The sequence below is a fragment of the Apostichopus japonicus genome, chromosome 7 (assembly GCF_037975245.1).
Source record: "Apostichopus japonicus isolate 1M-3 chromosome 7, ASM3797524v1, whole genome shotgun sequence".
Lineage (NCBI taxonomy): Eukaryota > Metazoa > Echinodermata > Holothuroidea > Aspidochirotida > Stichopodidae > Apostichopus > Apostichopus japonicus.
The window spans coordinates 22,719,910-22,780,857 of record NC_092567.1 but is presented as its reverse complement, the minus strand read 5'-3'; the positions used below and the strand labels follow the sequence as shown (position 1 = coordinate 22,780,857).

General features: G+C 37.8%; 2 protein-coding genes and 1 long non-coding RNA gene across 4 annotated transcripts; 1 reads left to right on the top strand and 2 right to left on the bottom strand.

The window, feature by feature from the left end:
• Window positions 1-11,388: 11,388 nt before the first annotated feature.
• On the top strand, window positions 11,389-22,506 carry LOC139969778 (ETS homologous factor-like). Its single transcript, XM_071975033.1, has 7 exons — window positions 11,389-11,723; window positions 12,045-12,108; window positions 13,550-13,661; window positions 17,498-17,716; window positions 18,488-18,564; window positions 19,065-19,386; window positions 19,667-22,506. The coding sequence occupies exons 2-7, from the start codon at window positions 12,046-12,048 to the stop codon at window positions 19,954-19,956; spliced, it is 1,083 nt and encodes a 360-aa protein (XP_071831134.1). The 5' UTR covers window positions 11,389-11,723; window position 12,045; the 3' UTR covers window positions 19,957-22,506.
• A 4,032-nt stretch (window positions 22,507-26,538) lies between these two features.
• Window positions 26,539-39,233, bottom strand: LOC139969777 (uncharacterized). Of its 2 annotated transcripts, none has more exons than XM_071975031.1 (3): window positions 38,999-39,233; window positions 37,217-37,605; window positions 26,539-34,938 (listed from the first exon to the last, which is right to left on the bottom strand). In XM_071975031.1, exons 2-3 carry the CDS (start codon window positions 37,497-37,499, stop codon window positions 34,619-34,621), a joined length of 603 nt encoding a protein of 200 aa, XP_071831132.1. In that variant the 5' UTR covers window positions 37,500-37,605; window positions 38,999-39,233; the 3' UTR covers window positions 26,539-34,618. The 2 variants fall into 2 exon arrangements, with proteins under 2 accessions (XP_071831132.1, XP_071831133.1); XM_071975032.1 differs by lacking the exon at window positions 38,999-39,233 and adding an exon at window positions 38,647-38,667.
• Window positions 39,234-40,579: 1,346 nt separating this feature from the next.
• On the bottom strand, window positions 40,580-49,830 carry LOC139969776 (uncharacterized). Its single transcript, XR_011793800.1, has 4 exons — window positions 49,672-49,830; window positions 48,242-48,568; window positions 46,392-46,458; window positions 40,580-44,566 (listed from the first exon to the last, which is right to left on the bottom strand). It is a non-coding gene; the product is annotated as an uncharacterized lncRNA (long non-coding RNA).
• Between the last annotated feature and the right edge of the window lie 11,118 nt (window positions 49,831-60,948).

Genomic DNA, 60,948 nt, shown 5'->3' with positions numbered 1-60,948 from the left:
TTCCCAGGTGTTTAAATTACTTTAGAAAATTAACTAGTCAAGGGGTTAATTGCTTATTACATAGGCTACAGCAGTATCAGTGATGCAAACATACTGAGGGATAAATAAAGGCTTAACATTTACGAAGTGACCTATAGAGCTATAAGGTCAGGTATACAAACATTAAACAACAAGTTTGAGAAAACCGTTTAGTCGGTAGCCACATTGGTATCAATGTGTGTAACATAATACATAGTGTATGACTGTTCTTTGGGGTTAATAATAAGATAATAATGCTATGAAACCGAAATCATAACAAATAGGTCAGAGAATTGGATCAATGATATTTCATTTTCGTGAATAACTTCTGACCTGCGATGTTTCCATTAAAATAGTGCCTTGTAAAACAAACATTTGCGATGGATTTTATCATTCCCTTTTTTTTCATTTATGCCTCTTAAATTTTCCAAAGATCTTGGTTTATAGACCATCGGTAATGAGTCGGTGAAAACAACCTTAATTTCCACGTTTACATACAATTTTATGTATTATTTTAAGAGGGAGCGAATAACTTCATGACGATACGTACCCTCAGAGTTCCATATCTGAAGGAAGAAAAATCTTGCCCCCTCTCTTCACCATTTCTCACCCTTCCGACGGACGAGAGAGGGTGAACAGCAACACCCGGAGAGTTCAGCTGATGTTTACTCGATCTGCGTTTATTGTATTAAAACATATTTCTATACTGTGCTCTTATACTGACAACCATATACCCAATTTTACTCTCTGTTTTGAATTCTTTATCTTCTTCCACTGCCTAGGCCAAATACAAAAGATGGGAGTATTTACAGCATGCATCGAATACAAGGCAAACAGATTGACTGTATGGCAAGAGTTACGTAACACGGGTGGATTTAGATAGTTTGTAAACAATGCAGCTATACATATACTGCAGCATTATAGTGACATTGAAACTCCACGTGTGTTAGGCACTGATCTGTACAGATCAGTGGTGTTAGGTTCTTTGTACAGACTCATTCGTTCAGTCGTTTAGTATACTGGCCTCAAATATGGTACAAGGCTTCTCGGCTTTTTGGCTAAGTTTATGTGTATAGTATATGTTCCTCTTCTAGGGGAATCGTGATACACACATGACGATGATTAAACAGTCACAGTCTCGATGCAATGGGGACTGGGGTTGAGAGCGGATCAGTCCAACGGTTCGGTTGTTTGCTTTTTCGTTCCCAGGTTCTTTCCTGGGTGACTTTTCTTTAAAAAGTATCGTACAAATTAAGATAATGATCACCCATTATAGAATTTCAATAAGCATTTAATTGCTATTGATGGTACTTATAGGCTTTCGTACTATCGTCCATGTTTTACTGGAACTAGACAGGGACTAGACATATCTCATGTGTTTTTTAATGTCTCAGAATTTTCCGCAATGATAAGTCTCACTTTGTTGGTTCATGACTCTCCCCCCCCCCTCCTCTTCCGATGACCCCGCGAAAGACCAAGGAACCCACTTACACGACGTTATTTGTTCAAATGTTTTCTTCCCCATTCGGAAACAGTTTCCGTGGGTCAGTGGATCGATGACATTAATTTACACAAGTTGTGGTGATCCTGATTCTTGCAACACAGGTTGTTGTTGCTATAGTTACGTGATTGTGCAATCAACATCTCCGCCCACGGGATTAGATTATGAATATTGCACCATCGGTGTTATATGTGGAAGTCAGATGATGAGGATAATCGGGGATTGCGCAACCGGTTGCATTATTATATACATTATAATATATTTCCAACCGTATCTATAAATAGATTCCCTTGTGCGGTTGAGTTATTCACTCTTTTGCTGTGTTAATCCAACTATCTGTATAAAGGCCTAAAACCGCAAAAGAGTTTCCCCACATATCTATCATACGTGTTAGTTGAGCCTTCGCATGCTGCACGTGCATGTGTCGATTTGCATATTGCTAATGTCGTTTTATAAAGGTCATGAATATTTAAATTTGTCATTATACTTTCGCAGTTTCGATGTAAAGAGGACAATGTTTGAGAGCAGTGGATCAAATTGTAGGCAGGTTTTTTGTGTGCTTTTCTTCGACAAAAAAAAAGGAAAAATAAAAGAAGGGTACCATATAGGCAAACAGTTCAGACCTACCGCTAATCCACTACCGCTAATCCACACCCACCGCTAATCCACTACCGCTAATCCAACCCATATCCACTTGAACGCGGTCTTCATACCTTCACCGTAACAGTGAGATACTAAATATATACTATAGGTGAAAAGTATATTAATGTTAAGAAAGATTTCCTCAGCGAGAGATTCAGACTACGAGAAGTTCAAAAGAAATTTGAAGCTAGCTAGAAAACAATGTATTTTAGAAACCAGTAAATATAACTGAGAAATCCCAGTTAATATACTAAAAACTAAAAGGCAAACGTATACATTGTCTCTATATAAAATGTGTTCAATTATATTTTTGGCGGTTTTTACATTTAATTCTAAAACCTGTTGCAAGTTTTATTTTTTATTAATGGTGGGTTTTAACCTTTATTTTTGGTTTGATTTAATAATAGTCAATTTTGTAAGGTAATACATCTATATACGTGATCTAATCATGTGTTAATTACAATATAATATTCATGCGGCTGGCATATGCGTCAGACGTGTGATATCCATTCACTAAATGATATTGTGACACTTTTCGCCGTAAAAATCAAGGTTGTAGGCCTATTCAAGAATAATATTATCGTACGGCTCTAAATATATATCACAGAACACTGGAAGTGTTCGTTCATTGGTCAAAAATACCACAGACGGGGAAGTACCAAATGTCTTTAAAAATTGTCACGTCAATGGCAAACAGAACTTGGCTATAAAGTGGTTCATTGAATTGAGGGTATTAAAAAATTGAATTGAAAAATTATCACTATCACACTAAAATGAAACGTTCCTCAGTGACGTAATCATGACGTCATTTAAAGAGAGAAACTCCTCCGCAAAAAAGGTTGCGGTCAGATCTGTTTCTTTTTCCTACAAGGGTGCATGAACCTAGAGGTTCGACTCATGCGATTATGTGCAATTTTCGAATTTGGTCGTTAACAGTAACCGTTGAATTCTCTTAATTAATTAAATTAAATTAACTAGCAGCTTTACAATCGATATGTACACAGTTCCAAGTAACATTATAGTTTAGTTTAGAGACCCAAGGATCAGGAAGCCTTACAGCAGCTTACTTGAGACCGTGTTAGATCATGAAAGTGTATAACAGCTTAGCAGAAGTGAAGAATAAGATTTTTTTCCCTAGCGTAATTTCATAATTTAATGAAACGTAATGTAATGCAATGTAACGTATCTAAACTGTATCGTCTAGTTCCAGCAGTTCAAGAAGTGATTGCCCTCTATACATAATTAGAGAGAAGGGGGAGGGGGCGGGTAGGGGTGGAACTGTCGTCCTAATTTGCATGTACGCCCCTGGGGATCAATTCCCGCAATGAGAAACCATCAAACAGAAAAGAACAGCTTTAAGTCAAACCACCGGAATACAAATCGGGAACTTCCAGCCAAAGCAACTTTACTAAATGACGAAGCGGAACGCGCTTAGTGATAGGGGCTTCCCCATTTCCTAACAATAAACACCAAGGGCTGATACTATACTATAGACTCGTGGGTTACAGTTAAACAAAGCGATCGGTGGAAACGTATTAGATTCTGATTGGTTAATATTCTATTTGCGAAATGACTTCATAAGCATTTGCAGTTTTCGGTTGTGTCTATGAATAGAACTGAAAGTTGGAAATGAAACCACATAACTTAGTATATTAGCAAGTCAAATAACTATGTTACATATAGTGGCTTTGATTATGCGAGAAAAACAAAACAACTTTTAAAGTTGTTTTCCAAACAACGTTGATCTGTTTGCATTCAATCGCTGCCCTGCACACAGGACTTGCTTTGCCTAGCTTCCCGTGTATTGCCATCGTAGCTTAATTTATTCTATAGCTTAGTTTGTATATTAGCTTTGTAGTATTGTAGGTTTGTAAGCTGGATGTAGCTTCAAAGCTGTCAAAGCTAGAGGTTTCAAACTTGTCACGGCTTTCAAGTTTGTAGCTTTGTATTCACTTGCTTAGTATTCTAATGGGATAGAATATTTGGAAGGAGGAGTGCATGGGGGTTACTGCATGGGAGACAACCTTGAGAAACTGGTTAAGGTTTGGAGGGGGGGGGGGGTCCTTGTGCATCTGTTTGAAGTGAGTAATCACCAATATCATACTCGAGGACGGTGTTGAATTCTGGCATGATTAGCTGTCATCATATTTCTCTTTATTTAGACGTTCATCAAAATGCAACCACCCTCTTTTTGGAGGGGGGGTGGTATAAATATTAGTTTTAAATAATAGTTGAAAGTTTAATAACAGTTTAATAAAAAAGTAACATTTCATCTTAATTTCCATTATGTTGTGACTCATTCTGAAATTACGAAATGCATTCATAAAATATGACCAAATTGTATGTAAAAATTCATAGTATAAAATGCTACTTTTTACCATTTTTACAGAAACGATTATAAAAAATACGGAATCAGATGTGACGCTTAGCATGGGTGGATTGAATAATTTGGCTTTGTTTGTTTTGTGTATAGTAATGCGATATCAAGTTGGCACTTTGTTATACAAATACCACACACCTCTCGCCTCGATCCCCACCCTCCCCTCGTCCTGCCCCTCCCCACCCCCTTCCTTACCCCTTTCGGTGATTTTATTATTTTTCAAAGTGTTGTTATTCAAAGGTTTATTGTCTATGATACAATCCTTTTAAACTCATCGTGATTTGCAATTTCCGCTAAACACAAATGAAAGTTTATCTTGGGGTGAGAGAGAAGTGTGGCGGGGTGCATGCTATAACACCTGCATTCAATGACTGACTTTTCCCCACTTACCCCTGCAGCCTTCTCTCTTTATGTTTGTCTTATACCCTCCATTGTTTCTAGTTATAACGCCAAGGGAACAGAATTACGTCACGTCACACCTTAGAAGGATACAAATCCAAGTTGCGCAAATATAAAACTTTCCCCTCTTTTTTATTACTTTGTTTTTCTTTTACCGGGTTTAGCCTACTTTTACCGTTTTTGAGTTATACAGATCAGGTTTAAAAGATAGAAAACGGATTTAGATGCGACCGGTATCTTAATGGAATACTTCAGGTATGTTTGTTTTGTATTGAAGAATAGCTTTCCCCAATGCACGCTATCAAACTTTCTTATAAATAATATTTGCGGTTCACGCTTTTAAATTATATCGAGAAAAAAAGGCGAAACCTTATCGTAGTTTACCTTTTAGTTCACCAAAGATGTACAATTCTCTTCTTTTTTTATAACAACTTAAGTGTCATCTAATAGCTAATTCTGAAACTATGGGTCACTAGGTAAAAATTTTTATAAATGCGTGACCAAAAACAACTGGAATATTGGCTCTTTAAAGAAAATAGCTAATGTGTTAAAATATCAGCATCTATATACTCTCTGGTCAATCAATCAGAAGAAATTTATATAGCGCCAAAATCAACAGAAATTGTTCAAAGGCGCTAAGCATTTAGAACGCTATTCACACCCCAAAGAGTGTACCACTACCATAGCGTGTACAGCTTAGCCCTGGTCATTGGTAACTTGTCAAACCTACACACTTGTCAAACCTACACACCAAAGTGTGCACAATTCAATCAAACTCTCCTGGGCACCACAGTGCACAACAACCACAACCACTTCCCATGGGGTGCAGCCACAAACCGGCGCACGCAACTATATTTACAAGTTACCTCGCAAGTCCCCATTTATACACCTGGGTGAAATGAGGCAATGGAGATAAGGTGCCTTGCCCAAGGACACAACGCAATGATATGGCCAGGACTCGAACCTGTAATCCTTAGATCACAAGTCCACTGCCTTAACCACTTGACCACAAAGCCCCCCCCCCCTTGGTGCGAGCAGTATATAATGTTTTTCATATTATGATGATACCGTCGGAAGCCTCCAACCGGCATCACCGATGATGAACACATGTTTAAATTGATTCCAATGCTCAAATTTAATGTTCGCATTTCGACTTACTATAATTTATTCACCTATTATTTCACCTATTTATTCAATGGTAAAAATCCAAAATGCGCCCTTAGCCAATCACGTCTTAAAGATGTTACGTCTGCACGTTGTCCACTTCAAAAACTTTCTCATTTTCCCGGCAACATGAAATTTTGAACTTATGTTTAGTCATTGGTTATATGTATATCCTCAGAAAACTTTGGGACGCCTTGGTATAAGCCGCCAAATATTTCATCAAAGAGGGAACAAGCTTGAGAGTCAGTGGCGTGAGCACAGGAGGGAGGGGGAAGGCGGGGAGGGGAGGGGGACCCACCTCCGATGATCGTCAGTCGTGGAAGATGGTTACGTCGGGGGATGTTTTCTGGCATTCTGCCGGGAAAGAATAGTACCACACTATTGGTACATCCTCCCCCCCCTTACCCCATTAAAGCTAACACAAATTATTTGTTATCAACACCTTGCGTTTTACTTAAATATAAATATGCTCGGAATGCACAATTCAGTGACGTCGCCATGGAATCAACCCCTCCATTATAAAAACCCCTTCATTAGCCTCTGGACGTTCCATTAAGGTCCAGGGCCCAGTCGGAAAAATGTTACATTTATTATCAAGGGCGGCGGAAGCACTTTTAATCTGGGGGGGCACCGACATCAAAGGGCACTTTGCAGAAATTCGATTAGACTGATGCAGCCTTATATTTAGTACCCTTTATAACTCTTATTGTATTATCTTATTTGCGTATACACATCACTCCATCAACACCCCCCCCCCCCTCAAGGAAAATATGCATACTAGCACTGCAATATCCAATGTGCAAATTGGGAAACAAGGAACAAGTTTTCTTTTGAGAAAAAATTAGGTAAAATCATGCTAGTTGCTAATGTAGGAATCTTCCGAATTAGAGTTTATTTCTTGTTAATATCTTAACAATTTTTTTCCATTCGAAATAGCTTTGAGTTTGACCCACAGAAATTCATTAAAAGTCAGGGGCGTAGCCAGGATTTGCAAAGTTGTATGCACGACTATCTGAGCGGAGCGCCACCATCGGTTGGCGCGGAGCGTACAAGAAAATTTTTGGTTTTACAAACCCCTCAGATGGCCGGAAACGGCCCTTCCCGAGTGTTCATTCTGGTTCCCTGGCCTCTTGCTAACTTGAGACACCTCAATTTTTATGTAGAAAAAGGGCACATTTTTAACCTGAGGAAAAGTGGGGGGGCACGTGCCCCCTGTGCCCCCCCGGTTCCGCCGCCCTTGTTTATTATTATTTATTAGCACAACCTTCCGTAGACATATAAAAACCTAACCGATAGTCTAAACATGCCCAGAATGCACCATTTACCTTCTACTGTTTTGTTAGTTCCTCCTCTGGGGGAGGACCCGCTAGAGACCTCCAATATATGGGAGTTGATTACAATGGCTCCACAACTGCATCTCCTACATTATAAATTCACATCTTTGACTTCCCATAAAGATATCAGGTCATTACCTAACTCTACCGGGAGAATGTTTGAGTTTATTGTATATTTATTGATGATGATATTAATAATATTTGCTTTTTATATAGCGCTTTATACCAGCGATAGGTATCAAAGCGCTTTACAGACGTTATATTACCCCCGGTCAATGATAACCTGTCCCAGAGACAATCAACAAAAAAGGAGTTTAACCTCTATTCGACCTCGCGTAAGGTCATACGGGGATAATAGTATTTAGAAAATAGTTTTTAGATAGACACAGAGACAATTCCTCCAGTCGGCAGCAATTATACTGCGCCCAATGACAAGTTACCTCACAGGTACCCATTTAACCCCCAGCTGGGTGGAGAGAGGCAAGTGGGATCAAGCATCTTTCCAAAGGACACAACGTAATGAACTAGGCAGGAATCGAACCAGCAATCCTTGGATCACTAGTTAAACGTCTTAGCCAATTGGCCACCACGCTCTCTATATTAGCATAATCTTTCTTATATAGAGCTACTTGTAAGAGATCTAAATAAATACGTCAGAACGCACCATGCATTTGACGTTTAAAACTTTAGATAAAATATTCCTGGGGGTGGACCTACAAAGGGGTCCGCTACAATGGCCAAAGTACAGCCGCACTACCATTATGATATCCTTCATTCGCTTCTGGCCCTTCCACAAAAGTTCACCACCTATACCTTAGTCAGTCGGGGAAAACATTGATTTTGTTCCTAATTGTTACTGTTAATATCTTCAGCGCCGCCCTTTCACCGCTCTCTGGTCTTGAAAGTCGAATTGGCAGTTGTTGTGGTTATTTTATTTTTTGGGATACCTTAACACAATTCTGTTAAATTTTCACGCTTTAGCCGATTTTGACTTGCCAAATAACAAATTGGGTATTCCGGTCTTGACACCAAATTGTGCCGAAGAAAATGAGTTTCTTTCAGTGGCTTTGACCACCCAACGTGAGGGCTTGACGAAATTGCCAATCCAATCAATAAGGCTCCCAATAACAAGTACTCAAGTAGGATATGTGCTTAAGGAGTGGACCGTGGGAACTGCTGTGTCTCCAAGCAGGGAGGTGTAAGACCCCCCTCTATGGTCCAGGGAAAACTTTCCTTTTTTTTCATAATGACCGTAAACATTCCTTTAGTTCCGTGTTTCTCAACCTATTCTCTTATGACTTCCCACCTGGGTGAAAAAGTGATACCTCATCTCCCCCTCCCCAAATATTGCTACAAAAAAGTATCATACATTTTCAGTCACTTTCTTTCACAAGCTATAACGACGAACATCAATGTTCATGTTATCTGGTATACGATTCACTCTATACAATTCACAATATGAAATACAAAAGGTATAATTTTGAGCTTGACTGAAGCTTTTGAACAAGGGCCCTAAGTATCAGGATTTAACTTGACCACTGGTTAATTTGAGACGTAAATCGCAGCGAAGTGTTACCGAAAGGGAAAACTCTGGCGTCACTATTACCGACCTTGCAATATTGTGAGGGGGACCGCGGATAACAAGGTGGGCGATGACTACAACGCAGATCGCAAAGTCTGTAATTACTATAACGCGGATCGCTAAAGTCGGTAATTACTATTACAGTTAGATTCGTCCAACACGGTAGCATACAGAGTGTTGTACTCAAAGCCGAAGCCAAAGTGTATTATCAGGTCACACTTCCGGAGTCTATGCATGTTAAGTTCTTTAATACCGCCCTCTTACTCTAGAGATAAAAAATGATGCTAACAAACTCGAAATCATTTGTGAATCCTAAGTGAATCCAAAGGCCGCGATATCGGTGGTGGGGGGGGCAGGGCTGGGGAAGGGTGTAGAAGGGTACTGCAGCTCCGGCCCCAGTTACTATAGACACTGATCACAGTAGGCCTACACACCTACTGCAACACGCAACGATTACAACAAACACCGATTAAACATACGCCAATTACTATATATATATATAAATTACATATATATATGCCAATATATATATGCCAATATATATATATATATAAATATATATATATATATAATAAATATATATAATTGAAAACGTATATGTATATATATATATGTATATATATATAAATAATATATGTATTATCAATTATATAAATATTAATATTAATAATAATAAGTACAACAATAATAACAATAATAATAATAACAATAATAATAAAGAAAATCCACGCATATTCCAAGAAAAATATTATTAAAACTTGCAGAGAAATAAGATATAGCTCATAGTTGACAAATAAGGAATACTGTGTTAGATAGGTGGTCGAAGCGTGTGGGAAAACGTTCCATTTTACTCTTAATGATAAATTCTCACCTGAAATAATACCACGTGACGTTATAGTTAGGATTTAACAGCAGAAATCCAGAAATAAGTCTTATTTCCGGCAAAGTAAGTATCGGCCAACGGAAGTCGTCTGTTTTATACGTTAAGGCGTCAGGCAAGTTGTAAATTTCAACTTAACTCTCAGTTTGATGATTTTTTTGTAATTTAATTTGTTTGTCCCTCGAAGCTGGGAAGACGAATGTTTTGACACCATGCATCATGGGGCTCCATCATCAACATTAACTTACAGTGGCGGAGCGTCCATACAGTCAGAGGGGCGGATCCCCCCCCCCCCTGACGGACTCAAATGGACTGCTGGCGCCCTTTTCAGCTTTTTACCACTTTTTACTTATTCGCGATTATTGCCTTTTTTATAGCGCTCTCAAATACCTATTGACATTTGTCTCATTTGGTTGGTGTATTTTTCTGACAAAATGGCGATGACACCTATTTATTCTTCGTTTATCTGCAAAATTAGCAAGGCCCGGAAAGGGTCATTTCCGGCGATCTAGGGAGTATCTTTACTCAAAAAATTTCTGTACGCTCCGCGCCAACCTGTGGTGGTGCTCCGCTTATATAGTGTCGAAAGCGCCCCTACAAACCATTCTCGCCCCCTGACCAATACCCCTAGCTCCGCCACTGGTACCTTACAGGAGAATGAATCGTGTTTGTTATCAAATAAACTTAATTTCAATTGGGCTTGGTCATATACAACTATTTTACTTTTATCTTGTGAAAGGACATCTTTCCAAAGAAACCATCTTCAATTGAAGTTACTGCATTTTTCGAAATTTTATCAAACATTGCAGCGTGGAATATTCACCCGCAGCCATGATTGTGCAATTATGAACTCAACAGACAGTCGGTTGATGTAACTGAGTATATGTACAACTATGCATCAAAATTGATACACCAATAATCTTAGTGGCCTGTCCCTGGACTGTAGGGTCGTGGATTTTACGAAACTACAAAAAGAGTTAAATAACTAATATAAAAACAAATTACCATTTAGTGTATAACTCATGAAAATTATCAGCAAGTGTGAACCGTGTACTGTTACATACAGTTAGTAGTAATTATACTATAAAGTAACTCTACCGCCTTCGCGCAGATATAATTCGTGATTCAGCGATCCTTGCTGGCCTGGATAAAGTTCCCCCTACATGTTATCTTGCGAAATCTAATTTTACAAATTTACCCAGCAATAAAACACGTCAAAGGTATTGAAATAGTCCCTCAGTGAGCAAAGTAACCCCTAGCAACCACACTGGCGTACTACCGTCATATCCGCACAGATAGCTGTATTAATTGACTAAATTTAACCGCAAACGGGCGGGGCTTATTGATAAGTAACCTTTGACACATGAGATCATAGCCCGGTCTGGGAATACGACAGGGTATTCCCCGCGTTTGTTTTGATCGTAGCAAGCGATAAAAGTTGATCAGCGATGCGCATCCTGTCTTTAAGCTAGTTAGTATTATTGCGCTGCACACGAACCACCAAGTCAAGTTATTTATAAAGAGGACTGCATTGACGGAAAAGTCTCCATTCCGAGCGTTTGCTGTTGTCAGGACAAGGTCGGCTTAAGAGTTAGAGCTTACTTAATTAACATATATCACTTAATTAAGTGTCGTTTGTTTTTATATTACCTAACGACATTTAATGGTAGCTTGTTATTTGTAGAATATTATAGTAAAACGAACATTACAATCTCTTAGAGCAAACTAGTCGAGAAGAAGAATAAACCAATCGAGGAGAACTCAACACTTGAGGAAAAGTCTTTCATTGCTGCAGAAGAACCGGTAAAACGGAAACAGAAGAGGTAAATACAATTTTTAATGAGTTTCTATAATTAGTGTGCATAATATTCATAATGTCTTAGGCCTTCTGCATACATTTTTTTGATTACTTCAGTAATTTATTATTATTTTGTTGCATATCATGTTAACCAGTCTCTATCATGCATGCATGTCTAGAGAGGCGTGTTTAGGATGGGAAAGCGAGAAGGGTGTGAAGGGTGAGGGTGAGGGGGGGGGGGGGGGGGGAGGGGAGGAACGTTGCTGACCACTTTGCACTCAGTATAGTGCACGGAGTGTAGAGATGTCAAAATTAATGTTAGTTTATTCTTGTATTTTTTCATCAGGATGGAACAATCTTTACTCGATCTTTTAGACTCACCTGACACATCTAACCTAGGATGTTTGCTGGTGAGTGATATTTTACTTTATTAGCTTTGTAATTTCTTCCCTTTTACTATCATTTAACATTCATAAACAAGCTCCCTCTAACCCCCCCCCCCACCCCTTTTTCCTTCCCTTGCTGATCTGTAAATGTAACACATATAAGTTATTTGCACTTCATTTTATTTCCATGGTGCTTTTTCATGTTTCATATCACTATCCTAAGTAGTATTATTGTTCGACAAGAGATCAAATTACCCTGCACACCCCCCCCCCCCACACACCCCTAGCCGTCAGCACGGTTCCGATCGCCTTTTGGCCCAGGTATTGAAGTTTGGCTATATGTCAACACACTATGCACAATAAATATGTATATTTATGTGTATATGCCTCTATGATTCTAGTGTTCGAACAAGTATATCTCGTCCTACCCCTCTCCCTCCCTCCCATCCCCTCCCCTCCCCCATTCACATTCCCTCCCCTCCCCCTCTTCATCGCAATTCTCACCCTTCCATGATCTCCTCGCCATTTATTAATTCTGTAAAGCTGTCAATATTTAATCGATGTCATATTAAGCTTAACCCAGACTATCATTTCATTTTAAGTTCTTTGATGAATAATTTGATCTGTCTTATATTACTAAGAACTTGGCTAAAATGTTTAGTTAGTGTTTCACAAAGGACCATCGAAACTTGCCTATCAAACAAGCGTTTGTCGTAAAAAAAAATATTTAAAAAATAATAAAATATTAATAATAATAGGACAACATGCTGTATGGAATGCACTCTCAGTGCGGTTAGAGCGTAATACTAGCTTCTATACTGTCTGGTTCAAAGGCAGGTCTGTTTGCGCATCAACGAACATGGTTGTAAGGACGCTAGGTAATTTCTTGGCAAGTTTTGAGTAAAAATCAAATATTACCTTACAATGACCCTGCAAAGGGAATTGTTATTGCTGTATATATGCTGTTGTTGTCTCATGTAAAACTCGACACGTTGGTTATTTATGCAGTTTAGATTGCCAAGAAAGACTAGGGGTTTAGAATATGAACTTTCAATGAACAGAGTCCAATTTGCAGTTTATGCCACCATGAAAGGTTGAAAGGTTAACACTTGGTATTGCACAAGTAGATATGCCAACCCCCCCCCCCCTCCCTCCACACCCACGCACTCGGCCTAAAAATAACTCAAAGTGTGTTTTAAAAGGGTATAAAACTTTGTGAACATTGGAATATAACCTTGCGCCACATGGCAATATAATATCAATATATTCCCTTTAAGTTTACAACGACTTTTATCCTCACGAAGTATCATGTTAAAGTGGTGGGCGAGAGGGGGGGGGGGGGTGCGGGGTCGGGTTCTGCCGCCCTTTAATTTGTCTTGTAGCCGACTGGCCCATGTGCACCGTAAAGAATAACTTGTCGAGGACGTTGTTTTAATGTCATATTCAAATATTCTTTTTTTCTTAGAATCAACTTGAAAACAGCCCTTCAAGTGACTCCACATTAACAGACCTACAGGTGTACCAATATCCCTCAGTAGACCCTGTGTCCATCTCCAAGGAGCTTCAGTTACCAGTGGGTAAGAAACTTACTTAATGTTTTTTATTTTTTTTTATCGCTTTATATTATACATGATACCTTGAAGTTTAAAATCCATTCCAAACAAAACCCAAGAATCATCTTTTGCCTAATATCGATAGAGATACATGTGATAAACTTCCCCATAATGTATACCTCCCTCTGTTTCTATTTTACAAGTTAAAGTATAGGCCTATACTTCAACCATGATAATAGAATCACGACACATTAAGTGATCGGTATCTCCTTCATCCTGTGTTCTTTCCTTCAATATATGAACCCTTCTCTGTTGATGGTAGACAATTTTTCCAGTATATTAATTAATTCAAGACCTACCCGGCATGTCGAATACCCTCCCCCCCCCCTTTTTTTTTGATGAGTAGAGCAGGTATACATTGATTGAAATGTACTAATATCATTTCCATGCTACGAGTGATCAGTAAATCGTTCTGGGGAAACCCATATCTACTTTAATAAGCAAGGGACTAACAAGAACCCATAACTTGCACGGTGATCTCATGTTAAGCTGAAAAAAATTGTTAACAAGAGGACAAAACAACCAAACATATTTTTTGCCTGTTTTTCGATTAAATTTGGTGATCTTTTCGCCTAATTTAGTTAATTCATTGGTCCCATTCTAGCAAATCCACGAATTGTGATTGCGGGTAGAATTACGGGAAAGTCCCTGGTACGTTTTTTTGTCCTTCGTGGTAAGGCCAGGTATTGCACACAGCTATCAACGTTCACGGTATTATTATTGCCCTATTGTTCATGAATAAAGTGATATAACTTTGTATTGTGAGGTATAAGAATAGCAGTGTGATGTTTATGCCCTCTATATATGTATATTAACCTGACAGTTAACTCAAGCTTTATAATACCTTCAATGCATCACTCATATAACCTTGATATATTAGCTTTGGCATTTTGCATGACACAGTACAGCTTGTGTGTTTCTGGTCATGGTTTAGTACTTGAGTTCAGTATAAGCGTTTTTCAGCCACCCACGCAGCCAAAGCACCATTTCTTTGAAAACCAATAACTATATTTATTTTGGAAACGCGATAGATATTTTAAAGTCAAGGTACAATAAGTTCAAAGGTCTTGTTTCTGTCCTATAAATACTCTTCTCATTTCCTACGTTACCGTATTCATCATATCGCGAGAAACACTATCGTACGTAAAATGCCGCATGTTCAGTTTCGTAGAATTTCCGATAACATCAATTTAATATGTCTGGGCAACAGTTTGAGCTGCATGCCACCTTTGAACGTGCCAAGATAAATAAGAAAATGAATTGAGCAAGTCCTTGAAAATGCTTATTGCAGTGTTAAGTTTTCGACCTTTCTAGCCGAAATACCGGTAGTTTCGAGAGGAGGGGAGGGTGGGGTGGGGTGAGGTTGTGATATAAAATTTCTTCAACATACAATTTTCAGCAGAAGAAATGACTAGTTGTTTTGATTGTGCCTCGATATCTTGGGGCGATCATGGACAAATTTGATTATTGATCGCTTATAGTTTACAATGCCTTGTATTATTGTAATGACGTCACACTTTCAGTACATGTATATGCATTACTTAACAATATGCTATGCTATGTTATTCACATTTCATAGCAATTCATTCATCAAAAATAGCAATATGTTTCCATTAAGCAAAAAAACAAAACAAAAATAAAGTATGAAAAAAAACAAAGCAATTTGAAATAGTCTTCTTGATCGATAATATCTCGATGTTGAATTTGATTAATTGATAACAAATATTTATCCACAAGATATGGTGAAACAGGATGTGACGGGTTTGGTTAAGAAACAATAAACTGTCGTATTTTCTTTGTGTGTCATGCAATCAGAAAAAAAATTATGACTCAATATAGATATGTTCAAACCGTAATACAAAACCAATAACCATGTCATATTTTACTAAACAAATGGACTTTGAGACCTCTCCATTTTGTTTATGGATAATTCTGATGCAACAATGAGAAAGAGAGATGGCGAGAGATCGCTTAGGCCTACGGCTCGCGTAAAACAAACATAAGCTGTCCAGGGATATATATATTTGGCTTGAATAAATTTATGATATTATAACTGGATCGATGGCTTCCTGTATGTCTATTGAAATTCTAATATTTAATTGATCACTCGAAATCAAACAATTTAGTTTCAAAAAGGTTTTCATGATCGGTTTGCTTTGTGAATTTTAGTTTCGTTGTGCATATGGGAAGCTCATCATATACATATAGCTACATAGCGTGTGTGTATATATGCAGTGTTGTTAACGTAATGCCGTATATATCAACTCATAATAGTCTTTGTAACCCTCCCCGTTCCTTCTCCCCCCCCCCCCGTCCCGCCCCTTCTCCTCTCCACATAACCATCACGTTTCTACAAGGTATATCTGGGAAAACTAAATTGAACATTGATTTATATTTAACATATAGTTTTGACAATCCTCCCCCCCTTACCCCACCCCTTTTGTTTTTGCTAAATAAATCTTCATCAACACAGCACAACACGTGTGCTAAAGCATTAAACTTCCCTTAGACGAAACACACACGGTATCGTGGTGTTAGATTTGAGCACATCTAGCTTCAACAATTAAGGCTATAGCTAAAATTCACACAAGCTTATCGCCTGTTCCAAACATCCGAAGTTGAGTACGTCGTTCAAGGCTTTTAAGTTTTTTATACCATATACAAGGCTTTCATATTTTCTATACCATCTTTTGAACAACAGATCGAGGTGGTATGGAATCAAAATTTAACCAAAATTTGTTTTATATCAGAACCTTTGAAAGTGAAAGTACTTCAACAAATCTAGTCTCTGCATAATCAGGCGATGGTTGTTTTTGTCACCAACATGTTTTTTTTTCCTTTTTTTATGTCCGTCAATATAAATATGATTAAAGATTCCCCATTAGCCTATATTTAACATGACCTCCAGTTTCAGCGAAGTAAAAGTGCACATGTAATCACAGGGAAAATACATCATAGCCTATACATACATATATAGCTGTATATATATATATATATATATATATGTATGTATATATTGTAACATGTGTCTAAAAATTAACTATAGTTTAAATGATCACAAATACAGACTCGATGCAAGTGGACTGAGGCGTTGAGGGTGGATCAGTAGTTTGGTTTACGTGCGCATGCAGGTCCTCTGTGGGGTGACTTTACTTAAAAAGTACCAGTCAAATGATCACAAAATGACGTCATGCTTTACGAATTTCAGGAATACAAGGCTCACAATTAGTTGAATCACAGTATCTCAATACGTACTATAGACTAACAGCTGTGACTATACAGTTATATGCTATTGAGACGAATTTTCATTTACTTCGCCACAGACATTGATAACCATTCTGTAAAGAGTTATTGTTTTGAGCTTGGAAGAATGTCGTACACATTACATACAGATGTATACTATGCGTATATACTTACATTTTAGGGATATTCCATTACCACCCCATATAGAATAATGTGAACTAACGGTATTGCTTCCCTTTCAAAGCAAAGAAACGGAAATGGGTTTTTATCTAATATCACAGCCTACATAACCTAGGTATTCCACGAAACCAGACACCTGGTTTTTTTGTATAACGGTCACTCTTATTTATATATGTATCTACCGATTATTTCTAGTTGCAGAGTTATTTAAGTAACATTTTCACATTAATTTTTTTTTTATCTCTCGTTTCAATAATGTGAGTTCATCGGACATACAGGAAAGCTGTATTACCATAGCAACAATGAAACTACGTGGGTTCAAACTTCCCAATACAATTTCACTTATAATAAACGTCTGCATTTTTTCCCCGTTTTAGATCCACATCATTGGGATACGTCACACCTTCTCCGGTGGGTGGAATGGACATTGCGTCAGGCCAACACCGATGACGGAGAACTATGGCGAATAAGAGAGCAACTACGCCTCCAGTCCATCAATGGCGATCATTTGACGAAATGGTCAGCGTTTGAATACGACAGGATCTTCAACTACAGTAGTGAATATTTAAGACAACAGATGACCAACTGGCTCCAAGGTGCGGAAATTATACAACTGTACAATTGTTAAAGATTTTTTTTTTTTAAATCTCTATCGACATCGTCACCAAATTCTAACTCGATTTGACCCTCTATAGCTCTGTACTGTAACATCAGGATAATGATGGTCACGTGACTATGATCATGTGACCATGACAATTTTAGGCTTGTATTTCTTTGGTTGGGGGGGACAAAGATATAAAGAAGGCCTACACGAAGGCTTAGCTTAGCCCTAATAACTCATCTTATCCCATGCACCCCTAACCCCCTCCCGAAATAAACAAAACACAATGGCCACGATATTTCAAAACGAGCAGTCATTCACCTTTAACCTTAGTATTGAAAATTAAGGATCAGCGTAGAATATTGGACGTCACCCAAATAATACAATTTGTTTCACGTAAAGCTACATCACCACCCATCACCCATGGGTGATGGTTTAAGCTTTTCTAAGGTTTCAGATTTTAAAAAAACTACACACACACGAAGGAAAGGAAAGTGAAATAGGCTGCGTGAGAATATTTTATTATTTTAATTTTTGCACGAAAGTCACTGTAAAGCTAGAGACAATTGTATTTTTTTTTTTACATAAGAAACCGAAACGTTATTAAGCGATTCCGATGTAATTGAAAGCCTCACTCATGTGCCAGGGGTTTAATTTCAAAGAAGTACATGTTGTTTTTTATGTTGCAATAATAATAAATGCAAAAACGACCGGACGAACGGATCAGGAAACACAACTAACTTCAATATATCTTTATTCTCTTCAGCTCTTCATACAACTGATAGGTATTCGATTACAGAAGATTTCTTCCTGGGACAAGCTCAACCAGGGTACGAAAATGAGGTAGGTGTCACAGTAGTAATATCATTCATCATATTCGAGTGACCAGTTTCACGATAAACGCAGAGATTACGAAGTTTGCGCATCATTGGGAATGACTTTTATCATTCATATTTCGTAGGCATCTGAAGCCGTCAGATATATTTACGTCTTGACAGAGCTCCTTATGTGCTAGATTGCTAGAACGGACGGGATGTATATGTATAGTAATATAAGTATTCAATAGATTGATTTCTATGCTGAATATCAATCAATGTGGAAGTCAAATTTGCACCATAGACGAATTTTCTTGATCGAAATCATTTTCCATGAAGTTTAAGACATGTAATAAAATATTTGCACCAAAAAAAAATGCTCTTTTGCACTTCTTACTGTTTCAAATTGCCTATTCATCATAAAAATAATAACCAAGATAAATTAAGTTTAGTAGCCTTACTATACTACAAGAGCAAGATAAAACGTTGTCATTTTGACATATTCTTATCTTCAACTCTTTTTTTTAGTACATGAACATGAACTCTGTCTACAACGATCCTATAATATATCAACAACCCATGACCAACCACAACAACATGGCGACTGGACAGGAAGACTACGTCATTAACTATGACCCTTCGGTCAATTATCAACATATGTCGTATGCGAACCAGCGAACACCCGAGTACCCGCCTTACATCTGGCCACTTTTAGATGAACAGAACATCACAATTAAAAGAGAACCGATTAATTCGGGAAGTTCTGATTCGGGGGAATCATCCAGTGACGATGAAGATGACGATTTTGTACCGAGTGTGATTAGAACGACGAGAAAACCGACAGGAACAAGTAAGTCAACATCTTATCATGAAAGATTGTTAAACATATAGCGCGCCACCATTTTCGTGGCAAACTTGACATATATATCACACCAGAGCAGAAAAAAAAAACGACTTTTGTTAAGCAAAATGGAGGTAGAATAAAAGGTTTTTTATATTAATATTGATAGAACGGCTGTAGTATCTTTCAAATTTCAGATAAAGCACCCCCACCCTCTCCCCCACCTTCCACCCGTCCTCTTGTAGAAGTGTAGTGTTCTTCAATTTTCCATATTTTCTTCTTCTAACAGAGAGAAGACATCCCATTCTCTACAAATTTATCCTGGAACATCTGAACGATCCAATGACGTCACGTGGGTACGTGGAATGGGTAAATAAATCAGAGGGACTATTCAGGTTCAACTCCAGAAGGAAGGACAAATTTGCAGAGTTGTGGTCTAAAGCCAAAGGCAAGAAACAGCCCATGACTTACCAGAATATGGCCCGAGCCCTGCGTAACTACACCAGACCGAACAAGCGTATAATGGAACGAGTTCCCAAGAAATTGCACTATAAATTTGTGCCGGAATTCATTGTATAAAAACCATGTATCATTATACAATCATAATACTAAAGGGCCAATGGTCCTTAAGAGCATCGGTAGGGTGGTTAAAGCCTTTATCTATGGTTTCGCTGTGGTTTGCTGTTATGTGCCTATGTATGGAGATACGCATGGTATATCAACATGTAGAAACTTGGGACGTGTGAAGAGTACTAATGTGCTGTATTACATTCCTCGATAACACGGCCCTGCACTGTAGTCTTGCAAAAACAGCGAGAGTTGAACGGTGTGCCAAAACAAAACGGAGAAGCCACCTCTGTGATATTTGAAATATAAGATATTTTAAGTATGTACTTCTATCAAGAGGGGCCTTACGAAGTTCTCAGTACTTTTTTTGTAAATAAGAGCAAATTTACTCTGTTTTGGAAAATCTCAAATGTTTGTATATGGTAACGGGTTTGTAAAATATATATATATAGAATGGCTGTAAATAATGTAGGTCCAAACATTATGACCTAAATCCATGTGACGTTTAAACTTATAACCACAAAAAAAAAAAAAACCCACCTTGATCAGCAGCATATAGTTCAAAAGAAAGCAACAAGAATCACCCTACTGCACCTATCATGCCCCCCCCCCCCCCCACACCTCCAACCTCCCAGTTAATAACGAGCATTTCCATATTCTTTGTGTTACTTTCATAATTGTTGTGTTCCATCAAAAATAAAGTTTTATTAATGATATAGTACATAAAATATGTAAAAACACATATTTTGGACAAAATGGGGAAACCCAGTTTATTACTCGAAAATGCCATCCCTCCACAACAAAAAAGAAAAGAAAAATTAAAAAAAAAAAACGTAGATATATTTTGTTCTCCAAGCGAAAATATAAAAATAGAGAAAGAAGGACTAAACATCATTAGGCCTACATGATCAGTATTCAACTCCACCCCCCCCCCACCTCCCTCCTCTTCCCCCCTGTACCGTTGTTTCGTTTCTGAAAAGAAAAACAATTATTCATAAAGAAGAAACCATCAGCAAACAAATGGTAATAATTCTAAAATGGCCAGTAACAGTTACAAAAATCTTAGCCTTATCAAGGAAACTTGAGTCTTTTTTTACGACGTGTGGATAGGCAAACTATCATACAAAGTTTTAAAAAATAGGAACGCATGTAAATTATTACTTTTTTTCTTCTTGATTCCTGTTTTTGCTTTTACATGTAAATAGTGTTATAATTTTTATTTATTTTTATGTTTTTTTTGTTGTTCCTAGTCGCGCAGCTAAAACACAAGCAGTACCTTCAGTTAAGATGTAGTAATTGTCTTTCCTCGTTTTCAGATTGTCGATATATGGAGAAAGAAAGTCCACTGTACAGTTTTTTTATATTTTTTTTTCATAGTTTTTTCTTAAATATATTTTGATACTATTTTATACAAACTGCCTTTCTAACTTTCAACTGATGCTTCCACCAAAATCTTCAGAATTAGTCTTTATAAACTGTCCTGCCAACGATTTACAGACAGCAGAATCCAAGCTTCTGATTGGATGTTGGGAGTTTAAGGACATGGATCCTTCTGATTGGCTATTGGGAGGTAGAGGACATGGATCCTAATTTACATAAAGCAGAATCCAAGCTTCTGATTGGCTGTTGGGGCGCGGGTTTAAATTAACAGTCGGTATCGATCCAGTTTGCAAGGTTTTCTACATAAACCTCGTAAAATATCTCTCAATGCAAAACAGCAGGGTATTACTTTGCTTGTCTTGTTAATTCAACCTATCTATAATTAACATATCATGATGTTTTGATAGTAAGTGGGACGGGGGAGAGGGAGGCGACGGTTGAAAGGGATAAAGAGTAACCTTAATTAAAACAAATAATTCTTTCTATGAAAAAATATTGTTTCTAGTTTGGAAAACTTGAAATATATCCAATTATCCACACCTTCTATCGCAAATATCAATAGCAAGTAATATTGATTGCTACGAATATATTTGCGAAAGAAAGTGTGTTCTTTTGTTTATGGAAATGCTCTTTCCATCAGGAATATGCTGTGATATAATGTGGGTGCCATCATCTAGTTTCTTGCCTACAGTATTTGATTCAACAGAACAGCCCATAATTTTTTTTTTGTCACGGTGGTGTTTTGCTTCAACCATGTATACGAAAGCACTTCACAATCAATTGAAATCGAAAGTGTGATTCCAGTAAATGGCGGGGTTATTAGATTCCATTAGTTATTAAAACTTTATACTGATAACTTGAGAAAACATCACATGCAAACTATGAGATTAACCTGAATGCAACTTGAACCGGATCTGCCCAAGCATAAGAGTTTCACAACGGAATTGAACCAGATCCGGACTAGGCTTAGTTTCACTACAAGGGATGTTCACCCTTTGAAGACATATCTTCACATAGAAGATCATCTATATTTAGACGTGACGTCATTTCCACCAAAAAACATGAATTAAGCGAATGACCTCATCATGTATTAACTTACTTAGGTAACATTGAACAAAAACCTACCCCTCTGTCTTTCGGTATGTTCATAAATTTTAATAAATAAATTACGAAATCAATCAATTCACTTCTTCATTCATTGTTTTAATGTTTTCCTGTTATTACCTGTTATTTCTCTTTCTCACAAGGTATAGTTTTTATTTCCGGTAGAGAAATGAAAAGTGGTATTGTGAACCGAGACTCTTTATATTTTGTAAACTGCAAATAAGTATGTTATTACTAGGGTGGGGGACAAGGGGGGAACTTTCACCTCAGATTAGACATTTACCCCAACAGAATGCCAAGTTTCATTGTTGCGCATCATACAAAAGTTTCATAACCTGAACTATTACACATCAAAGAAGCACCTCCTTTAACATCCCAACCGAACCCCCTCCTCCAGAAGCGTCAAGAACCACGCCCCCAGGTAAAAATTATGTCACCTGGCCATCTTAATATATCCCATATTTTCCAAGCCACCTTCATATTTTCTCCCCCCCCCCAATCACCCCGGGGCTATAGCTTCCCCTGACCCTATCTCACCATGCCTGTCCTCTTCATCAAATCCCCCCCCCCTCCCTCTCTCCTATTGCAGTTGATTTCTGTAGGTTATTATATAAACAGAGTGAAGTTCTGGCATAATATCTTCTCTTTCATCCAGTTGACCGGGTCACCTTTGCGTATCATCATCAAACAAATCTAGGATTGTCTCAAAATATACCGGTTTTACTCACCCCTTGGTAAGAACATGCCGAATGATGACCTCAAGTTGTGTTTGTCACTGTGTCTGTTTACACCCTGAGCTCTCCCTACCCCCTCTATAATTTCGATTCGATAAATAATAGTCTCTCATTTAAAGGACTGGAATTCTATTGTGGTGGCGGTGGGTGGGGGGGGGAGGGAGGTGGCTGTGTGGTTCCTTTCAACATAACCTCTTGTGCAATGACAAGTATTCGTCAGGGTATCTCCCTTAGCTTAAGTTAGGTCAACCCTTCATGCATGGAACGTTTTTTGTGTGTAAACAGGAGTGTTTGATATGCTATCCTTCAGTCGCGTCGTTGAAATTACTTCAGTTTATTTATAGACATTACGTCATTGAATCCACCAGAGCGAGTCAATCGTCTGAGGCCTTTCCTTTTGTATGTATATCAATCCCTTATATAGAGAGAGACACACAACACACAAAACAAAGTGAACCATATTTCCCTCTTATTTTCCCCCCTTATCATGGTGAATATCATATGCTTGATCAGTGTGACAAGCAATCTGTTAATAGAATTTGGAATGACCTAGAATTAGTAGGTTAATAATGAATGCATGGGGATCCCCAGTTTCAGTTTTTAATACCCCTCTATAGATCTCCTCAAAGGAGGTACAAGAGACTTATATAGAATTAATAAATTAATAAATAATAATGGCGCAAAAGGATCAATGATATAAGCACACAAAATAAAAGAGGAAGGGAAATATAGTGTCAAACCAAACAGAACTGATATAGAACGGACACTGCACATACTGCTGATACCTGCAGCCGCTGAGGTTGAACCAATTTGAACATAAATCATAACTTTAAAATATATCTATTATTTTTTTTTTCTTTTACAAAACTGTGATCAGATTGAGAAAGATTTTTCACTCTGTTTTTGTTGTGGCTTACTTGAAAAAGCTGTTCCTTTCGGATCGACAAGGGTCTTCTCCTAAAATAAGGCTTAAGTGATCAATTTCTTTCCCTTGTCAAAAATCGGTACTCACAAAACATAATAAAATTCATCCCCCAACCTCGCATCAACGCAAAGTTCACACTTTCTCTCATGACAAACAATACTCTACCAAAGTTTCCCACAACCACGGCGGTAGCTTTACTATTATTAACACAGCTAACTTAACAACAACAAAAATACTACGACGAAAATTATGAAAGGTTTTGCAAGTAAATTTGTCAAATTATATATTAATTTGAAATAGGCCTATATACATTTTTTGACATTGTGTGTTTGTGTATTTACCTCGGCAATCCGATCTTCTTCGAATATATATCGCTGGTTTGATGTTGTGATGTTCTGAGCCAATTCATTTAGAAAAGTCATAACTCATATTTCAAACAAAGGACAAGCCAGATTTATCTAAAATATATCTTTTTTTTTATCCAGGCCGAACATCTAGTTCGTTCATAGTTCTGAGAAAAATTATAAACCAAATGTGACAGTTGATGATCACCATAATAAAGGGAAACTTTGAAACTTCGTGTCGCACCTGCATGCACCTGCACCATGCACTACCTGCATGCAGCTCCCAGTATATAATTTATGCTCACTAAACTTGTTCAAAATGTTCTTGCAAAATTTCATATGCATGGGCTTCAATTTGATTGATATTCTGGAAAACCCCCCTTTTTGCAACCATGTAAAGGAACCGGAAGGACTAATTTATCGAAACAATTGGGTCTGGATATCAAATCGAACAATTGGGAAACTAAGGTTGTTAGATATATTATTCAACGTGCTATAGAGAGCCTGCGGCCTATAGCCTGCAGGTCGACTTGCTTATCCACAGCCTTTGATAATTTATTATGATATAGTAAGTGTAGTCAACGACAATTTCGACGTCGTTAAATTCCAAATGTAAACGGCATTATTTTTTTCTTCATAGTTTTTACCTTTTGAAGATATTACTACTTTAGTTTTACAAGTACATTCAACTCCATATGCCAAGTATCACAATGTTCTATAGTTTACACCATAATAAACTCTGGAGTGCGTTTTCTTTTTCGACCAACTCAATAGTGTCATCTGCGTATAATAGAGTAAACAGTTTAATAAAAACTTACACTTCGGCGTTACTAAGAACTGCTTTCATCGAAATAGACAGATCATTCAACCCTTAATAGTAACGTCCAGTTGCGTCGCCAGACATTTCAACCTAGGGGGGGGGGGGGGCACAACACTTAATTAGGGGAACAATGTTTATTTGTGAATGCCGTTCTGGGGAAGGGGTCTAATTAATGAAATTATTGAAAAAATTATATAGTAAATAACACTGGGGGGAATTTCCCCCTTGTCTGACTCCTATGGGCCTATAATACTTTGGAAATAGTCAGATTTCATAATCATCCTTGATAACAGCGGGGCACTTCATAACGTTCTCATAGAGATTATAAATTAAGCAACTTGCCATTAACACTACAGCCGATAAAGTTTAGACCACAGACTATAGCTCTTTCCACCAAGTCAAATGCCTATTTGTAAATAATGAACGCACAGTAAATAGCGATTTTGTTTTCTTACTGTTATTATTATTTTTTAACTTATTGTCATCTTTAATGAGGGTATAGTCCTGCTCAGTGCAGAAGCACTGCTTTCCAGAGGAGCCCTAAGATAAAGTTCCAAGATAGAATAACGCGTAAATATATATGGTCCAGGGGTAAAGTGGTTCCTCCTAAAACCGGCTTCCTCGTCACCAATCAGCCCATGGTTACTGATGTAATAAGTACCAATGCATTCGTTCAGGGTCGTTATGAACCGCTTTACCAAACCGGCGAAACCGCTTAACAGAGTAATAACCGCGTTATAGTTGTCTAAGTCATCGGGCGAGTCTTTGCCCTTGTAAAAAGGCATAATTAATTCATTGGTCCCAACTAGTTGGTATAATGCAGGCCGGAGGGAAAGAAAAACATTAAATAATTTAGCTATCATAGAGATCACGTCATCGGTAATATATTTCAAGAATTCATTGATAATTCGGGCAGACCCAGCAGATGTATTATTGTTTACCTTATTTATTAGATATTCTCAACTCTTCTAGAGCAGTAAATGCGTCTGTTACTAAGCTCAACATTGTCTGAGAGAAGAACCAGGAATAAATCTATTCGCTTCGAGAGTAGTAGGGGATTTTCCAGCAACACACTAATTAGCAAAGGGCGCCATCATATCGGTCCTTACTAGTTCCGCGAAAGTTGACGAGCTGCATTCTCTGAAATCACTGAGAATTTCGTTGAGGAATCCATGACGGACACTTAGGGGCAAAGTACCTGCAAATTCCTTAAAGGCATTGAAGACTCGCCCCAAACCGCACTCTGAAAAAAAGTTAACTTTCCGTTGCTTGCAAGTGAAGTTTTCTTCTTGTCGCTACAAAATGCAGACAGTAATGAAACGTGATACCTTGTAATCTTTTATCTAGACCTGAGATGTCCATCGCTGCTATGTACACTGTGTTGTGGGTACTGACCGTAGCTGTATGTATTGACTGTACACTAGTGTCTAATTACCGAAGGGTAGCAAGATGTGTGTGTATTGTCTGGGATCGAACTAGGTCAGATTACCGGCATGAGACGTTTCTTTGTGCGCGAGTCTTCACACCCTTTAATGCACACATAGTGTGCCATCTTCATTCTAACATTTGGTTTTTATCACTCATTACTAGCACATTTTAACAACGAAATGTTGCCCATCCTTCATCCTTTTCGATCACGTACGCATAACTGAGTATAAGCTTTGAGCGGCAGTAAAAATTGTATCCGAAATGAAACATACTGGACTTACACTTTCGATTCTTCTCGGAATTATTGAAGACAAGATCTTTTGAAAACATATTTTCACAACTAGCTTATAGATTGAGATATGTTAGTGCTATACAAAATCTTTGGAGATCTGTCAACAGTATCGATCACGCGCATTAGGATCCATAGACGTACCTACGGCTCTGTCTACAGCTCTGGGTCCTAACAGAGCCGTAGATAGAGAGGGCCGATATAAGAGGGCCCAGAACCGGAGATATGTACGGCTCTGAGAGGACCGATATGACAGCGCCCTCTGTTAGAGGCTGCAGATTCCCCACCCCCCCCCCCCCCATTAAACAGCAAGTGTTCATCTGACAAAGTTGCCGAGATTTAAGTCCAGTACACAGATCATCAAACTTGATTGCAACGTGGCAAATTAAAGTTTGACTGCAATGAGTAAAAAACGGATGGCGCCCTTTCGGAACGAGTAAAAAACAGATGGCGCCCTTTCGGAACGAAACCATAGGGAAACCTCTCTCCGCGGTAACTTGCATTTAAACACACTATACATATGCATCTGAAGAGTAGTTTGCAAGCTAACCCTGGCTGAAGTTCATACTGCACGTGCCTAAGCTGACCATTGTCCTTTATCTAAAACAGCAAGGAGGTTCTACTACATATGGGGAAATTAAATCAGTTAAGTTTCACATCTGAAATGAGACCTGACCTTTAGAAATTCATAGGGATTGACTTCTGCAAACCTTAAACAAGCTTTCACCAATACCAACTTGTGGAGCAATTTTACTTATCATTTGGGTAATCTACTATGCATATATCTCTTTTGAAGGTGAAGTTCTAAAGATAATTTACTTTTGATATATTGACATTTGAACCTCTGCAGGCCCCAAATGATCTTCCTAAAATAATATCCTTCTTGTACTCACTATAAGAAAGACACATGCCTAGTATGAGCTGTGATGTAACCTATCTTGAAATATCTACACTTACGTGTGTTTATAAGACTCTTTAAGAGTGTGAAATTTGATGACCCCAAATGACCTTTGACCTCCACCCTAAACAAGAAGGTTCTTGTATTCATTATAAGGGAGCCACATTGAAAATATGAGAGCCAATAAAGTTTCCTATTTGAAGATATCTTGTTAAAAGGATTTTAAGATTTGACCCCTGGTCAAATGAACTCTGAGTAAATGGACTCTGACCTACACCAAATTGTGTAAAAAAATTAAGTACACAAGGATATCCTACCATGCATATATGAGTTCCTTTTGATGTTCAGGTTCTAGAGATACAGCCCTTTTGAGATTTTCACATTTTGCCCTCTGCTGACCCCAAAATGACCTCCACTCAAAACAATAGGGTTCTTGTACTTAATTCCACATATGAGAACTGCAGAGATTACCCATCTTGAGATACCTTGTTTACAAGCTAGGGCATCACATGCACACACAAGCACCAACTTGACTGCATAGGTTACTTGCCTGCCAATAGACCCACATACTGTATGAGAACTGCAGAGATTACCCATCTTGAGATACCTTGTTTACAAGCTAGGGCATCACATGCTCACACAAGCACCAACTTGACTGCATAGGTTACTTGCCTGCCAATAGACCCACATACTGTATGAGAACTGCAGAGATTACCCATCTTGAGATACCTTGTTTACAAGCTAGGGCATCACATGCTCACACAAGCACCAACTTGACTGCATAGGTTACTTGCCTGCCAATAGACCCACATACTGTATGAGAACTGCAGAGATTACCCATCTTGAGATACCTTGTTTACAAGCTAGGGCATCACATGCTCACACAAACACCAACTTGACTGTATAGGTTACTTGCCTGCCAATAGACCCACATACTGTATGAGAACTGCAGAGATTACCCATCTTGAGATACCTTGTTTACAAGCTAGGGCATCACATGCTCACACAAACACCAACTTGACTGCATAGGTTACTTGCCTGCCAATAGACCCACATACTGTATGAGAACTGCAGAGATTACCCATCTTGAGATACCTTGTTTACAAGCTAGGGCATCACATGCACACACAAACACCAACTTGACTGCATAGGTTACTTGCCTGCCAATAGACCCACATACTGTATGAGAACTGCAGAGATTACCCATCTTGAGATACCTTGTTTACAAGCTAGGGCATCACATGCTCACACAAACACCAACTTGACTGCATAGGTTACTTGCCTGCCAATAGACCCACATACTGTATGAGAACTGCAGAGATTACCCATCTTGAGATACCTTGTTTACAAGCTAGGGCATCACATGCTCACACAAGCACCAACTTGACTGCATTGGTTACTTGCCTGCCAATAGACCCACATACTGTATGAGAACTGCAGAGATTACCCATCTTGAGATACCTTGTTTACAAGCTAGGGCATCACATGCTCACACAAGCACCAACTTGACTGCATAGGTTACTTGCCTGCCAATAGACCCACATACTGTATGAGAACTGCAGAGATTACCCATCTTGAGATACCTTGTTTACAAGCTAGGGCATCACATGCTCACACAAGCACCAACTTGACTGCATAGGTTACTTGCCTGCCAATAGCAAGTAACCAAAAAGGAAAAGAACAAGACTCTGCTTAAACTTTGTTCCGATCTGATGGTAGCCTATACGGAAGTTTAAGGGTCAAACTACCAAGGTACAATTCTGATCTGTTCTTTGCTGCCCTGGTTGCTGCCCTGGGGGGGGGGGGAAACAATTTCAAACTGGAAGAAGAAAAAAAAACATGCAAAAGCATCATTTTGCAAACTTAAATACCTTTAACGGTTTCTCAAAGGGGAAGGGGAAAGAAAGGCAAAAAAAAGAGAAAATACTATTGTAAATGTCCGACTCCAAAAAAAGGAGAGAATATACTCCACGCCCGACACCAAAAGTTAAAAAAAAAAAAAAATACTGTACTATTACTCTGAAATTGTTGAACTTACTATAACAAAATACTAGTCACCAAGAAGGAAAAAAACAGGAATAAAAAATAGCTGTTCTTGACTATGTACAAGACGGGCAACACCATTCCATACAACATCTAGTACAACAACTGTATGAGGTTCTAAACACATACAATACAGAGGTTGAAAACGCCCTCTTTTAATAGTGGAATACGTCGGCCAGGTACTAGCGGGACTTGATCCCGGAGATTTCAATAGAAATTTTTCAAAAATTAAAGGGTAGAAAGCATTAAAGCATCTTTGAAATTAAAATTTTGTTGAATCTTGTTCTTGGTGATATTGGCGGTAAATTCTATGGAAGAGAAGGTGGAGGTGGAGAAGGAGATGTGTCTACAATTTTAGCATTCATTTTGTTTCGTTTATTTCTGCCATTAATGATAATAATAATAATAATTAATAATAATAATAATTAACAGTTCTTATATAGCGCAACTTACAATAAAGTCTCGCCGCGCTGTACTTAACCCTGGTCATTGGTAACTTGTCGCACCTACACACACTGTGCACAATTCAAACAATCTCTCCTGGGGAACCACAGTGCACCACAGCCACGTGTCCCATGGGGGACTTCCCATTGTATGCAGCCACAAACCGGCGCACCCAACTATATTTACAAGTCACCTCGCAAGTCCCCATTTATACACCTGGGTGAAGAGATGTACATTTTGTTATTACATAGTGATAGCAATGTAACAATACTAGCAAAACTATGACATAGTTCCATAAAGACAGAAGAGTTTGTTTTAATAGTAATTATAAAACCATTTAATTATTAATAGAGGACATTTCTTGATGGAGAAAATAATTGAATGCAAATTATATACATGCATTTGGTGTGGTCTTACAACCTTTTGTCAGGTTTTTAAAAGAGAGACTGGGGTGTGTGTGTGACAGTCTCTGGTTTACATGGGAGTTTTTATAGTTTTATAGGATTGTTAGCTCAGTGGTTAACGCCGGTGCCTTGCAATCATAAGGTCCCGAGTTCGAGTCACTCCTAGATTAATGTAGGTTGTCCAGTTACAGAGTTGTTGACAATTCATAATCATGGACGTTAGATATGAATCTAAGAGACTGACTTCGGTCAGCTTGTGGCTTTGATAAGCCAGTGAGGCTTCTTCGCGAGTTCCTGCTTGCAGGAGGATCTAATATAAATACAGACATACATACATGCATACATACATGATTATACATAAGCAGAAAGTTGGTTGACAAGGAAGTGACTCCTTGCCATATTTTGTATGAATGAACATTAAACAGTAACACTGCAAACAAGATTCATATCTGACGACCAACACTGATCCTAATGTTTGTAACAAGTTGATCATCTAAGCTCTACTTTTGAGGTTATCATGTGTATAAGGTTTTGAGACATAATATCTTAACCCAGGATGAACCGTGTTGGGTTATCGGGTGCATGCTTACAAAATCCTAAGACTATGACCTCTTTTGAACTTTGACCTTCACAGAACGAATAGGGATTGTGTACTCAATAAGGTGCATCATATGTACGAAGTATGGCTTCCCAAGTTCCCTCAAACCCTTACTTTAATGTCTCAATGTGTGTTCGCCAATGAATTTCGGAAAACAAACTTCCGAAGCAGATTCAATGTTTCTTATTCTAAATGCACTCTGACCAGGTGGGTTTAATTGAGATAAGCTGTCGCAATTTAAAGAAAGAAATGAATTTTCGGTTACCCTTGTGGCGCAAACGATTAACCGTAAAATCACTGCGACCGCCCATATCAGCATGTTCATTACACAAATGTAACCTACATATACTCGTATCGTCCATATTTTTGACCCAATTCCACGGAGGAAACGTCTGAAAACATCTGTTTATTCCTTGCAATGGAAGGAAATGACACTTTTTCGCACGCTGCATCGGTAAGACTGAAATTAAGATACTATTCAAATATGGACCTAACACAGGCTAGCAAACAGGCGTAAACGTTCGTAAACAAAACAGAGATATTTGATTGGCGCATGATCTGTTGGGCGGGGCTTGCAAATTTTGATTCAAGTTTGTAGAATCTACAGACTCGTTAAAAAATCTGGCGAATTTTCTCCAGCTGAAAAGGTTTAACGACAGATAACTCAATAAAAAAAATGATTATTAATACTAAAATTGCAAGGAACGATGCTATTTTCACTGAGCTTTCAGGGCAGTAAGCTGGAAAGTCGAAGTTAAAATTTAGCAAACACACATTGAGACTTTAAGAGTAATCATATTCATGTGGTTTTCAGACTTTGCGCTCCATTGACCTGAAACGTCCTTTGGCATCTACCAGTTTCAACTGGATCATTACACTCACGAAGGTGGGGGAGAGTGAAGGGGGTAGGCTACCTACCATGTATGAACAACAAAACATCATGTTTTGTGTTATCTCTGTTGACCCCAAATGACCTTTGACCTCTACCAATTTCACTGGGGTTCTTGTACTCACCGAGGTGGATCTACAATGAAGTTCAACAAAGATGTCATTTTTTTGGAGTCACATGAAACGCTGGCATATCGAAAGCTGCTATTTATGTTTACATCGTGAAGGTTCTACTTCAAATGCCACCATATTTATCCACTCGACCACAGCACCGGTTAAAAATAGCATATATACTTACTATGTAGTTACATCACTCCATACCAAGTACATTAGACATACTGTTGAGGAGTTATTGCCATTAAAATCATTTAACATTAAGTCCCGCCCACTCATCAATATGCAGGAGATGGGAACCACAAACATGAGGAGGAACATCTACACATAATGGGGCATCTACCTACCAAGCATGACATTGACTCAACTCGTGCTTCTTGAGATATCGTGTTTATCAGCTGTCGCACCTGCACACACCACCAGCTCGGTCGCAAAGGTTACTGAGTCTTCAGCATCGTAACCAAAACCATTGCCTAATAGCACACACGATATAACCAGTGTTCGACTTATGGCCAAAAAATTGCATAGCAACAAATTTCGACAATTGCTATACAATATTTTTGTTGCATAGCAGTTCCCCAATATTGAATAGCAGTTTTGAAATTACCACAAAACGGACCAAATGTTGGCGATCAATGTATTAACTAGAAAATGTTTGTTTATTATTATATTTATACTAGTGTTGCTACGATAATCGTTTTCAATATCGGTATCGGCCGATATTTGCAATATCGGCAGCATATCGGTATCGGTAAAATTGTGCCTAATTGCCGATAACAGCAAACCGATATTGAACTTTTCTTTTTAACAGCAGAGCTACCTGTACTTATTTATACTTGCAATGATTTGTTAATCTGCCCAAGACGATCCATTTCTTTAGCGTCAGTTAAACTCAGATTCATTTCGATTAATATCCATGGAAACCTGACTCTCCGTAACATCTAAAAACACGTCTACGGCGCGCGAATATAACCAATGACCTTCGTGAACCTTGGCCTACAAACAGCATTAGTGCAGCATATATACACTGTACTAACCATTCATTTCCTCAAAGGCCTCCGTGAAAACCTTGAACATGATGCATACAGTAACTGCACAGTTCAGCAGTGTTGGAAAACCTTGTTCAATTTCCCGCGAGCATAAAGGCGTGGTGTCCAGGGGCCCGTCTTAGGGCTATGGTGGGGTTATGGGGTAGAACCCCTCGTGGGGATCCTGGGGGAGAAAGCCCCCGAAAATTGTCATTTTTTGCGATGTCTGGCGAGGAAAAAATTCGCAGTTGAGGATGCAAAATACTGACAACTTTTTTATTTAAATTGTCACGAAACTGATGAAAATTTTAAAATGACAAGTTAAAGTAGCTATATTATCGTATAAAATGAAAAGAGATTTAATCTGTATTTCAATCTTTAAAAAGTGCAACTTACAAAACTTCCGATATTATGAAACAAACAACGTTCAGCAAAGCCCCGTTTCTAGACTGCCTAACAATGAATAGCGTGCACTATGCGTACATTTTTACAACTGCAGTGTTTAACCCTATACCCAACTACTGTACCACGGTACATGTGCTGTGAATTTGCCCAGGTACCTTCCCAACAACTGTAAGCTCATCCCCTGTGTAACACCTGTTTGTTAACATTTTTTGGCACGTTGCCAGGGAGTTTAGTTACGTGAGATCCGTAACCGCCGAGGTGGTTAGGCTATTTGCTTTACACTTAACTATGGTAGGATAATATTTTTTCAGGTTTTTTTTTTCGCTATACGGTCAAGTGAATAAGTTGTACATTGAGTATAAACTCAATAAATTATAACTTCTACATTGTGATCGACAGTTCGTAAGTTAAGGTTTGAGTGTTTGCTCCCAAATCTGACTAGAAATTTGTATCGCACAAATCGGCACAATGTGCGATGCTGATTTGGAAACGTCTCGCAAGTTTGTCGTTTTGGATCGCATTTTGCGATGCGATACCGAAAAATCGAACACTGGATATAACCTTATTGAGTGCTAGAAGAAGTAGAATTTGAGTGCTAGTAAATGTTGCCACAACTGTTCTGGTTAATATCCAAGCAAAATCTTGTTCTGGTATCATATTTTTAAAAGCCTTGGTCAGGGGCTAGCCAAGTAGCCATGTTATCTAATATTACTTGACAGTAATCTGGAGTAAAAGATAAAATATCGGAAAGTTCTCCCAGCCTTTTTCATGATTCAAAAAGCATCACCTGTAGATCATTATTTTATCAAATGGAAGGACTCCTCACATTCATCTTCTCTCACCCCGGTTCACCTCTTTCTCCAATATTTCAATCGCATCTTGATCCAGATCATCTTGTTTCTGCAACAAAGCTAAGAGTTCTTTTGGACTAGCCTTTCCATGGTTTTTCTTCCTCCATAGAGCAAAACTTGCATAGATTTTATCCTTACTACGATTGTTATCTTCTTCAATCTGATCCAATTCATACCTTTTAAGCTTAAGACCACCCAGAGCAATTTGTTTCCATTCTGCTCCGATGTAACCAGATAATTCTGAGAGCGTCGCATCGCTGACGTCCGTGTTGGTTGTCACCTGAGGAGCAGGTGGTCCTAAATAAACACGGAAACAAAAACAAAAAAATTACTGTACATATCATACTTCATACTCCTGTCAAGGTGAGTTCTAATTCTACTAGTATTGCAAATATCACTCGCAGAGGTTGCACTGGCCCGATTCACATTTGTGCAGCGTGTTCGATTCCTTAACTATCTCCCAGCATATAATGTGGCTAATTCCCCCTCCGAAAAAGGAACCTGAATGCAGGCGCGGCGGAACGGAAAATTTATTTGGGGGGGCTAATGTGTGGAGACTATCTAAGCGGAGCGCCACCATCAGTTGGCGCGGAGTGTACAAGAAAATTTTGGGTTTTTTCAAACCCCCAGATGGCCGGAAACGGCATTTCCCAAATGTTTTATGTTGCGAATACCTAGCCCTAAAATATGGGTCTCAAGCCTGCAATTTCTCAGATTGCACGTAAAAGTCTGTAAAAACATTGTAATTTGTGTATTCGATGGTGTTTCAAGAGAGTAGCTATTACTCGTAGTGTACTCGCAAAGACGTTTTTGAGTATAGTAAGGGCAGTGGCAGAGCTAGGGGTATTGGTCAGGGGGGCAAGAATGGTCTGTAGGGGCGCTTTCGACACTAAGCGGAGCGCCACCACAGGTTTGCGCGGAGCGTACAGAAAATTTTTGAGTAAAGATACTCCCTAGATTGCAGGAAATGACCCTTTCCGGGCCTGCTAATTTGCAGATAAACGGAAAATAAATAGGTGTCGTCACCATTTTGTCGGAAATTACACCAACAGAATATGACAAATGTCAATAGGTATTATGAGAGCGCAATAAAATAGTCAATAATCGCGAATAAGTAAAAAGTAGTGAAAAGCTGAAAGCAGTCCATATGTGTCCATCAGGGGGGGGGGGCATCCACCCTTGACTATATATGGACGCTCCGCCACTAAGTAAGGGGATGTTGGAGAACTGGCTGAAATGAGGCAAGTCATTGGCCTAAGACAAGTTGTGTTACACTTACCGGTACTCACACTCACTGCTTCCACTTTTCACGGGGCGTGAAGACGCGGTTGGGGTGACAATGTGGTCTATAGCCAGGGGACGGGCCGAGGGTCCTCCAGCAATTACTAAACTTATTACACCTGTATAGTATACGTGTGCATCGGACAGATCGACAAGTATGCATTGAAAAATTGGCAGATGCACGTTTCGGAGCTTTGGAAAATATTGGGGGGGCTTATCATGCATTTGCCCCCTCAACTTTTGCATTGGGGGCTGAGCCCCCCCAAGCCCCCCCCGGTTCCGCCGCCACTGCCTGAATGAAGCCAGTGCAACCTCTGCGTAGAAGAAAAGTCGGCAATGTTATGTACCAAGGACAGTGTAAACAAGAAAAAAACAGGGCTCATCTCAAAGTGTCGCCATGGCAACAAACTGCCCGACCATGCTTGGAAGAAATAACATGTTAAGGTCACATAACACGAATGTTTACGTCCAGTTGTCTGATGATCCCCGCACACTGCAGGCATAAAACTCAAGTTATTATTTTTATTTAGATTTTGACCTTGACTGGTGACCTCTGCTCTCTAGTGGCACTCCATTCCATGTTGCATCCACGTACAAATTCAAGTGGTTGGGACGGTTTTCCTTCCAAAGTCCATGCATCACAAACACACGCACTTGTTTGTACATTCCTTTCAAGAACCATCACTACTTAAAATGACCATCTCCAAGAATAATTTAATATTTATGACTGGGTGAGAGTGTTTCGAGGAAGGTGGAACCATCTAAACACCATTCTGCCCCTCCCGATCCTCCTCATTCTTCCTCTGACAAAACTCAAAATTATCTGGCAATTACATTGCTGACATACAAGTTTATCCATGATTCATTTATATTGATTATTGAAATTTATACAACACCTAATTGTATTCTGGTCATTTGATTGGTCAATTGCTTGTTGATTGCATGCAAAATCCCCTCTATTCCACTCTATGACATAGAACCATGGGTTATATTTTTTTGGTAGCACTTTTTTCAATGGTAAGAGAGCAGCGAAACCTGTCTGTTCAAACCAATCTGTTGCATGAGTGCATTTTACCCATCTATAATACAAATATCCAATTCTGAAGGTCTTGTATAAAACAAATAACGAATGGTTTCCATTCGTGCAATAGTGCAAATATTTCATTCGTTGAAAGATGTAACTTGTTCCATTCAACTCGGCTGCGCCTCGTTGAATGGAACAAGTTACATCTTTCAACTCATGAAATATTGCACTATTGCACACATAACCATTCATTTATTGTATAATACTTACTTGCAGTTAATTGTGGGTAAGTATTCTTGATCCTGTCTGCCAACTTATTCAGATCCAGATCATACAAAGTCTGACAGAACTCATTCAGAATATCTAATTCATGTGATACTTTCAATCTCTGTTCAAGGGCAGTCATAAGGCCTAGTCCAGGGCTTCTGTCATTATAAATCCCATCTTCTATCGATGCCGGCAGACCGTATGCCTTAGCAATTTTCAAGGCACTTTCCTTTGTGATATCATTGGATAAGTGTATCATCATAACTCTATGTTCCCTTGTAGACATGGTGTTTTCAGTTTAGCCAATTTAATTGGTTATCAATGGTTATCTTCTGAGCTATCAATGGATCAATAGATCAATGGCTATCTTCTAGGCTAGCCACAACTTCAACCTAAAAGAACAAGAAGAATCACAAAAAGTTTGCTATAGTTTTTTCTTTCTTTTTCGTTCCTCTATATGCAGTGACAGATTAAATAGATTAACAGTTAAATAGCATAATGATTCAATCACTTGTAAAAAGCATCCCCTAATGAAAAAAACAAATCACACAAAACACTGTGAACTTTCTCTTCTTTTCAAGATATGTAAAACAATTTCAACTCATGATGCTTTCCTCATTTTCTCAACATGTTAGCTATTATGTACACAGAAATATTGTCAAATATTAAACTTTAATTCAAGTTATAAATTCACAATATAACATTAAATACTAACAATGTGTAAGGTATGATAGCCTACACCTCAGCGTGGAAAATGTTGTTTGTAATTACACTTCCTTCATCGCAAAACTCAAAGTTCAACCCACCATGTTACAAGATAAAACTTCACAGGGTTAAAACTTATTCCACAAGTTCCAGTCTGGACAGTTTTAAATACAAAAATATTAGACTGTTCGGACCCGAGCTGTATGCCAAAAATGAGATCAACCCTCCCGTCCCTTTCCTCTGTTATAGCTGCCATTAAAATTATATGAACTTATCAAATCAAAAGGAGTTTAACCCTGGTCAACCTGGCGAGAGGTCCTACGGGGGATAATACGGGGGATTATAGAATAGACACTTTTTTGGGGGGCCGTGGCTATTCTTATGACAGGTCGTAACAATTATTTATAAACTATTCTTACGACATTGGCGAATTCATGTGCAGTTACAGTAAGTAAATAAAGCAACTGCGCCTGTAGTAGGGGTAACCCTAACCCCAAAGTTTAAACCCTAACCCTAACCGGAAATTATTGTTACTCCTGGTCGTAAAAATAGTACTCCTGGTCGTTAAAATAGCCACGTTAAAGCAACTGCGCATGCGTAACCGGAAATTATTGTCACGACTAGTCATAAAAATAGCCACTCCTTTTTTTTTTTCCTTGGGAGAGTTGTCTATATGAACTTGTATGTGTAGACAAAAACTTTTATATCTTTGTGGAATAGAGACTCACAAGCTGAAATCGAGATGTTAAACACACCTCCAGTGTTTAAATGCTCATGACTTCTGATCGGGGTAGAGGGTACAAGACAGCTGACAATTATAGTATATATATACTGTAAGTACTATAAGATTAAGTAGGGATAAATGCAAGGTTTTGCTTATATTAAATTCTTAGATTGAAGTTGAAATATGGGGAAGGGAATGGAAGGGCGGTTTGTTGAAGTGGTGCAATTCTTCCCTGGCTGAAATCTCTGAAATGGATACAAGATAGCAGTGAGTTAGCCTAGGTCTTTAGACTAGGCCTATACAGCTAGATATGAGAAAATACAGCATGGAATTCAATAACTGTAACTAATACAAACCTTTCTGACACTGCTGGTACTACTACTAAGTCTTCCGAAACTGAGAAGGCCGTGTTGTACAGTCCAAACTTGTTTTTCATTCGTCTAAGATGCACGCATTTGTCTTATCATGTATAGTATAGCCTATCAAATATGTACTATCACTTATCAGTATCACAATGAGTGAAGCCTTTACATAAATCTGTACCGACAGTGCAAGTCAATGAGGCGCCAAAAAAAAGTAATAACTATACAGATTGAGGTTTGTGTGCACAGTAGCTCTATGTAACTTCAACCTTTTAACACGTTGCGCAATACCGGGGAAGATCCCTTTCAATATGGGCGGCCATTGAGGTAAAAAATAATAATAAAACGAAAAAGGAAAGTATTTTCGAAAGCTTCTAGGAGCAGATGACATTTAATCTGTTTAACAGGTTTGTCTGCATTGTGGAGGATTTGTCACAATAAACAGACCCCTCCCCACTGGGCAGATGCAATATAACACAACTGTCTAGTGTACAGTACATTAATATATATATAGGCCCGTGGTTCGAATCCCGGTGGAGGCTGAAAGTTTTTTTCACTGTTCTTGATTTTCCAACTCATTATGATTTTCATTTACATATATATATATATATGTATATATATATATATATATATATATATATACTGTTTAGGTTGTATTGCATATATACAGTATATATATATATATATATATATATACTGTATATATGCAATACAACCTAAACAGTTGAAAGTTCTTCAACGTTGTTTCAAAAGTTACAACAATTAGCACCATTTTGCTTCCAAGCTGCCCTCATTTTCCAAAATTTCAAAAAGAGGATCAGGGAACATCAACTCCCCTGGACAACTTAACATCTTAGCAGTGAACCATCCCCTACTATAAACAGGTGGGCAAACTGAAGTGTAAATATAGGGCCATGGTCAGGCCCCTGGGACCATTATGTCACCAAGACCCCCTTGAAATTTTTCACTTTCTTAAGCTGCTATAACAATTTCTGACATTGTGGGAGGGACAAATAAGAACATCAAAGCCAGGTCCAGCCCCAGGGCAGGTTTTGTCACAGGGCCCATTCTTCCAGATTTTCATTTCTGCTTAAGTATCTTATAAAAATGAGAATACTGTATGCATCATTTAATCTCCCCCCACCCCCGGGCCTGGCATTCTGCTCGCCCTGGTCAGACCTCGTGTGAGAGATAATCAAAATAGACTCATGAATTTCTTTAATCTTATCTGCCAATCTGTCTAACATGTTCATTGCTATGAGCTGAAGCATGCAATGGGGAATTTGCAACCTATTGACTAAAATCTGGGAGGAGGAATATTCAGATTTGAGGTCTCTTAAAGTATGATTCTTTTGATAGATTTGAAAGTTCAAACAACAGATCTTTCATATGAAACAAGCATACTGTGATGTAGGCTACTGTAACGCCTACAACCTCTCCCAAGCCACTCCACTGTGCGTGTAAGCTTTGCTTCAAATACATTAATATATTATCAAGCTTAAAACAAATCCTAACAACTCGAAACTGGGAAAAGAAAAAACGGAAGAAAAAAACAAATCAATACACACCAATGGATAATTTCAAGTAGCAATCTTTATTAAAAAAGTCATTCGAGTACCCAAACAACTTTTTATAGAGAGATGGGAACATTTTGGCACAATAATTTTATTTTTGCACTGAAGGCAGATACTGTCACATAGTACTCATTCTTATCTTTGGCATCACAGGATTTGAAAGGTGATTCAAATTTCCCCAGACCGATTAAGATCTGGAGCTGAACTTTTCTGGAAGCGCTGCCTGGAGGTGAACGAATGGTTTCTATAAAGGTGGTCAGGGTCTGCATTTTGGGGATATTGTTGCCTGACCCCCTATGTAGGGGTTTCAAACAACAATATGGTGCATTCTGAGGAATAAATGTTAAGTCTATACAAGTAGCTGCTAAGAAATAATGATAAACTCAAAAATTGCCCTGACAAACTTAAATGACCTGAGTCATTATGTGAGAGACTGATGTGAATGAATGATTTTATAAAGTAGGGGGTGCTATCATGGAGTCATTGAAGCCAACTTCCATGGACAGGATTATTATTATTTTTTTTTTTTTGGTAGAAGTCAAATGGTGAACTCTGAGAATTAAGTTATTCTCTATATTTCAGGTTTTCATAAGTAGTTATAAATGAAAGGTTGCGGTGATAAATAATAATTAACTCAAACTTCACCCCAACTGATTAAGGTAAGGGTCTGAATCTTTATGGGAGGGGCCAGAGGCAAATGAAGGATTTCATCATGGAGGGGATGTTGCGTTGGGGTCCTTGAAGCTGTCCCCTGTGTGGGGTGGTGGTGGTCTCCCCCCCCCGGAATATTTTGTTTAAAATATAGTTGTCACATTAGTTCATTCTGAGGTGTATGTAGACTATAAGTTAGGTCTATAGAAGTAGCCCTAAGATAGGTGTTGCTAATAAACCCTTTTTGTGTGTTTGAAAAGAAAAGGGGAGTGGGGTACACCTATAGTAGTGGTCCTGTTCTTCCTGGGCCAAATGCAAAATTCTCCAGCTGAACCATCTCCCCCCACTGATGAACAGAGGTGGGTTAGGGGCATGGACCCATCAGTCCCCCTTTTGGGCATGCCACTAATTCTTATACAGAGATGCGTCAGGGAAATCAATCGAGTAAAAATAAATTAATGGGTATTTCATGATCTATGAATTACAAATTAAACAAAAATATTAACATACGTTTGTTTTACATCTAATGAGCCATACCATACCGTCACTTACCGAGAAGAGGAGGCTGGTAAACATTTAAATATTTTCAAAATATAAATTGAAAATAAAAGCAAAATAGTGATTCACCATATCAGCAATCCATAACTGCTCTGCCCCGCCCCTCCTATCACTCCCCCCACCCCCCAGCAGGAAGTGTGGTGGGCAACAAATTTCAACTCCTCTAATTGAACAGCCAATCTTTGAGACCAAAATTATTGATGCCCAGAGTTGTAAGAGACCAATCTGTAATTTCTATCATGTTTTAAGAGTTGCTTTATACTGTAGAAAAGAATCTCTTTTGGAATCCATGAACAAAGCAGAATAGATGGAAGAAATGGCACACCACAATGCACAGGTCTCTATTCAGTTGTACAGCTCCCAAGTATATAGTTTGCTGAGGAAATTGTGTTGCTATTGTACTGGGTCTGGACTGCTACTAACAGAGGTTGCAGGGATGTAATTCTTTACTTCTTATTTTATTACTGTAGTTATGACTCAAAACAAGTCAATTGGCAAATCCCCCCCCCCTCTCTCTCTCTCTTTCCCTCTACCTTCCCCTCCCCCCTCGCAAAACTTCAGAATACTTGCACATTGAAGTTTCATGTGACACTATAATTGTCTGGAACAGATGACTTTAAAAGTACATTTTGTGCTGAATTCCCTTCAATCTCATGGGATAATGTTCCACCACAAAAGGAAACAGCAGAAACATGAAAGGGAAAAAACAAACTGTAGTCCTGACCACCGAGTTACATCGGTGGGAAAAATGACCTTATTCATGATGACTTGTAAATGAAACAATATAATATACTAAAGTAAAATATTTTTGGCACGATAAAATTGTCTGAGTGGGACGAAATTGCTGTATTAAAGCAATCATATAGATCTCTAGGTTGGATTCAAATTAACGTCAATATTTATGAATATTCAATGACTTGTTTAGGACTTTGCAAAATGATAACCCAAAATAAAAACAGCTCAAAACAGCTTAAACAGTTAATAATGATGCCACAGTAAGAGTATAAACCAGACAAACCAAAGGACTGAACGAACCCATCTCTTAGACTCAGTAATTCAGCCACTTTGTTCATAATGATGTCGAAAGACTTAAACCAGTAGCACTGAAACTCAACCTAACTTGATGGTCTTCAAGGTACACACACAAGTACTGTGTGAACGTAACATTAAAAAAACATTTCCAAATTATGAGAAAACACAAAGAAAAGATTGTTTCACTTTAGGATAATAATTAATATTTAAGATAGGAAAAACATAAAGGTAGTTCAACATAAAAAAAATAAAGAAAATTCAATCTGTAAAATGATTTAAAATATAAACAGCTATTTTACTCTAATTGTTGGCAATCATTGCAGCATATTTCAGTTATCAGTTATTTGCAAAAATATTTGGACCTTTGACCTAACTGAACGTTGTTCACAACCAAATATCGATACATCAACAAATCCACCAGTACAGTAAGATAAAAGTTTAACACCTATTTAATTACTCATGTACTTAATTACTTTGACCAACACCTGTTACCAATATGAACATATTTATGAAAATTTCAGAAAATGGATACTGGATCATCTACAAAACAAACTCAACTGTCAATTTAAACCTGTGTTCTAATTAACATAAAAAATGGTGTGCTTTTGAATAATTAAAGAAACCAGAAAGCCAGTGGGCTAATTGTGATTCCTTGCCAAAAATTTGAGATTATAATTCCAAGCTTTCTTCATTGTTGATTAAATTGATCAGAAGGTTCTTTCACTGACTGTGGACCTACCTACTAAATATGTTAACTTACCATGTAAACAAGCTATATTTAGCAAATATCAACTCAAGCCCTGCCCCATAATAAATGTGCATAATATCACATTGAACATACATTATCATGTTCCCGCTATCTACCAACACCTTCACACAAAGTATGATTCAATTCTGAAAAAGTTTACATTTGACCCTGTGACCTCATTAATATTCTTGAGATGAGCACCAAAATCACGAGGGCTCTTCTACTCACTATGGCACATATATGTACCTAGTGTGACTTCAATCCAACTTGTCATTGTTCAGTTACCATGTTTATAAGCTATTTTAGTGAAAAAAAACTCAATCCCGGCCCTCTAATATAAAAGCATAATATCAATTTGAACATAAATCACCATGAACCCGCTATCTACCAACACATTAATACCAAGTGTAAATAAATACTGACTTTTGGTTGCGGAGTTATTAGCATTTGGAGATTTTTACGTTTGACCCCGTGACCTCCTAATTATTCATGAGATGAGCATCAAAATCAATTTGGTTCTTCTACTCAGTATGGCGCATCTATGTAGCAAGTATCACTTCAATCCAACTTGCCATTGTTGAGTTATCGTGTTTACGAGTCAAGGGCGTCACATATACACACACACACACGCACACACACGCAATCACCATCGCATATATTCCATCAAAAAATTGTCAAGATGTTACTTATGTAACACTACAAATAAATGCATCTCCCTCCTCCTGCTGATCCCCCCCCCCCCCTCTTTTAATAATAATTACGTGAGAAAGAACCAAGAAGTCCATACCTGACAGGGAAAGATTGTCAAATGGCCTTTAAAATTGCTATCGTTTTTTAATAAACCTAAGTCTGTAGTTTTTAAAAAAAATAGTATAAATGAGTGACCTCTTCAAGCTCTGCTTCAAGCCCATGATTATTGTGCGTAATAACAGATAAGAATTTTTCTTAACGCTCAACTCTTTGCAATCTCCGGGCTTCACACTGTCTTGAACTCCCACTCTGAAATTAAGCAAAAAGATCAACAATGATACATCCTGACTTAAGGTAATTCTGATAAACTTATTCTTTTCCTGTGTTTTGCTGAATTAACAAAACAAATTTAATTTACTCTGAGCACATTAGCTCCTGCTCGCTTTTCAGACAGACGAAAGAACTTTTCAAAAACATATCCTGTTTTCTGAAGAATATAGAAATGACAGTACAAAAAAAATTCCTAAGAATCCAAAGAATCAGGATCCTTATTCAGCTAAACAAAGTACTAGTAGACGGTTTTGCTACAGATCCCATGAATTTTCCACCATTATATTGAAAATGTGGCAAAAGTTGGAAATACTGTAGCTCCAAACCAGTTTCATATTGCTCCAGAGAAAATTCAAATTCTCCTAAGCTGTTTCTATCAAAAAAGTTCCAGCTCCAGATGAAAAACCTTAATTTGTTGTTGACATGCAGTAGGCAACCATAAGTGAAGACGATATTAAACATCTTTTATCTCATCAGCACAATCATGGTTTTGACATTTTGACTTAAAGCAGCAATTTGCGTCCTTTTCTATGATTTTTCTCAACCTCACTGACTCCACTATGTCATAACGACATACATAACTAGCTTATCTATTTAAATCTTACTTCACATGGTGGCATAAAAGTCGAAAAACTGGCAATTCTCAACTTTGTTTTTCTCCAAGATATTTACTGTTAGAACCCAATAAACCTCGCCCATAATATGAATATTTAAACACTACAAAAGTCATTGACCAATACAACACCATGCTTGATTTGTGTACAGTCTATATTGCAGTTGTACCAGGGAGTTCCATTACATCTCCCTGGTTGTACCAACGCAAAGTCTTGAATCTATATTTAGCAACGGCTCATAACTAAACCTGCATCTCTGATTGGTTGAATTCAAACTAATGGGTTTGGCGGAACTGTATGCGATTAATTTTAACTGTGGAATTTGTCAAGGACACTCTTCTCATTATCTGCAAATATCCTTAATTACTCGCCAATTAAAGTTGTTGGCAGGAAAAAAACTTGGCTAATATCTTAGTTTGCTGTTTTGTGATTGATATATGTAAAAAAATCGATGGACACGTCAATAAAGTAGAAAACGGCGACCAAACGCAAAATGCTGCTTTAAGTATACTTCACGTATATTGAATGTAAGCCAGCTATCACTGAAGGATCAAGTAAACACAGCTGCAAAGAACGAATTTGTAAGGATGACAAATAAAATTAGAGATAACAAAGATCACCCACTACATGGGCCACTTAATTGTCTGTTGGTGAAAGCTACCAGGAATCTTAGGAACCCTCATATCTTGCCAAAATATAGAATTCAACTTTAAAAGAACTCTTTCATCTACCGTGCTGCAATATACATTCAATTTGGTCATTTGGAACCTCTCATTTAATTTTACTCATTGTTTCACCTAGTTCTAGTAATGTATATAGTTTTAACACTTTCTTGTTGTGCAATCTTTTGAACATCTTATCTATCACGGTTTTCATATTCTTTAATTGTTTCATCTAGTTCTAGTAATGTATATAGTTTTAACGCTTTCTTGATGTGCAATCATTTGAACATCTTATCTATTATAGTTTTCATTTTTATTTATTTTTAGTTTGACATGTGTAATCCTTTTTATAAATATGCTATATTTATACTGGTTTCAATAAATGAAAATGAAATGAAAATGAAATGAAATGAAACTTATCAATTGAGAGCCAACTTTGACTGTTTTCATTAGTAAGCAAAAGATGTAGTATACAAATTATCTAAAAAACTGCCAGTTTTTACTCTTAGAAATAGTTGAGAGCCTCACCAATTATTGAAAGGTTTCATTACTGGACCTCCATGTTCTGTGGTTTCATTTTTGATTGAAGGCGCTGCTGCAGCAATTAAAGAAAATAAATAATATGTTTAAAGTGTATAAAACATGAAGTAAAGATTTCATTAGAAAGCTTCCTTGCAGGCGGGATGAAATAAAAAAAACATAAAAAAAACATATCTTTTTAACAATGACATTTTATAACTTTTTCCATACTTTAACTTTCTTATACCTTTAACCGCCTTTTTACCATGTCTATTTGTATCTCCTGTTCTTTTAGGTGTTTTTTAGTGTTTTTATTCGTTGTTTGTTATTTTGCAGTTTTGTAGTTTTGCATTTTTCCGTTTCACCTTTTACTGTAAAGCGCTTAGTGGCCTTTGTGATGTTAGTCGCTATATAAATGCTTTATATTATTATTATTTTATTAAATAATCTCGGTGCTTTTTTTGTTTGGAGACTCAGGAGTCTCATCCTGCCAATGCCTCTGTTTAATAGTGTTTATTTGCCTATCATGAAGTAAATCTTGAAGAGGATGGCTAGAATCATCTCATATGGAGTCTAACTTGGACTGTAGAGGAGGCACTGGTAGACTAAAGTCGACTTAAGGCTGAGACACCCCCATCCACTATTTCCACATTCTTGACACTACTACTGTATCAACACGATTCTTTTCAGTTTTATTCACATTGCCATGACAACATATGAAGCAGTAGCACCCAAACCCCTGTAAGTTTACCATTATAGAGACGATATCCAAAATTTTCAGGACGAACATTAAAATATGACAATTTGCAGAGATTATTTAAAAATTATTCAGGTTATGATCGGCTTTGCCAAGGGGTGGTCATTGAATGGAACTGTATGCGTCCTTTACATTTGAATAGAGCAAATCCAGGGTAGCTGTACCTCGCAGGTAACATGTTCATAGAAATGTACATTGCTCTTTCTGAAGCTGTGGTAGTTGAACTTGAAATCTCCATTGTTAATCATAAGGGCATCTGGTGATGCAATCTCAAATTCATGTTGTACATCACAAAGTTCAAAAAGGGCTCAAAAGAGTGAAAACTATAAGAGAGAGCTTGTGCAGGTTTTTGTGTCACCACTAGGGTAGGCTGGGTAGCGCCACCTAAAAACACACTTTGTGGTGTGCATAGTCATATATTGGCAAATACAATATATGGTTTAATGGACCATTTTAATAAGATATATATGTATTTTGGATCCTCCTGCAAGCAGGAACTCGCGAAGAAGCCATCATTGGCTTATCAAAGCAGCAAGCTGACCGAAGTCAGTCTCTTAGATTCATATTTTAACATCCATGATTATGAATTGTCAATTGTCAACAACTAGACTGTAACTAGACAACATAAATTAATCTTGGAGTGACTCAAACTCGGGACCATATATGCATGCCAGGCAGCTGGGTCCTATTTATTTCAGTCATAGTATTGCATGGTGGATAAGGGTTGTGGACATGACATGCTCAGCACCAGCCACCAGGGCTGCCACTCTGCCTTTGGCAGTAGATTTCATCATACTCAGAAAGACCATAATGCAAAAATGCATAGTGGTTTTGATGATGTAACATTCAGCTATTTTCTGCATATAAACCTGATGTACAACATACTTGATATTAGTAATACAGTGAAAAGCAGTGTGATGTGACAAACAATAAATTCACAATGACACAGGCTGTCCTGAAATGACCATTGACCTGAACAACAAGCTTCTTGTACTTTATGTGATAAGATAGATCAACGTTACTAAACATGACATCAGTCCTTGTAAAGAAAGAAAATGTGTACAATACAATCTTCCATATTTGTAAAATGTTTTCATCTTACCTGTGTTCCACTGAGGATAAGAGTCACAAAGTATTTTAGCTGAAGTGTGTGCTTCCACAATCACCAAATTGTCATGAAATTTTTTCATTATATTCGCATCCTCACAGATTATCCTTCTCTGCTCCAGAGCTTTGATCAGAGTTAAGCCAGGTGTATTTCTCTCAATGTCATCATAAAATCCAGCTGGTAATCCATAGAGCTGACCCAAATCAGCACAAATCTTCTTGTTAAGACTCTGTGATAGCTTAAAGAGCATCAGCCTATGTTCAGACATGGTGATGTTTGCTATTGCCCTCTGCTCTGCCTTCGGTCAAAGTAGTCTTGATCCTGTCATTGATGGAAACCAAGACCAAAGTTAAAACACAATCAAATAAATTTAAAAAGCAGATAATTCGTTTTACAATCATTAGCTGATCATTAGTGCAGATAAATCCTCAAGTCAGCACCATGCATTCCTTTCCAACAATCTAAAAAATATCTCTTTGCTACTCACACAATCATGACTATTATATAACTTATTTGCCAAAACTTTAGCTAGATGGAACCACAAAAAACAATGCATTCATTTATGTTCCTTCTAGGGGCTACTGTATATGCTGAGCTAACATGTATATTATTGCAATCACTAGGACATATGTAGCTGAAGAAAAACTTAATTCATTTATTGCTTCGAAGCTGGAAGTTAAATCTATGACTGGATAAATCAGTCTTCAAGCTATAGTCTTTGATCACTTTAATGAATCATTTTGATTTCAAATGGGTGATGAGACAACCGGGGAATTACCCATGACGTTCATGATCTCTGCCAAAAATATCCATCGTGTTTTACACTATCCTAGGCTATACCTGTGATTGACACTTGGATTCAATCCTAACAATACATGCAAACCTTCCAATGAAACTAATGTAGGCCTGAGCTTAGTAATTTAAAAACTGTTACTTTGATTTATTTTAAGAATATTAAAAGGAATTTGATGTTTTTGTGTTCAGCTAATTTTTCTCACAGTTCTTGATGGGGACGTTGCTCCTAATCATTCTACTAAACTAAACAGTTTTAAGGCCTAACGTTAGGCTACTGTAGTATAGGCCTACACTCCCGTAAGCTACTTACGACGGCCTAAATTAGTATGACAGTATAGGCCTAACTCCTGAGAAAAAAAGCCTTGACGAAACACTTACTAAAAACTTGGCCTAACTTTAGAATCCGTACCATATGAATGGGATAGCTTACTTCGAATCGGCAGAATAAGGTTAGGCGTTAGAAAGTAGGGTTAAGGAGTAGGGTTAGGGGTTAGGAATTATGGTTAGGAAGTAGGGAATATGGTTAGGGGTTAGGGAGTAGGGTAAGGAAGTAGGGAATAGGGTTAGGGGTTAGGAAGTAGGGTCGATTGGTACGGATTCTAAATTAGTACCAAAAACTTTCAAATCACTTTTTCAAATTCCTTGAGAAGCTAATGTTCTCTGACATGCAGCCAACAGCATAAAGATCAGTCTGAAATACCCAATTCGAAAGAAACGGTGGTATCGTGGAAAGGGTACTATGCAGTATGTTACTGTACAACTTGCTTCGGTGATAACTGAAACCGGAAGCTGCTCATCGTATATAAAATATAACTAATCTATATTATAATTGATGAATAGCGCCAACTTCCATAAGTTTGGCTCTAATGACATCCTGATCACGACGTGTGTAAGTTTGTCAACACAATATATAATAATTCATGGATAATTATGTATATATATTTATATATATTGCTTCGGTGGAGTCCACGGGTCACTTAGGTCAGCATAAGTAGAACTACCTTGTCGAAAAGAGACAAATACATTACATTATCTCGGTTGTATGTATTATGATCATATAAAATCGTGTCAGTTTAATTGCGTTTATCCGTCTCTGTTCAATTTAAGACGAATCCTGCCTTTACGGTCAAATGTATATAAGAAAATCTGTAACAAAAAAGCTTCCCATTTACGAAACTAATCTCCCCCCCCCCCCCGCCCGCAAAACTAGACAGTGAGCTGGCGAGTAGCCATGTCTGCTCTCCCAAACGATTACAGAGAATACTCCACTGAACAACTCATTTAAATAACAAAAAGAAATATTTACAGCTGTACATGAGAATTCCTCTTACAATTGACATAAACATGGTGGGTCGGACCATAACTAAAAAGTTACAAGTTGGAACGTTCTTTATAGCAATTATGTGGCCTTAGTTTATCAATCATTTGAACGGATTGCTGTTGCAAGACATGATTGAATACTTTCGATTTTACGTCATGTATATAATAACTTTATATAGCCCAGTGCCAACAGTCGGCAGGCGAAGAAACCCTCCGATATTGTCACGTGACATAGCAACCATACTGATCATAACTTTTCCCATATAGATCCGCCAAACATATCCCTGCCAACAATTCTGTACTCAAAATGAATTACAATTCTCTACATATATTGCAGACTGACTTTAATGAACATAATCTGATACCCGTCCGTCCTTTTAGCACTAATATGATGCATAGTTTTTATAGGAAGTTCACGCTATCTGTTTTGTATCTGCATGGCCTTGAGTTTTCCTATAGGATTACAATACGATTTATCGGGAGAGTCCGGGGCTTTTTCCCCCCTCCTCTTTTATTTTTCTTCCTTTTTGACACGAAGAATATTTTGTTCTGCAACGGTGAATTGAATTGTTTCGACTTTGTAAAGGTCTTTATGACGTTCCAAAAATATCACTGTTTTTTGTTCTCACCATGCGCAAACTTAAAAAGTACACGTGTGATACGCGACCGTTCGGAAGTATGATAAAATCTTGTGCAACACACATATTTCGGTGGCCGCATAAGTTAGGCTTAATAGGCTTGGCGGAAAACGATATGAAGCCCTATTTAAACTCTAAAATTTCATCAAAAGGGGGAAGGAGGGACGCATTGTCCCACTTTTCAACGGATGAAATATGATAACCCTGTAATACCCCCCCCCCCCTCCTCCCTTATTCATTGAATACCCGTAGGAGACTTTCTGACAACAGCGACCCTTTCCTTATACCTTCGTTCATTGTCCAATATATATATATATACCTTTGGTAATATAATGGGGCTTTATGAAACATTTGCGTTTTAAACATTTACAGCCAGATTTATTTCCCGTGAAAGGCTATACAATTTGATACATATCCATAGATTATATCATAACAGCATTGTCTTACCTGTGCTTTTTACGTGCTAAGAAACGGACACGGACCAAAGGTCAACAAAAACAATCCCAGTCTGCAAAACTGAAAACTGAAACCCATCAATCTCTCACTAACGCAGCGTTTAACGTGCCGCGAAAAGGACACGGACCCAAAGGCCAACAGAAGCAAAAGAAACAAAACACCACAAACCGGCCCCCAAAAGCCAACCCCAAACCACAAACAGTAAAAAGAAAAGCGACCAATATTATATAACAACCACACCAACCCCACCCCACACCCACCAACTAACTCACTCCAAATTTCATCCCGGAAACGCCATCCCGATACTAGACAACAGGCTTGCGCCAGCGTCTACGAAAGGCAGTAGTCGGGAAGCCGTGCATGGTCCGCCTCCATGCGCAACCTGATGCAAAGAGAGTCTCGCTCTACAGCTATTACAGTGCGCCAAGCCGTCCGGCCACTCTATCGGCTGCCTCTTACCTGCCTCACTATATTTCTGCCTGCAGGGCAAACAACCGTCCTTCGTAGTGTTCTTCGACAAACGACAACACATTATCATATTATAATAAAGAGCGATCCTCTCGTTCTCACAATATCCTTCTTTCCCTTTATATCTTACACTTATCAAATTGCCGCCTTTAATCTTCAGTGCTTCTTTTTTTTTAAATTTGTATTCAGTAATGAGGTAATGTTGACTATAAGTGTTTCGACCTCTTTTCTCTCCAGTCGTATCTCCGTATAGACTCACATACGGTTACACAACTTCACCAGAATCAACAAAAGCTCCTAGCAAAGTCATTGAAATCGTTTGGATTCCAATCAGCATTGTTTCTGTTTCCACTCCTGTAAAAGTCTGGAATTCTTCGAGTGATCATCCTAAGTCAATACGACATAATTATTATTGCAGCTTAACTTCAACAAAGTTATGCAGCTCTATATATATTGGCTAAGATCATGTGTAGTATATGTTCTCTTTCGAGGGGAATGGTGATGCACACCCGACGATGATCATACAGTCACAGTCCCGATGCAAGGGGACTGGGGTTGAGAGCGGATCAGTCGTTCGGTAGTTTGGTTTTCGTGCCCAGGTTCTTTCCAGAGCGACTTTTCTTAAAAAGTATCTATATATATTGGCTTATCTTTGCGACCTCCAGTATACTGTTGTTCTATGTTCTGGTTCGCTTACAAAGCAGCGTGCTATCGATCAACTTGGTGTGATGGAGAGAGGGTGGGGTCAGGGAGGGGGGGGGTCATAAGGGGTGTCCGTGATGTTTCTTGTCTCATTACTGAGTACTATTACAATAAATACTTCTCAAATCAGGACCTCTATCAAAAACATCTTTTTATGGCGACAGAGCCTTTACATCCGCAGCACCAAAACTTTGGAATACTTTGCACTTTCAATATTCGCAACATACCTTCAGTAACTACCTTCAAATCTAAACTCAAAACTTATTTATTTTATTCATTTTCCGATCTTCTCTGTCCTGTTTGTATTTTGTGTTTATTTGTTCATATTTTCTTCGTACATCGATTAGGAACTTTTTTTGTATTTTGCGCTTCATAGATTGTTTTATTCATCTTCTTCTTCATCATCTTCTTCTTCTTCATGATGAATAAGTCCTTCTTATTCTTATTATTATTTACAGGAATCTGATAAAAGAAATAAAAAATATATTAAGAAGGTCATACATGATGGTGACAAGAAAGTGAGGGCGCTATCAATCATTAATTTACACATCAGAGCCGTTTCCGTATACGGCTGTGATGTAATATACAGATCCTGTTGGTTATAGTTTGATCTGTTTACCTCCATGGTTTGATAGACACGTGAGTCAGTATGACCAGGGTGTCCCTGGTACAGTGACAAATGACTATAAAAGCTCCTGGTTTTAGGAATCCTAAGCAGTGAGTTGAATGATTAAACATTGACTTAGGGTCACGTGCTTTAGCCGTATGCGACAAAAACACCGTCTTTATCATTGTTCAAATTTTACACCGCATTTACCATTTATTCAGACACAATCGAGCATACGGTAAAGTTAATATTATATTACAGTTGTCTGAGTTATAAAATGTGGATTCAAAGTTGTGAACCTCATTTTCTGCAATTCATGCAGGCTATTTTTCCTCCCCCACCCAAAAAAACCCTAAAGTTAAACGAAGAAAGAAAAACCCCACATAAACAAGCAAATTATTTAAACGAACTACAGTTCAGGGGTAAAATTTTCTGTTTGGCCTGTGCAAGAGGATGTTATACTGTGATTATTTTGGGGATTAGAGCCGATATTCCTGGTTGAAATCTTCACATTTTGTATATCAAATGTGAACTTAACTTCTAAATATAATCCCGTCTAATAGACGAAGAGTAACTCAACCTGAGTCAGTTTTCTTTGGTTTAAACTCTAATATTTTTACGGAAAATGTAAAAATGTCGTCCTCCCTCAAGTTTAGACAAAGTGATTTTAATATAGAATCATATTGAATGTCGTTTATTTTTATTTCTTTTTAAAAAAAAATTGTAATTTATTTTAAATTTTGTTGTATTTTTGTATTTGTTTTGGTGTTGATCATATTGCTATACATGCAGAGTCGATACAGATTTTGTTTAATTTTTTTTATACAAAATCCATTAATGGAAAATAAGAATTTGATCAGCCTCTGTGAAAGGAATTTTTTATGGCACAGGGTAGTAAACTTTCGAGAAATTACCCTTAAGTGTGTTATCCTTCTAATTTTGTTTTTAATGAAAACGGGATTAGCAAATGGTTTCTTGCAACGTGTCTGTATGATGCCAACTTGCCCGTATATAACGTAAGGGTGTTCATTCGAAGCATAAGAATATCCAGGCTTGTTCGGTAGGCATAGTAGTTTTGTCTGATTTAACTTGTGCCGTCGAGTCATCCTCCAATCCTTCCGGCTCCTGGTTGCCCCTCGCAGTCCATCCAGAGTCAGCCCAATTGGACATCCTTATCAGTTTTGTCTGATAGGGTGTCCAATTCAAGAACATCCCCTAACGTTATAACAATGCATTAATGACGTCATGAATAAAAAAAGGAATTCTGAATAGCACAAAATACAATACGCAAAGGACAATGAATATATGACGGGATTTTTCCCACCAAACTCATGTGATGGACGTATAACACCCTTTTGAGGGTTCTGTTTTTGAAAGGTTTTTAATTTGCTTCATCCTTATTACAATAGGTTACCTATATCATTGTTTTTAATAGCACCTATTAACTTCACGTTTAGCTATACTATTCGAGGGTTACGCTCTGCAACCCTTGAACAATTATTAAACCGAAAAATTGATATTTTGTTGCTGAGAGAACAAGAAAACAACAACAACAAATCATTGGGAAAGTGAACAAAAAATCCCCTCAGCCTTTCTGTAAAAAGGTTTCTAAAAGAACGTTTCACGGTTCGCATACGTTTCAAGTTTTTCGCTGTGTATATAGTTATTGACTTTGTGATTCAATTTTATTTAATTGTTATGATATATCTGGCGATAAAACTGAAAGTAGAATAGAAAGGTAATGAAGCGCAGACGGTGAGACGAGGCCAATTATAGCCTTTTGTATATATTTTTTCCCCTACAAGGGACGAAATAGTTTTAGAGAATTGATTAGCAATAATTGCTCGACAATTCTTGGAAATAGCAATAAGCATTAGCAGGTACTGCATCTTTTGCTAATCAAAAGTAATATTGATTAGCAACTGGCAATTCTTGGGTAGCAAATTGCTATGCGAACCCAGTTATTTCGTCCCTTGCCCTACTCCAATCAAGCACAAGTTATGTGCTCTCGTACGTGTGCTTCGAGTCCGAGGCCCGCTGCATTCCGATTCAGTATCTGAAATAAGACTATAAAATGAATCACTCCCCGGTCCTTCCCCTTCCCACACCCTTCTCCCTTCCCCTTGCCACACCTACCCCCTTCTCCTTCCCACATACATAATCATATACTCCCTGTCGGAGATATCAAGGAGTTTTGTGCTCAGTGAAGCCTGGGTCATATAGACCAGGGGCGTATCCAGGGGGGGCGCAACAGGCGCGCGCCCCCCCTATTGGCCGTCACCAAAAAAAAAAAGTTTAGCAAAAAAAAAAAAAAAAAAAAAAAAAATTGATGACGACCTTTATGTGAGATGTCGGTGATTGCTCAACCCCCCCCCCCTCTCCCGTATGCTTTATTTTTTGTTTGCCAAAAAAAGGTTCTGGCGAAGTTCGGCGGCATAATAGTTTTAGAAACATAGATGGTAATTGTGTTTGTATTATCACTATAAACACTAAATGACATGCCAGCCATACTAAATTGTGCATTTTGTGTCCATATTTACTGGAAATGTTGCTTATTATTAAGGTCGAAAAATGGATCACATATGGCCATGGGCGGCGATCCTGGGTGGAGGGGGGATATGTCCCCCCATGAAAATGGGTGGAGGGGATGTAATGCACCATACCCCCCCCCCCCACCAAATGCCAGGGATAAGAATATTTTCATGCCTACATTTATGCATCTTCGTTAATGTACGGCTCTTTTTTAGCTTCATTTCTCGCGTACCATAAAAGCAGTGCGATCTTTTCAAATAAAGCGTCTTTATAAAGCAAAAATAGTTGACTGTAGGCTTCATTGGCCCTATAACAACAAAATGTATTATTGCGCCCACGGTATTGATATAGTACATATATGCACCCTCATAGTATTCATATAGGCCCTATAGTAGGCTTACACACGTACATGTTCCCTCGAACAGCTGAGAATCTCATGTAACCAGGGTAATGCTTAATACACGTTTCACGTTTTATTGTGTATTGCATGTGTATAGGCCTATAATAGCCTGCATGAGGCCATTTTCTTCATCGAATAATATAACAGAGCTCTCGAACATTCTAACGTTGCGCCTGAAACAAGATTGACAGGGGCAATTTCCCAAAATAACACCCGAAATTAAAAAAAAAAGTATTTTGGATCCTGATTAGGAGATATTTCGGACATGACATCCCTATTTTAAAGTTGGGTATATGCCGCTTGGAAACCTCGGGAAGTGCCGTTTCCGGCCATCTAGAGGGTTTGTTAATCCCAAAATTTTCTTGTACGCTTCGCGCCAACCCATGGTGGCGCTACGCTTAGATAGTCAACAAGGTCATATCCCCCCCCCCCACTCGGAAGTACGGATCGCCGCCCATGCATATGACACCATTTTGCATTTCAGCCCTTTTTTGAAAGCAAAAATTGTACACCCCCTCCCCTTAGACCCATCCCCCAGGACGGCGATCATTCATGCCTGGCGCCCCCCCCCCTATTGGAAAATCCTGGATACGCCCCTGCAGACACGGATAACGAAACAAACACTTCCCTTTCTGGATGTTTCGATCCTATATACCAGGATCTTCTTGTAAGACGTAACTTTGCAGAAAAGGAGAACAATCAAAGGCCTTTCTTGAAGAGGATCCTGTTTTGGTGGAAATATCAACTGTTACCGGTAAATATTAACCTACACAGGGTTTTTTGCAGTAGATACGCAGTTTGTTTACAATTTTATCTTCTCTCTTTAGCAGTTTATTTTACTTCGGTTCTTCTCATTACGATACATACATACACACACACACCCATATATATATATATATATATATATATATATATATATATATATATATATATATATATATATATATATATATATATATATATATATATATATATATATATATATATATATATATATATATGGAGTTGATTTACTGTGAAGGTACGTCTCTACTAACCACAATAAAAGAGAAGATCCATTTCATCCAAAGATTAAGGTATGTTTTGAAGGGGTGGGGTGGGGTGGGGGAGGGGAGATGGGGAGGGCTTTATTCAGCATAGACTCCCCAGGGCCATTCCCTCCTTTGTAAAATTCTTGATTCGTTTTTTGCCCTTCCATAAAAAAAAAATATGAGTCGGGGGAAAGTCAGCATATGCCCTCACACACCCACCGCACCTCCCCCACACCCACATCCATCTTTGAAATGCATTGCACGCCATTTATAATCTTTTACATCTTCCACTATTTTTCGTACAAAACACTTTATTCATATAAGCATAAATCATATATATTAGAAACAAATCGAAAAGCTAATTAAAAAAAAAAAAAAAGATAACAGGTTTTACTTCCTTATTTAAGAAAAAGACACGAGTAGCCCAAACTATGCAATACATTGTTATGGGATAGGTCTATTAGTATTAAATAAGGTTAGGGGGGGATAAAAACAATCCTAAACAACTGATTTAAATGGGCATTCCAGTAAAATTAAGTCTATGTTGAGACCGTATACCTGTTTCATAATGTTTTCTTATACCTATACATTAAGGGACCCATCACTCATTCGACAACAAGGTCGGGCCCCGGGGGCAATTATGTCACCGATTTCCATTCTTGCATTCTTTATGTTTCATTATGAGAATAGAACTTAACTGTTCTTTTATCACAAATTTATTTAATCTCAATATTTCTCGTGCCAACAGTTGACCCGGGCCCCGGGGCTGTATCCCCTACCCCTCTTGTCAAGCTGCCCGACGTCCGTATGATATTGTCGTTTTATTAGGAGGGGGTGGGAGTGAGGCGGAGGGTTTTTATTGTATAAATGGAGACGTGGTTGGTTAAGCCACGCTACAACAGCCGAAAAAATAATAAACCAATAGTTCTTTCCAAGAAACATAATCAACGGAATGTGTAAAAAGGGATTTTATAAATGTGTGTGCAAGTATGCGCGCGCGCGTATGTAGGTGTCATTGTGTAAGTAACGGTTAACTATACCAATAAAGAACAAAGAACAGTTCTTTGAAACTTTGTATTTCGGCCTATTTGATATATTGATCAAGTTACGCTTTTTGTTGCTGTTTCAGTGAAATGCGTGACTAGCCGGATATTCTTTGTTCTTCACCCAGCAGCAAGGACAAAAAACAACAGAAGTAAAATCAAGGAGAGAACCTATTTTTACATGACCCATGGGTTTGGTGTTACTGTCGACACTGTTAACATTCTACCTTTAATATATGAAAGAAATACAAATAAATTTCAGATCTTAGTGCCAACTTTTAAACTAGGGATATCTTCCAAAGGGATCTTCTTTTTAAAATATATTTTATTAACTGTTTGAGGGAGTGGTTCTTCACAGAGATATCTTTCATACGATGAAGCTATGTGGTGTCTTTTCGTGTTCTTCTTCAGAATTAGGATGCATTAACACACACACGATGTATAGATACATATACATAACTATACGCATACACACATACATACACGCACACAAACACACACAATACCTCGAAATCGCTATATAGGAGCTTTACGCAAAATTCATCAGGATGCTTAGGATATGTTGCTCTTTCATCAGTCAAATATATTCTTTTCATGGACTTTCCTTATAAGTATACCGTATGTAAACTATAGGGAAATATACGTTGCAGCAAACTATATGAAAGTTTAAATGTTTTCACAGTATAATACTCTGAGAAAGTAGTTATTCTCCAAAACGTATGCAATCATTTGGGCATACCAGTTTTTTGAATATATTTTTATATATATATATATATATATATATATATATATATATGTATATAAATATATATATATATGTATATATATGTATATATATATAAACCGTGTGGAAACGTTATAATTCACCTTGTAATAAATCACTCAGAGCGTTCAACAAGTTAATCCTTTACGGGTTGTAAGTTTGCCAGGTTACTATTTTATCCCCATGTGAATATGATAGCGAAACTCGTGAATATTTCACTATGCTATACTTGCCAATCGACAAGCCTTTATAATGGTAATTAGTAGTATATAGGCATAGTGATTTCACATGTATCGAACAGTAGGCCTATTTACTTATTGTTGTCTGCGTGTATAGGCCTACTATACTGTGTGAATTCAGTATACACCGTTCGTATCCTATATAAGTTGAAATTTAAACTAAAATCATTCTGCTGCGAGAATATACATTTGTCACTATCACTGTTCAAAGAACCCAGTATACAGGGGTGTGTATTCAGAATTGTTTAATGGGGGTGGGGTGTAGGTGGGGTTTAGGTGGGGTGTAGGTCGACCTCGATACCAACTTAGCTTAAATTCTGAGACCACGACATGTCTTCGGTGAGTGACCAAGGAAGGTTTCGAAAGGAAACCAAGAAAAACGATATTTTTGACATTACAATTAATACTGTTTACTTTTAGGAGTATATAGCAGGGTATTTCCGATTGTTCACAATGGAGGGGGGTTATTATTTCCAGAAAGTGCTTATCTTTCATATCGAATTTGAAGTGCACAAATAATTGCAGAAAAGGATATTACTCTGAAATTTGCGAAAAGTTGGAATGTGTTTCCTTCACTCTCTGTTAAGGCTAATTAAATTATTAACCCTTTTACTTATATACCAGTTTTTACTCCTCTTAGCGAACTGTTCAAATGATATGAAGTTGTTACCGCGAATCAAAAATTTTATTCTATGAGTTTAAAGTTCAGTTTCATTTCGAAATATTTCCAGTTCCGTGAACACAAGTTGATGGCGAAACTAGATGTAGTTGTGATATTGTATATATATATATATATATATATATTTATATATATATATATATATATATATATATATATATATGTATATATATATATATATATATATATATATATATATGTATGTATGTATGTATGTATTTATATATATATATACACACACACACACATATATATATATATATATATATATATATATATATATATATATATATATATACATATACATATATACATATACCAGACCAAATAATAATAAAATAAAAAGTAACTAAGACAATACATCTTAGTCTATTAGTCTGGCACAGCATGTTTTACAACTAACAATAGCTTTGATTCCCAGTCGATATCGATACAACTGTCAACATTAATTTGCCAATGCAGCACCCAATCAGCATAAAGATGTTCCGTTTTAACATATCCCACAAGTAAGGAAATATTATCTAACTTGGTCATGCCAAAAATTCGGCATCAAAAATACTGCGGCTATTTTCACTAACATTGTACTGGCAGACGGGGTAAGATTATTTTGGCTTGGTTTTCATTCATGATGTCATATTGACTCACATTTTTCCGTCTAGAAAAAGGATATTTACCCTTTGTCGAAAATTGTAAAGCGGCTGAAAATGAAACTTTGTTTAAAAACAATGTATCTCTTGAATGCTAGCAAACGGCGGAAGTAGACTTTTATCCCCAAAAGGAATAAACCCGACGATTTTTAATAGTATTATCCTTCACTGCTGTTGTTATGGAAACAGGTCGTAGTTACAGAGTAGGAATGACTCCTGTCTGGGGTTAATAGCGACTCCATCTTGGATCAGTATATAGAGCACTCTCTTAAATTCAAGCAGTAATACAGATTGACTTAAACGCCCTTTCGTAATTTGTGTATTTTTTTTTTTCATTTTTTTTTTTATTAACCTTACCATTCCATAAAAGAAATAGCCCTT

What these genes read in the sequence shown, in the direction of transcription:
- LOC139969777 (XM_071975031.1), bottom strand. Translation starts at nt 37,499, where the DNA reads ATGTCTACAAGGGAACATAGAGTTATGATGATACACTTATCCAATGAT. An exon ending in TTACCCACAATTAACTGCAA is followed by an intron (nt 34,939 to 37,216) that starts GTAAGTATTATA and finishes GTGTTTATTTAG; the next exon opens with GACCACCTGCTCCTCAGGTG.
- LOC139969778 (XM_071975033.1), top strand. Translation starts at nt 12,046, where the DNA reads ATGGAACAATCTTTACTCGATCTTTTAGACTCACCTGACACATCTAAC. An exon ending in CTAACCTAGGATGTTTGCTG is followed by an intron (nt 12,109 to 13,549) that starts GTGAGTGATATT and finishes TTTTTTTCTTAG; the next exon opens with AATCAACTTGAAAACAGCCC. An exon ending in GAGAAAACCGACAGGAACAA is followed by an intron (nt 19,387 to 19,666) that starts GTAAGTCAACAT and finishes TTCTTCTAACAG; the next exon opens with AGAGAAGACATCCCATTCTC.